This window comes from Erpetoichthys calabaricus, chromosome 5 (assembly GCF_900747795.2).
Source record: "Erpetoichthys calabaricus chromosome 5, fErpCal1.3, whole genome shotgun sequence".
Lineage (NCBI taxonomy): Eukaryota > Metazoa > Chordata > Cladistia > Polypteriformes > Polypteridae > Erpetoichthys > Erpetoichthys calabaricus.
The window spans coordinates 95,621,589-95,693,677 of NC_041398.2; the positions used below are offsets into that span (position 1 = coordinate 95,621,589).

Consider the following 72,089-nt stretch of genomic DNA (forward strand, 5'->3'; position numbering starts at 1 on the left):
GTGAGGGATGCCATCAAGCTGAAGAAGGAGTCCTACAGGACCCTTTTGTCCTGTGGGACTGTGGAGGCAGCTGATAGGTACCGGTAGGCCAAGCGGAATGCGGCTTTGGTGGTTGCTGAGGTAAAAACTCGGGCGTGGGAGGAGTTTGGGGAGGCCATGGAGAACGACTTTCGGACAGCTTCGAGGAGATTCTGGTCCACCATCCAGCGTCTCAGGAGGGGGAAGCAGTGCAGTGTCAACACTGTATATGGTGGGGATGGTGCGCTGCTGACCTCGACTTGAAAAATAAAACCTTGTTTTCTCATTGTCTTTTATGTTACTCCTTCAGTTTTTTTTGCTTTCAGCAGTCTCAGGCACTGTTTGGGAATAAGTGTTACAAGACAAGGTTATAAAATTGATCACCACAAAAGTAGAACTCAAAATAAAATACAACCTAGCTACAATTCCTAGCAGAAATTCACTAAACAAGAAAGCCCCCAAACACTTCTTAAACACATTGAGGAAGTCAGAATTTTTAAAGGAGGTGGGCAGCTTATTCCAACAGCTAGAAGCTAGACATGAAGAGTCTAGATTGAGATTTGATGGCTCTCAGAGCAGAGGTGGTGGTATCACCAGATGCCATTCATGAGAAGAAGCACACACTTCACACATGTCTCCATGTGTAGGCGTTCACCTACTGACTACTCTGTTGTCAAGCATCAAGGACTTGAACTTAGTACACGCTGCTACAGGGAGCCAATGTAGTGATATAACATCTGGCAAATTTTTAGCTGACATGTAATTAAATTAGAGATAGCAAGAAAATAATCCTCTTGTCAGGACAAGCAGGGAGTTTGTGCCTATCACAGCAACAGGAAGCAACCCTCGACTGGATGCACTGGGACACTCCTGCACTTCCAGATTCACTCTTACAATTGCTATTTATAGTTGCCAATTAACCTAGTGTGTACATGTTTTGGATTAGGGAGAAAAACTGGAATACCATAAATAAAGACCAATGAATACACAATGGGCGGTCAGAAAATCGAGAGTACACCTTATGAGAAGGATTTAGGAGTCATAGTGGACTCTAAGCTATTGACTTCCAGACAGTGTTCATAAGCCATTAAGAAGGCTAACAGAATATTAGGTTATATAGCACAATGTGTGGTGTAAAAGTCCAAGGAGGTTATGCACAAGCTTGAAAATGCACTGGTGAGGCCTCATCTGGAGTACTGTGTGCTGTTTAGGTCTCCAGGCTACAAAAAGGACATAGCAGCGCTAGAAGAGGTCCAGAGAAGAGCAACTAGGCTGATTCCAGGGCTACAGGGGATGAATTATGAAAAAAATTAAAAGTGCTGAGCCTTTTCAGTTTAAGCAAAAGAAGATTAAGAGGAGACTTGATTGAGAGATGTTTTTCAAATTTTGAAGGGAATTAGTACAGTGGATCAAGACTGTTATTTTAGAATGAGTTCATCGAGAACACGTGGACACATTTGGAAACTTGTTAAGGGTAAATTTCGCACAAACATTAGGAAGTTTTTCATTACACAAAGAACAATAGACACTTGGAATAAGCTACCAATTAGTGTGGTAGACAGTAAGACTTTAGGGACTTTCAAAACTCAACTTGATGTTTTTTTGGTAGAAATAAGTGGATAGGACTGGTGAGCTTTGTTGGGCTGAATGGCCTGTTCTCGTCTAGATTGTTCTAATATTCTAATGAAGACAATACCTGAACTGGGATTGAAAGCCAGAGCTATAAGGCAGTAACACAGCAGTGCTAACCAATGCACCACTCTTATGTCTAAGAAAACCACACACTTTTTCATCTCTTGAATCTACCAGTAAGGAGTGACACCCTTTCATTAGATTGTTTCACATGCAGTCTTATTTCATAGCCCTTTTAGTTTGTGCAAAACAAGTCCAAATAGGATTGACTGCAAAAAGAAACTAGAGTCATTGAACTCAGAACTAGTACAAGCAGCTGCTATCATGTTTAACAGGTGAATTCACATACCAGTTTGCAGAAAACACACTTCTGAGTCAGCAAATGAAGCCCTAGACATCTACTACAGTTTCCATACAATAATGCTCAGTATCTTATAACCAAGGTAATACTACAATAAAGAAATATGTTGCTTGCTATACTAATAAAGTGTATGAAAGAAATACAACAACAACATGTACTCAGAAAAAATGAATGACCAAACATTGGTTGAAAACAAAACCACGGGGTATTTCAGGAGCACAATTCAAAATATCTTGGCTAAACTAATAACAACCACTTGGAGATTCTTTGAGAAACAATCACAATTATTTATAATGATTACAGAACAGATGGAAGCAGCATTGTGGTACAGTGGTTAATCCCTGACCCTGTCACTTCTCCCACAGTATGTAATGAATCAATTAAGCTTCATTCTAAATACCACCATTCATATTTTTATATTAAAAACTGGATTGAGGAGATCTAAAAGACATGTTATTTTCTAAACAGCTTAATCCAGAGCAGGGTAGTGAGGGTGGCTGGAGGCTATCTGAGCTAGCACAGGGCACAAAGCAGGAACAAACCCCGGACAGAGTACAAATGCATCATAGGGCAAGCACAAAGAAAGATACACACACAGGGCCAGTTATCATCACCAATTCACCTGACCTGTATATCTTTGGACAATGGGAGGAAACTGGAGTACCTGGAGAAAACCTATACAGACACAGGAAGAACATGCAAACTCCATGCAGGAAGGATACAGGACATGAGTCCTGGTCTCCTTACTGTGAGGCAGCAGTGCTACCACTGTGCTACCATGCCGCCCAGGTCTAAAAGTGAATTAATTATTTTCTAAAGTTGTTATGGTTTAATTCAAAGTTAATGGCAACTTACTATTCATTTTCGTCACTGAAAAAGTAAATGAAAACATTTAATAAAGAGTACACTAGCTTCTCCAAACTCTGCTAATATTCTCCGTCATAGGCAAACTGAGAGTGGGGCTCTTGCTACAGCTGACATAAAACATTACTTCACCCACATAGCATTTGATTACTTGGGATCTTTTCCAGATGTTTAGCCCTCTCCCAAATGACTGAGTCACAGAACTGGCAAGATGGTTATTTAAACAGTTTGGACTATGAATATTTTAAGTGTTTCACGTGTTTGAAAACTAAATGAATATTTCAAAATTGTCCTAAAAATATCTTAGGTGATATCTACTGATGCCTAGCACATACACTCACAAAGGGGATGGATTCAAGTGCGTAAACAGGTCACACTTCACTGACCCTTTTCTGGTCAAACTGCAAAAACTGATACACTGATGCAAGTGACTTGCATTGGCCCAAAATGTCCTCCCACCTTTCTTAGCTTATCTCTCTAAGTTTATAGTTGTTGGAGCAAAAACATATTGTAGCAGTATTGGGTGCAAAGCACAAACCAAACCCAGACAAAGCCGCAATCCATCACAGACCACACTTATATTCATACACACAGCAGCAATTTGGACTCATCAATTCACACAACATACAGAATTTATCTTTTGAAGGAAAGTTGGAGTACCTAAAAACAAAGAGAACATGCAAATTCCACATATCCTGTATATCAACTAAACCTGTATATGAACTCTGTCATGTTTCTGTTACATTTACTTTGTGTTCACTTTCTAGTTATTCAGCCTTCTAGATTAATAATTCTTTGCAATTTTTATAGCACTTTTCTCACTACTCAAAGCGCTTAACAATTGCAGGTTAAGGGCCTTGCTCAAGGGCCCAACAGAGCAGAGTCCCTTTTGGCATTTTATGGGATTCGAACCAGCAACCTACCGATTGCCAGTGCAGATCCCTAGCCTCAGAGCCACCACTCTGCCTAGAAGGAAGATGATGTCCACTGTAATTCAATTTGTGATTTTTGTACCTCTGCAATAGGGCATTAATTTATTTTGTACCTATCGTTGAGGTGAATCTAAAGATCACAGAGAGCTACTCTAAAATAATATGCCCTGTCTTTCACAGACTTGTTTGTTTCAAAGGCCAGCCATTAGGAATACTCCTGATCTACTTCTTCTTGTTCGTTACTAATGGAAAACCTTATATTCTATGACTGCTGTATTCTTCAGCAGAGCAAACGAAACTAAAGCCAATCCAGGGAACCATGCGAAACCTTGTAAACATAATTAAGCATCTATGTACTACAAAGAAGCATAAGGAGCCCTGAGTCCTTTGGCTTAGTTCCCTTTAAGGACTACTGCATCCTGTTGCCTAACACCCCAAACCATTTAAGAAAGAAGCAAAACTTTGGACAGGCCAGGATCTCCTCCTTTTATAATGCACTCCTTCCAAGGCTTTCTCTCTTTTAAAATAATGAACTACCACAAAGCAATCACTAAAATTAATTTTCTATTTGAGTTTAATTTATCAACATGGCACATGGCAACAGTATTTTCAGAGACAGTTTCTTTCCATAGATCTTAAGATTACTGAACAGCTAATCATAATAGCTACTATTGTAATATAAAAGAAACACTGTGTATGCATGAGAATATACTGTATAGGTGTATATATATATATATATATATATATATGGAAGAGAAGGTCTGTGATACGGTTTGCATATTTGCAGTTGGAGATCCACGAAGGGAGAAAAAACGAATCACGTATCATAAAATAGTTTTATTCCTGAGCTTTCAACCGCTATCAGGGGTCTTCATCAGAGGATAATGCTTAGACTTACAAGAATCAAAGGCAATATATAGCAACACATTCAGTGGGGGGGTGGGGGGGGGGGTGGGTGGAGGTGACTAAGTCAGTATGATCAAGGTGGGGGGGGGGGTTGTATGCTGTACATAAATGAATACTTCAAAATAAATATTGCATACAAATGTCTCTCAATTATATAAAAAATTTTGGGATGAAGCGAGACTTTTTCAGAGAGACATGACAAGACATTTTCAGAGAGATAATTTCATGTCCCGAGAGACGAGACTTTGTGCCAAGAGATGAATTGAAAACCTAACAGGTCCAAGCGGGGGTGGAAATAAAAGACAAACAGTATAAGAAGAAAAGACAAAGTAGAACGTCGTAAAGAGGTTGAAAAACAGTGCAATATACAGTACATGCAGAGCATGTTAGAGATTATGAAAGCACAAAATTCGAAAGTCTCAAAAAACTGATAATAAATATTGCATTAGCACTAACAAATGAAAATTATTACTCGGTGAAATTACGGAACAGCAAAAAGAGATTGAATATATGGACATAGGTGATATGACAGAGCTACTACAAATTTAATTTCAAAGAAACCACAATTCGGTCAGGTTTATATTTATGATCATGGAGAAGCGATGCAACAGAGAATTGAAAGAGTTAAACAATTGGACATATTAGAAATTCTACAGCCAATAATGGATACAAATCCATACATTCAAAAGTATTGCACTTTACACAAAATTCATCTGAAAACACAGACAAAGAAGTTTTTTTCTGGATTTCTATATGAATCCAAAAGATCACGCTCACATATATTATAAACCAACATGAGACAAATTGTCAGCGATAATAGTTTCAAAAGACAGAGATATCAAAGACAGAGTTGATATTTGTGTTTATCCAAAAGCACAGCACGATTCGTTGCAAGCGGCAGATCCGGGAAATGACTAGTGCGTAGGGTCCACACGGGGGTTGGTGAGCAAAGCGAGCAGGGAGCAAAGCCCCCTAGTATATAAATATGTGTGAGTGTGTGTGGGTGCTGAAGTTCTATGTATACTTTGTGTTGGTACTGCATTATTGTCAGGGTTCTGAGGAGACATGCAGGTAAGAACTTTATTGGACTATGTACACATGAAAATAATATTTGAACTTGAAATACATATTCTGGGGTCTTAATGTTACTTTGACTGACACTGCTGCAATATTTTACCATTAATATCTTTTAATTGTCTCCTGCTTTGTTTGTAATCTGTTTAGGACACATGCTTAACCATCACAGTGGAACCTTTTTCATTAGCCTTGGTTGTAATATCCATCCATTTATTCTTCCATGAGATATTCAACCTGCTCAAGCTTGGGATTACTGGTGTCTCAAAATTGACCTGTATGACTGATTCTGGGGGTTATCATGGAGGCCCAAAGGTAGCACTGCTGCCTTGTAATAATAAGACTGGGTTTAATTTTGTATGTTCTCCCCATGTCTACATGGGTATCCTCCACAGTTTAGGTGAAATGTTGAGGCTAAATTAATAATAATAATAATAAATTTTATTTATATTGCACTTTATATTTTAGCAATCTCAAAGTGCTACAGAGTAAAAATAAAAATAATAAAACAAGAAAATCTATATATACTTTAACAAAATATCTTTCTAAAAAGATGAGTATGAGATATTTATATTTATGAGTATTTATGAGATAAATTGGCCCCAGTGTTTGTGTATGTGTGTGTTCAGGTGTGCATACCTTTGTTCAGAGATTGCTGGTATAGGCTCCTGTTGCTCGGCCAGTAGATGGATGGAATGATTTTGGATGTCTGCCATGACACAGTCTGATACCCAAACTAAAGCTAGTCCCTGCTTTCTGCTGCTAGACTCTAGCTCACTAGCCCATCCTGGAACTGTGATACAAAATGACCTGATGGCAGATCTGTCCCTGCCTTACACTAAAAGACAAGTTTGGAAAATGAATTAGCAGATCAAATTTGGAGTTGCATGGGCCAGGACCAAGGGCAATTACTGAGCCAAAATTAAAACTGAGGACTCAGGACTTATGAGACAGCAGTGCTAACCACTGTGCCTCCGTGCCACCCATTTGGAAATCACACTTTGTCTCCAAAAGAGAGGAGCCTTTTAATCAAAAGACGCTTTTCCACATCTCTCTTGCAGTCCTTCAGCTTCTAAACCTTCAAACAGAAGTATACTTTTGTTCACAATAGCTATTCCATATGCCATTAGATAAACTGTGCAGCCATCCTGTATACTGGTACAGAAGAACGTAAGATGCTAGTGTGGAAGATGAATGTTCTCTTCGTTCCCTTGTACTAATCCATGTCTGAGAAGTTAAGCAGAAGTAAGCTTTATGAAACCATACATTATGTAAATGCATGCTTTGATGAGCAAACAGAAAAATACTTGTCCAAGGGACTCAAGGTCTAAGCATTCCACACATGAGTCTGCCTTATCCCGTTTCCTCTAATCATGAAAAGCCTGCGCCTGCCTACTTTATTATATTTCTCTTTGCAGCTGCAAGCCACCAATATCTTTCTGCAAAGCTTAAAAACTTCAGTCAAGGACACGGTGTACTTTGAGAGGGCTAAGCAGATCATTGTTTTAGAAATGCAGCTGCTTAAAACTTCAACCTTGAGAGATGACTGGAATGATATTAAATCACGCGTTCTAGGGGTATAAAACTTTGCCCCACCCGACAGACGGGGTTCAGAAGAGCCCTGACGCTGTCAAGTAATATTGATTGCCCGCTTTCTGAAACTCTGCTCACTGTAACTCTGAAGAATAAAGCTGCTATATAACCCCACCTGCTGTCTTGTCTGAGTCTTCGTCCACACTAGTGGCTAATAAACTTGCTATAAATCATAATAACACTTTCCTCTCATTATTGTTGACCTATAATGCTTTTACTTATTTTCAACATCTGTGAAGCGGAAGCAGAAATACTTTACATATTTAAGCTAAGACTGAAGTCGTAAGTCATGTCCATTACAGAGAATTGATCTAATGGGCAGGGTCTGCTTGAGGTTTCTCTCTGAAACTGACTTTTTCTCTGGTTCATGGCTGGGTGGATGTCATAACAACTTTCAGATGAAGAACTGACTTACAAAGTAATGGGTTAAGTTTGAAATATAGCAGGTTTTTTTGTTCCTTTACAAAAGTGTTGGTGCTTCTGCATTGCCATTACAGATATCCTTGCCATTCTACTAAATTTTAGGAGGATTACATACTCTTTTTGCTTTAGTGAAGTGAATTTACATGTAGCATATGCCTTACAAGGAGTTACCAGAACATGGTTGATAGATAAGAGCAGGTGATTCTCAATTAAAGAAAAGCCCAGAGCACACTATCAAAGAGGGTCTATACATGCCAGCGTTAGTAGGCAAAAACTTATGGGGACGGAATGTTCTATGAAATGCAACCAGTGTCTCAGATAGGATGTCTCTGTGCACCATAACAGAAGTTGAAAACACCTGGGAGAAGGTCTTATAGTGGCCAGATGGAGTGAGACACATTATGGGGAGATGAATTTGAAAGAGCAAAAGGACCGGGGAGAAGAATATTCTCAGCAAACTAGGTAAAAGGGTAGTACATAAATAGGCATCAATTTGTTACCAGGATCAGAAGAGCCTGAAAAACAAAGACCAAAACATAAGACTAATAACACAGTAAAACAAAAAAAAAACTTTATATTTACATAATTAAAATTATTTTCCTAACTAAACAATAATTTATTGAGCCTACATTTTTTATTTGTTGAATCTAAAAACTTGCATATTGAGGACCATAGTCCTCTGTCTTTTAAAATATCAGGACCTGATGTTAGGGCCAGGTGACTACCAACAACCCATAAAAAGATAAACAAGTTGGCTGTGTCCAAAAATAAACAAATTGGCATCACATAACAAAACAGAAACAACAAGCATTTATATATCAGAGAGGTACAGACTAGGTTAGTACAGACTTGCCATATTTCCACAATATAATAGGTGGAACAGTGGAAGCCCAAGGGGAATTCTGCTGTCAATTAAACTGTTAATGATTCTATACCCCTTTATGGAACTATGCAACTATGGAGTCCTTAAGTTGGATGAGGGATACAGGTATATGAGTGGGAGGGAGGTAATTGTATTTTGATTGATTTGTTCTTGACATTAAGTAAATTGTTTTAACATGAATAGGGTCAGGAGCTTTGCGCACCATGACTTATCTTGCTTTTCTGTTTATTTGAGATCTTTAAAATGGACTGTTCCTTTATTTTTCATTTAATACAATGTCTGCTTCCAGCTTACATTCCAGGATGTGCTGACATGCACCACATGCCACAATTTGTGAGATGTACTGTACATGTGTGTATACAAAATGTTTAAAAAGTGGAGGAAAAGTGGCTCCTGCCATTGGTTAAGCTAAGAATGTTTCCTGGAAACATATGGTGTGGACTTCTACCATTGACTAGCCTAGGAGGTTTTCTGCTTGAGTAATGCACATGTATTTTGTTCGTGCCACAGTGGAGATTTGTATCAGAAAAGGAAAAAAATCAAAAATAGGTATTTTTGCTTTCAACCATATTCATAGCCATACTTATACCAAAATTGAATGTAAATGTTTTCCTTGTGCTTGCCACTCACAGTTTATTAGTCTGTGATGGATGCAGAAGGTAAAGATGTCCTCCTTATGGAGTAGAGAAAAAAATGAGGCATGTTTGGAACAGAAAAGTGCTGAGCGAAGTACAGCTGCCCAACTGTGAAAGGACAGAAAATTTCAGGAATGCAAATATCTAATGGTGTATAGATCAGAAAATAGAGACATAAGAGATCATTTATTCTCATGGCATGTCAAAATCCATTCTGATTTTTACATTAGCAGGATGTCATTCTAGCAGCTATGGGGAATAAATCTCATTGTGACCATATAAGATCAAACCTTACCAACTCTGTCTGTATGCATTCCCAAGAAATGCTACAATGTGCCTCTCCAGTCAGTCTTTATTACTTTATTATGTGTCCTTCATGAAGAATGCATTGTCAAAACATAAATTACTTCACAGGCACAGGATATGTTTCAGATATACAAACTCATACAGTCTGCATATGAGCAGGTTAACACAGGAGTTGACCAAAAGTACCCACTGTGCTCAATTGGTGAATGCAAATAAAAAGTTCATAGTGTAACTTTAGTGCAGCATTGTGATTCCATCAAAATTGGGCTCACTCTTACAGCTGAACTGTATAACCCATACAAAATGTGTAGGATTTATATAAGGGTCACAAAAGTAACAGAGAGGCACCAGATGACTGATTATGCAAACATGGTTTACTGCACATCTGGAGCCTTCAACTATGAACATTTATTCATCTGTACAAATGCTAAAAATTAGAAATAAAAATCTCAGTAAAAAGAAATGAGAAATTAAGGAGACTAATACCTTACCATTGCAGCTCCAGCAATAACACAGTGTTGAACATTCTGTTACTTGTCAAAGGTAATGTTAAGTGGGCGGGACAGCAAGCTTTTAAATGTCCCTAAGAAAACCAATCAGCAGTGCATAAAGAGGAACACAAGGCAGATCACGCTTGCAGTTGTTTTGTATTAGGCATGCTGGCAAGAGATGAATATTATGGGTTGAAGGGAACAGAGCTGAGACAGTTTGACTGCAACCCAAAAGTGAAGAAGCAGCAACACAGTGTGAGCACTTCGAGTAAAGATCAAAGCAACAGTAAAAAATAATCTGCAAAGGATCCAATGCATTTTCTTTTACTGCTGTGGATCTCGGGTTAAAAGCAAGAAAAAGACAAAAGATTGACAGAGCTCACTTTGGGATGCCAGGAGTCTACGATACTTTCAGTTAGTTGCTAGAAAAAGGTAAGCATTTCAGCTTTTAAATTTATTCAGACCACTTAAGATATTTGCAGTTACTGATATGTATTCCAAAAAATAAACAGTGTAGAAATAACTCTGAGCCAGTCTTCAGTGTATAGTGCTTTATAAGCATAGATAAAAAATGTGCACTTCAAAGGCCTTCATCATTGATAATAAAGTTATGATTTGGTTTAAAAAACATACCAGAAGGACTTTCTCACAATAAGCCTATCTGCAAGCAGAATTCTTGTCCTGAACCTTCCTATTCCAAAAGATTCCAACTAAAAATAGGTAGCTTACTAGCAGAATATGATATATGAGGCCTGTCTTTAAATTAATGAGACTGAAATTAAAGAGAATTTTATAGAAAAGATGATTACATAATTACATGTCTCTCCTTCCACCCTGGCAGTATTCTTGGACATTGTCTTCTGTGAGGTTTGTAAATAAAAAGTCTATTGCTCTGGATGTTTTTAGTCAATCTCATTTATTTTAATCAGTCTTGTTAATTTCATGACAGGCTGCATATGTTTTTAATTACAGCAGATTACATGTATGTGTTTTAACAATTATAGCTAAAGCTTACTTTAAAGTGTTAGCGCAGTAAGTGTGTAATGCACCAGTCTGTTTATACTGTATATGAAGTTTGAAGTCATGAGTGTGTCCATGAAAAATGGAGAAACTCGGAACAAAAATAGTTTAATAGGTATGTATTGTATGTATGTGTATACAAATATAAAATTATATAAATAAAATAAATTTTATATAAATAAAAATATAAAATATAAATTCTATAAATATAAAAGCTTCAGTTTTCCCGCAACCCTTCTTTGAAGATGGATGGATTGATAGTGTGTTTGTGTATATATAATATATAGATATATACTAGCCATGTACGCACAACTACGTTGCGCGTGTTAAAGTTGTCTGTGAAGGGCTCCCTGTTTAAACGCGGCTGCCAGTCGTGAACTGGGCCCTTCGTCACACAGCATTATGATTTTTTATAAGGGAAACAAAATTACAAAACAAAACCCTTGGACATTGATTCAATAGGAATGGCCTACTCGGTGACTGCAGACTCCAAGAAGCGGGTGAACATTCGATTTGGACGGAATGCTGCCAACGACGGTCGATAGAAACACAAAAAAACCACAGTCTCGACAACGAAGCAGGTGTTGACGCCAGATCTAAACACAAAGCACAGTGTCGACGCCAGATCTAAACACAAAGAGTGGTATCGACAGTGTTTGTAAACAAAAGTAACAACCAAGGCAGTGTCAGGGGAACATGAATTCGCGGACAAGCAAAGATCAAGATCCAAATGAAGATTATATATAAAGATATATATTGTCACAGGTGGCTGGGGGGGGCGACCCGGCTGGGACACCCCGGAGGACCGGAGGAGGGCTTACGCCTCCCCCAGACCATGTGGGAGCGACCGCCCTGGTGGCTATGGGGACCACAGGTACAGAGCTTTGAAGCTCAACCCTGTAGGGGCCTGTGGTCACCGCCAGGGTGCGCCCCGATGCCTACAGAGCCCTGGACCTCAGTATTTCCGCCACACCTGGAAGTGCTGGGGGGAAGAGGACCGGGACACCCGGAATGCTTCCGGGTGTGCAGCCGGCACTTCTGCCACACTGGGCAGTGCCGGCGGAAGATTGTCGGGAGGCACCTGGAGCACATCCGGGTGATTATAAAAGGGGCCGCCTCCCTCCATTTGTGGGCTGGAGTCGAGAGGTCGAGGAGACAAGGTCTTGATGGAGAGGCAAGGAGGCGGCCTGAAGAGTGAGGCATTGTGTTGTTGGCCAGGACTTTTGGGGACTTTGGGGTGTGTGTGCACTTATTGTAGATATGGAGGATTATAATAAACATGTGTTGGGTGACTTAAACGTATCCGCCTGTCTGTGTCTGGGCCGAGCTCCACAATACATATATATATAGATAGATTTTCCAGACCCTGGGCTTGCTGGGACTGGCTTCAGCCCCCCGCTGCCCTACTCAGGCTTAAGCGGGTGTAGAAATTGGTATGGTATGGTATATTATTTATGCATGTATTAAGAAACAAGTTATTTTGTTTTTAATATCATTTTATTCTTTTTTTAGATCTGAGTTTATGCTGAGAGTGCTTACATAAATTTATAAAGCAATAATAATATAACATCAAAATACTGTAACTTACTATAATTGCATACTACTTAAACACAAATAAAATTTGTTAATCATAACAAAATTCTAATACTAATGCTAATATCTGGTTAGGTGGCCAATTAGGAATTTAGTTTAGGGTTGTGACAAGATGGAGCCTGGCTTGGTAGCAGAAAGCACAAGGCATCAATCAACCCTAAAACAGGCAACGGATGTAAATATCAGGGAACATTCCATGAGGTGGTCCCAAACATAATACACAACAGAATGTTTATTAATCAAAATTAAACAGCCATTGAGATATAAATACCCATATTTATAAAACACAATGGACCAACTAAACAAGGGAATATCTAAATGGGCTTTGAATTCCTTTGAATTACTGAGTTTCAAGTCAGGTGTATTGTACCAAATGTTCCTCTTCCACAATTGTGATCTCTGTTCCTCTCAAGGTAGCTCATATGTGAAGTAAGAGCACCAGCCTAATGTTCTCTGTAATGGCATCTGGCGGTTCTACAACCCTGGACTACTCATAAACCATTAAGAGCCAGAGATTATGAGTGACTGAAAGTTTGCATTTGCTCTGTCAGCCAGGAAGTGTTGGCATCTTCTAAATCTATGCCCTGCATTTGAGTTAGGAGTCTAAGGGAAAGAATCTCCAATCTGTTGAGTCATCTGCCTCTGCATCAACAAAAAAAAACCCTTCTACTCAGGTGTACTATGTCTGGAAGAAATGCTGCCTCCTAGTGGTGCCAGTTTGCACCTTCATTTCCTGTCCTCACCTCACTGAGCACAGTGGCTCAGATCAATAAAGTGACATCCATGCTGTCTTCGGTTGAGGGGAGGTGGCAATATTATACTGTATGTAGCCCTGATGAAGAAAGAATAAATCAAGCACATGTCAAGTATGATAAAAATGAGTGAGATTTAGGTTAGCTTATGATGCGTATTTCTATTTACAATCACACATAGGAGCTATCTAGTAGGATTTTCTGTTCATATTTGTAATTGTCAGGAATATTGGAACACCAAGAGTTACCAAACTAAATTAGGCGTTTAGATTAAGCTTTTTGCAAAGCCCCAAAAATTACTTCAGAATGGGAGTGTAAATGGCAGATTAAGTTTTATGTTGAAGGTAATGAGAGCAGGATACCCAATTTAGAAGGCATTGGAAGTGGAGGAAAGCAGAGATGTTGGATTCGTTTATATACAGGATCCCAGCAAGTACCCATAGACTCACAAACCTGCTGCCTATTAAAATTCACGTGTATGTAACTTTGTGTTTGTCGTTTCATCACCTTTTTTTATCATTAGAAATAAATACAGCTTCATTTCTCAATGAGTGCTAATATCTCCAAATTGGGAGCTAGTTTAAGAGTTAGCGCAAGGCCTTCGCAACCTACAATATGTTATATCAGATAATAAGTTCTCGCCAAATTTGCTACTGGTCTGACCCATCTTGTAATTGAAGCTAACACCGCTATATTTGATGGCCATGTGTGAATCAGAAACACAAGAAGACTTCCTTTGTTAAATATACAATTTAAAGAATGGTCATGAAGCCAGGAAAGCTGCAGGCAACTTCAGTGATAAGCGTGCTGAGCTGCTATAATTTATGTGCATATACAAAGTGACTTGCAATGGTATTGAGAGCTTTTTAATGTGTTTAAGTATTGTTGGATTCCAGATGATGTATTTATATTGTGATCTCACCTGTCTAAAAATATAAAAACTTAAAGTTAAAATGATTTACTTGTCAGCAGATACTGTATATTACAAACATTCAAAACTGGTATCGTTTTGTTTGCTTATGTATTCAGATCCTACACATTTAAGTTTGTATTAGCCAACTGTTGCCACAATAATAGCTTGAAGCCTTTTAGTATTATGATTTGCATCTCTCTTAAATTTTATGTGTTTTTCGTGAGGTGTTTTCTAAATATACACCTGTATAATTAATTTGTTTAAGCCAAGGATTCTAAAATTAACTTTAGTTTGCATCCGGAATGAATTGTTAGAAAGTTGCATTTACTGACCATCATTTCTGTGACACTATTCTGTTTAGGGAGGCGCAGTGGGTAGCCTTGCAGTTGGGAGACCTGGGGACCTGGGTTCGTTTCCCGGGTCCTCCCTGCGTGGAGTTTGCATGTTCTCCCCGTGTCTGCGTGGGTTTTCTCCAGGCGCTCCGGTTTCCTCCCACAGTCCAAGGACATGCAGGTTAGGTGGATTGGTGATTCTAAATTGGCCCTAGTGCAGGGGTGAGCAGATTCAGTCCTGGAGGGCCGCAGTGGTTGCAGGTTTTTGTTCCAACCCAGTTGCTTAATTAAAAAACAATCCTTGTCAATTATTTAATTGCATGGCTTGCTAGTGCTTTAACTCTGCCATGTCAGGTCATTCTCATATCCTAGATTTATTTTCCTTTCTAAGAATATCATCCAAATGATTTGAAGTCTAAAACAGATGAGTAATTCTCAGTGCTTCACTTTTTTCTCTTCACTTTCCTTTCAAGTATTTAATTAAACCAAATAGTGCGTGATAAATACACACAGGTGTAAATGAAAACAAGCTAAATGGTGAAATGCTGGTCTCTTTTGTCATTTGCATGGTATTGCTAATTAGGAGCAATTAAAAACCAAGAATACAGCTGTTTAAGACTAAAATAAGCAATAAGGGTTCAAAATCTTAACGAGCGAGACAACTAAAGTGAAGCTGAAGTGTTACTTGAGCAATAAGGGTTTCTTATTAAGCAATTGGGTTGGAGCAAAAACCTGCAGCCACTGCGGCCCTCCAGGACTGAATCTGCCCACCCCTGCCCTAGTGTGTGCTTGGTGTGTGGGTGTGTTTGTGTGTGTCCTGCGGTGAGTTGGCACCCTGCCTGGGATTGGTTCCTGCCTTGTGCCCTGTGTTGGCTGGGATTGGCTCCAGCTGATCCCCGTGACCCTGTGTTCAGATTCAGCGGGTTGGAAAATGGAGGGATGGATGGATTCTGTTTATTGTGGGTGTTGCCATTTATTGGAACAGTTGTTGTCATATTGCTAGGTAATCAACTAGAAGTGTACAGCTAGTGAAATCATAGATTCCTGGGTATAAACCTTTTCTATTCATTCAAGTTAGTGGACTAGTTAGTATTCCATGTAAAATTACTTCTCTATTTTCAACAATGATTTTGAGTTTTCATTTTTTGTTTGATGATAATGCATATTTGTCTTCCCGGTTATGAAACTTGCTTGTCTTTGGGCTGGTGTCTCTTCTTTAGGTCCCTTATTAAAAAAATTGAATGTCAATCCTTCCTTGGCAGAATGGTTAGGTTAGGTGACTATCAGCTTTGTTCATTGTTAGGAATGATTTTTGTTCATTCTATTTGGCAGACTTTCTCCAGCTCAGCTTAGTTTTAGGAAAGCACTTTTTTCTATAATCTTATGCATTTTATATAATAATTCAGTATTTTGTATATACTTAATATATGTAAAAAACTGTCATCAGGCTTATAAGTTTGACCTCGTGGTCAATACCCACCAAGACCAGATCCTCTTAGCAGCATTCAGAGTAAAACAGAACTCAACCCTAAACAAGTGCAGGTCTATTTCATCAAATGCACACACCTACAGTCATACCATTCCAGTTTTGTGTTGTCAACGAACCTACCACACATGTCTTTGAGATGTGGGAAGACAAACAGAGCTCTCAGGAATTTCTACAGTCACAGGGAGAATATTTGAACTCTGTATTGCAACTAGCTTGGCCCAGGATTCAAGTTCAGTATCTGTGAGGCCAAATTGTTATTAATTTAAAGGTTAGTCTGAGAATTTTCTTATTCAAGCAATACAGATCAATTCACAGCAACACAACAAATGTTACACGCAAATTTTTGCCTGTCAGATCAAGACTAACAGAAATGTAATCAGAGCTGCAAATAATACAGTATGTGCTTTTCCATAACAAATAAGACACGGTCCTCCTGAAAGCCCCTCCCTGCCACCCTCTTCCCAAGGTTATCCGGTTTCTGTTGCTATGGTTGTCTTACACAATGTTTTGCAGGAAACACTCCAGTCAGATGTTAAATATGTAAAATAAATCACAGTCTCAAAAGCATCTAGGACAGAAGAAAATTAACACTGCATTTCCGTTGGGCTGGAAGTCCACATAGTTCTACCAGAACATATAAATCTTTTGTCAGAATTAGCAAAACATCTCCTAAAATGCCAATGGATCACAATGATCCACATGTGGAGTGAAACAGTTTGAATATGAATGCAAATTCTAAAATGACACATAAACAGGGAACATGATTTTATTCTTTTATAGCATAAATCTTATTTATACATTGATCGAAATGTCAATGTTCAAAGTCACAGTGTCAGTGTGAAGTCATGAGACCAGCTTGTGCTCTGCATCTTTGTAAAAGAAGTTATGTGTGTTAAAAGGAGGTAGTTAGGGTGTTTGCTCACAGCTTTAAAGACCTGAATTCAAATTACTGCCTGACTTTTGCTGTGTCTAGTTTGTATGTTCAAACTGTGACCATGTAGATTTCCTCTGCGTATGTATTCCACATCTCAGATATTTGCTAGTTATGTTGATTGGCAACTACCAACTGGCTCAGTATAAGTAAGTGTGCCCTGTGATGGACTGGCGTTCTGTTTAAGGATGGTTCCTGCTTCCTCGGAGCTGGAGTGTATGCTTTACTGGGCACTGAGGAGGAATTGGTCTTTGATGGAATAGCAATCTAATAAACAGCACAATCATGTACATGCCCCAACTCATACATAACTGTCAGTTTAGTGGACAGATATTGCTTTGCAGAAGTAAATAGACATTGACAATATAACCATAGGCTATGAAGTAGTGTAGGTTTGTTTGAAGTTATTGTAATAATGGTAGCTGAAAGACATGCTCACAGTATACACGATTGCAATGTTATTTACTGGAGTGAGCAACTAATACAAATTTAAAGCAGAATTATGACCCAAGCTGCATTTCATTTTTCACAAGTCTGAATACTATTACATTTACAGTTTCGTGTTATAGCTTTTAATTACCGTACTAAAAATACATATGTATGTAGTTTTTACGTAGTAGATGTGTATTAATGAATCATAATTTTACACATGCTCCAATTTAATACTGCAGTTTTAGTTTTTGCAATGATCTGAATGCTGAATTCAAGAAAATTACTACAAGAGCCTGTCAGTTTCAGGAGCAGCAGCTACTAATGTATCAGATGATTGTACTATACTGTATATTGTAAAACATTACTAGCACAAAACTAAAATATAGAAAGAAAATCAAACATTAACAGATTTCTGAAAAACAATAACTTGATGATCAAAGACTCACTGACAATCTATTATTGGTCCAGATGTCTGAAGGCAGAGATGTTACTGTCCATCATCCCTTTACAAACTAATCATACTTTTCTCCATTCTTAAAATATACAATATTTAATCAGTGGAATATGGCCCTCACACCTTTAGAACTTTATCAGAGGATTATGGGGTCATTATTGTCACATGTACAGAGTGCAGTGAAATTCTTACTTGTCTATGCTAAGCAACATGCAACACATGGCCACGCTCTGGTGCCGGGATTAGTGAAGATAACAACTTTACCTCGAAAAGTCTCCCATCGTTAACTGAATGGTAATATATTGGCATCATTTGAAGAAATATAACTTATCATAAAAACATTTCGTCTACTACATGCAAGTGAGGGATTTCACTACAAACAACTCTGCGCACTTTCTTACTCTGTTATCATCTATGCAGTCTTTACTATGTGGTATGCACTGATACTAATAATAGAAAAAATAACCTTTGTCATACCAGTGTTTCTCCAACATATATCCCTTGACAATAAGAAACAGCCCCAGTGGAAACAAGTTTTTACTATTACATTTTTCAAACAATGAATGTGAGTCAATATTACTTAGAATATGTTCTCCATCAATCTGCATGAGACCTGATCTAATACAGGTCAAAATCTGCCTACTTTGGTTTTGCTATGTCCCTTGGCTAAACCTTTCTAGACTACAATTTTCACCTACTTATTGGAAAGTCTCAGGATGATCATGAATCCCCGTCTTTTAACATCCATATACAGAGAGAGTAAAGTTGGTTGGAACACTTAGTTGTTGTAACAAGCATTTCAACACTGTGCCATTGTGCTTACCTGGATGAATCCTATCATCATTATTATTTTCATTCTTTTTTCCTGGTAATGGTCACAGTATCAACACACTGAGGTAGACTGACTAGGCCACCTTATCTTTAACAACGTACTACAGTCCTTTCTGAGGAATTTCCAGATGATCACAGGCTAGTCAAAAATAGAATCCCTCCAGACTGTCCTCAATCCACCCTACAGTCTTTTCACACTGGGCCATGGCTGGTGCCTTTCCTGTGGGAGGCTCCCAGATAGTATTCAAATTTCATTCTCAAACCACCTAACCGACAATGTCTGTAAATGTCTGTAAAACTGGTATAGCTACAGTAGATTATTGAATCTCATAATCACCTCTACCGTAACTTGTAGACAAGACCCTATAATTGTGGCAGCTGATTGTCCATTATCGGTAGGGGAGAAGCTCTGTTTCCAGGGGAGGAAAATTACTTCAGGAGGTGCTAATTCTCATCCCAACCACTTATTACTTGTTTACATCCCTCCTCGGGTGGACGTGGAGATAGCGAGTGACATCATCCATTCTGCTGTTGCTAAGTTACAAACGCAGCACTCTGAGGCGCTTGTGCTAATCGCTGGAGATTTTAACCATGTGACGCTGGACAAAACATTACCTGCCTTCTCCCAGTATGTGGACTGTAACACCCGGGAAATAGAACTATTGACCTACTGTATGCAAACGTTAAAGATGCATACAGCACCACCCCGCTGCCTGCGCTTGGGAAAGCAGATCATAACCTGGTTCAGCTTCAGCCTCACTACAAACCAAACGCTCATTCAGGAAGTGGTCCCCTGAGGCGAGCAGGCTCTGAGGGACTGCTTTGGAACTACAGACTGGGATATCCTGCAGGGATCACAGAGTGAGAACATTGAGGAGGTTGTTGACTGCACTACTGACTACATCAACTTCTGCATGGACATTGTAGTTCCAGTAAGAACTGTACGCTGCTATGCTAACAACAAGCCATGGATTACAAGTGACATCAAGGGCCTTTTGAACCAGAAGAAAAGGGCTTTTAAAGGCGGTGATCAGCACGAGCTCAAGCATGTGCAGAAGGAACACAGAGTCCAGCTCAGGGCGGTGAAGGAGCAGTACAGGAGAAAGCTGGAGCAGAAGTTGCAGAATACCAGCATGAAGGAAGTGTGGGATGGAATGAAGATCATCACTGGCTGCAGCTCGAAGCGGGGTGTCACCATCGAGAGAGACGTGAAGAGAGCAAACCAAATGAACAACTTCTTTAACAGGTTTGACCACCCTAACCCACACTCACCTCGGAGTACTACACCCTCCACCTATCCTTCTGCTGATACCAGCATAGGAGAGACATCCCCACCCACAATTACAGCAGTGCAGATGGGCAAAGAGCTGAGGAGAATTCGTGCCAGCAAAGCAGCGGGTCCAGATGGAGTATCGCCACGACTGCTGAAGGTCTGTGCGCTGGAGCTGGGGAGTCCTCTACAGCGCATCTTCCACCTGAGCCTGGAACAGGGGAGAGTCCCGAGGCTTTGGAAAACATCTTGCATCACCCCAGTCCCAAAGGTATCACGTCCTAGTGAGCTGAACGACTTCTGGCCTGTCGCTGTGACGTCACATGTGATGAACACCATGGAGCGGCTGCTGCTTCACCACCTGAGGCCACAGGTATGCCACGCCCTCGACCCTCTGCAGTTCACACACCAGGAGAAGGTGGGAGCGGAGGATGCCATCATCTATATGCTCACCAATCACTCTCCCACTTGGACAGAGGCAGTGGTGCTATAAGAATTATGTTTCTGGACTTCTCTAGCGCCTTCAATACCATCCAACCTCTGCTCCTTAGGGACAAGCTGACAGAGATAGGAGTAGATTCATACCTTGTGGCATGGATCCTGGACTATCTTACAAACAGACCTCAGTATGTGCGTCTCGGGAACTGCAGGTCTGACATTGTGGTCAGCAACACAGGAGCTCCGCAGGGGACATACTTTCTCCGGTCCTGTTCAAGCTATATACATCGGACTTCCAATGTGACTCTTCAATTCCAACATTATTAACATTATTCAAAGTTATTGTCTGTATTTACCTACATTTTTATTACTCTTTAATTTAATATTGTTTTTTTTTTTTTTGTATCAGCATGCTTCTGCTGGAGTATGTGAATTTCCCCTTGGGATTAATAAAGTATCTATCTATCTATCTATCTATCTATCTATCTATCTATCTATCTATCTATCTATCTATCTATCTATCTATCTATCTATCTATCTATCTATCTATCTATCTATCTATCTATCTATCTATCTATCTATCTATCTATCTATCTATCTATCTATCTATCTATCTATCTATCTATCTATCAGCTGTCAACCATTCCACTATGCCCAAGAGATCACCGCCTGATGAAGCCAAGAGGACAACATCATCTTAAAACAGCACAGATGCAAATCTTAGTTTCCCAAACAGGATATTTTCCAAATCTCAGAAGCAAAAATAACAAACACAAGAAGAGACAAGATGTTCCTTAGCAGAATCTAGCAGCCACATTAAATTAAAAGGACTCGATTTAATACAAAGTATACCAATACAACTTGGACCAAGTGGAATGCAGTGGCCTCAGTAATAAAAATAACATGCTTACGTCAAGTTTTAGAGTTAATTCTATGCATAGATATGAGTCCAAAAATATATAGCAAGTATTTTTAAACCTACTACTGTATACAAGCTCCAGCTCTTTTCTCAGCCACAATCTACATCCCAGATATCAGTTTTTATTTCCATGGTCTAGTGTGCCTGGGTCTGTTCCACTTTCCTATCTATCTATCTATCTATCTATCTATCTATCTATCTATCTATCTATCTATCTATCTATCTATCTATCTATCTATCTATCTATCTATCTATCTATCTATCTATCTATCTATCTATCTATCTATCCACCTTAATAAAAGGATGAGTCTGTGTGTCTGTCTGTGTATTCGTCCAGTTGCTATGTCTGTCATTCCAACAGATGGTGCATCACAAACATTTTTAGTAATAAAATACATTGCATTTGTCACCTACCTACTTACCTATTTCTGTCTATCTCTATGTATGTAAAAAAAAAATATAAAACATATTATAATCAGTCGGTCAGTCAGTCATTGTCCAACCCGCTATATCCCAACATAGGGTCACGGGAGTCTGCTGGAGCCAATCCCAGCCAGCACAGGGCGCTAGGCAGGAACAAATCCCCGGGCTGGGCACCAGCCCACCACAGGGCACACAAACCCACACACTAAGCACACACTAGGGACAATTGCAATCATTTACAGTATAGATTGCTCTTGTAGATTCCCCTTAGACCAATAGATATTACTGGTAACAATATATATTAATGAACATGTTAATTTGCTTCAAGCACATTAGAAATTTAGCATTTTTGACTGAATTTTTTTTACTCACCTTGCTTTCTCTGTAATAACTCTTGTTTTATGGGATTCAAATTTTCAGTATGATGTCTAAATTGAAAAGTTGTTGTTTAACTATATCTGCATTCTGAATTTCTTTGTAGTGGTAATTTGAAAACAATAAAAATTATAAGCCACACTCTGTGTAACATTTTAAGAGTTATTACATACCAGTAAGGGCGTACTGCACGATAACGTGCAGTGAATACACTTGACTTGGGCATTCATAGTTTTCATGCTCTTTCTCCATACGTTTAGCATTCATTTGCTCAGAGGTTGATGTGCTTACTGCTTCCTGAGCAGCTCTTCTTTTTTCCACCCTAGCGGCCCGCTTCTTCTCTTCTTTCGTCGGCATCTTTAAACGTTAAAACTGATTAAGTCAGTGTTTGTGTTGCAATTACTTGGCACTTAAGTCTTCAATCTGCCTCAAGAATGATTTAAGATATGAAGCGGTAGGGGAAGTGATGGCGAAGGTGGTAGGGATGAGAATGGTGCCCATACGCATGCACTGCACGGCCTCCCTGCTGTCCGCTGCCAAGAGTCGATTCCACAATAAAATAAAAATAGGAATAACCTTGGAGGTCAATCATCACCCCGAAAGTGGATAGTAGACGCCACATAGTATATGTGTACCAAATTTCAGGTCAATAGGTCAAACGGTTTGAGAGCTACAGGTGATTTAAAATTCTGGACAGACAAATAAACTGCCACGGTAGCGTATTATATAAGAAGATATTCCCTGTTAGTTTGCAGGGCAGTGTCACGTTGGCTGCAATGAAAGCTTTCTTGATATCTTACATCCAACAATAATGCACATCTTCTTGCAGTCATCTGTTAATCTATTGTTAATCTAGTGTTTTCTCCATTGAACTAACTTAAAAGGACCATCAAAAGACCTACAACTAGAACTTTCCATAGTCTTTACTATGTAGTATTAATATGAATAATGTATCTCAAAAAATACTGTGCTATTAATGTTGAAAAATGACCCATTAGTATACATTGGCCCTAATTTCACTTTAAAGTGGAGAGTGAAAACATGCGGCATGTTAATCTGACATGCAAGTAACAATTTCCCTTCCTCTGTATATGTAATAATACAATTACTGCCACTTCTACTTCATTAAAAGCTTAAAAAAGCTGCATGCACAGTTTTAGGTGAGCACACATTATTATTATTATTATTATTATTATTAGGTGAGCAAACCTTATTCTTGCACACCTCCACTTGTGTAATTTAAAAGCAACAATATTAAATGTGGTGCATGATGTGCAGTGGGCCACCTGTCTGGGGGGATTACAATGGGCAGAGATGGAACCAAGATGGAACTGTACAGATTTAGGCCCATTCAGAGAGAGAGAGACAAAAGGACCTACACTAGTTCTCCGAGTACTTCTCCATATACTGATGTGGGTAAATAGCAATCTCCACCACAATCTAAAAACCATGGATGGTGTAGGCGCCCAAGACACAATACTTATGAGGACACCATAGAAGAGAAGTGCTTCAGATCCTGGCTGGAGTCACATTTAACTTCACCAGGCCACTAGGTGTCAGTACATAGTCCCAAAAATCATAGGTGACTAAAGTTTTTTATTAAATGACACACCTCACCTTGCAATACACTAGCTAAAGTTCTTCAGTATAAACTAAAGGAGTGTTTCACCTGTGCTCTACATACCTGTAGAATAATGTAAGGTATAAAGAGTAAAATAAACAAGATGATGGTACGAAGTAGGAGGAACAAATTGTAGCTTTAATGTTATAAGAATAAACAGTACATATTTTTGGGCAGTTCCTTTTGAAATAAACTTGGTCTAATGATATGCAGTATTCCAACATTTTTATCTTTTCTGGAAGCAATGCTGGAAATGTTAAATTGTCAAGTTAGGGTATACTGCTTATATTTTATAATGGATGTCTGGAATATTATTAAATCTTTCAACTTTAAGACTTATTTTAATATTTGAGGACAGAACCAAACTATACAGAGCAGGGTTAGGTGATTATGAAAAGAGTGCTGTAATAGTAATGATTTTTTTTAGCCAAAAAAATGTTAATTGGAGACAGCACCTTGTGCTGTTGAATAGTTATCGGGCAGAAATCATCCAGCACATTCAAGAACAGCTGGATGTCATTTAACAGATATTTTCTCTCAGGTTTTGTTGCTGTAGATGAATCATGTACTATTTTTAATATATTTGAACAACTTTGTACATATTTAAAATCAACGAGATGCTGACAATTAAAGAACAAGATTAACATTGTTGCCCCTTTAATGTAATTTTTGGAGGTGAAATTCATGACTTCCAATAGTCTAAGTATGACTTGAATTTTATTTCCAGCAAATATCCTATGTTGCCATGCCTGCTTACGTAATACCTATACAGTGGCATCTATAATACACAAACTCATACAGGTGACAAATCATACAACTGCAAGGTAATACATTAAAAAAGAGATATAAACATTATAACTACAATACTTCAAATTTGAGAACAAGGCATACATTAATAAAATGAAAAAGAACATAATAACATAAGGAGCTAGACAAACCAGAGGAGACCTAATAGTCCATCAAACTTGTTAGATTATCTTAATCCTAATATCTCATTCAGATACAGTTTCCTCTCAGCTACCTAAGTTAGTCGCATGTTCCTAATTCTCACAACTGTTCCAGCCTTAAAAGCACTTCCACTTTATCTCCACTTGGATCCTTGAGCATGTGATTCATTATTTCATTTTAAAGAAATCTGATGTATGCAGTTTGGTAAATAATGAGGAAGTCATACAAATCTGCAACTTTCTGAAGGTCCCATTTTTAATTATTCTATAAAGTGAATTCAGTACCCACTACAAATGCTCATTTAGCTTGCCACCACCACTCTGCATCCTTTATCCCCACTCTGACAGGCTATGGGAATTAAACCACTTTAATCCTGAGCAGAAAATGCTTTGTGAGGACGTAATCCAGTTCTACAAAATGCTCAATGGCACCAGTATTGCTGATCCATCTAAACTCATTCAGTTAAACTGTGAATTGTATACAAAAAAAATAGGTGAAGTGTATTCCAGACAAAAACTATGAAGCATATGAATCTAGAAAAAAATATGGTTCATGTTGTAGTGGAGACTAGTGCTAAACTAGTGAATCACATAAAACAGATATGAAGTGTGAAACGTAAAAGTTTTGCTTTGCAAAAAAACATCCTTTGTTTTGCTACCAGCAATATTTGTGCAATTGACACAGGAAGAAAGGTATTTAGTCCCCGTCTTAAAGCATTTTCCTTCACTAGTTCCACATGCATCAGCCTTTCATTTAGGCAGGCTTCGAGAGGCATTAGTGTTTAAATAAGGTTCTCTAGTGTGAAAAAGCTATTGCTGAATTGATTTTTTGTCACATATTGACATTTAGTTTAGCCATAGGATGTATGTTAGAGTTATTCTAGCAGCATGATGCCCACCTTGCGATTCCCTCCACCTCAGTTCGGCACTGACAGTCTAGTCACTTTGTTTAATTGTACTTGTTATAACATTCTAGACTCTGTTGCTCCATTTAAGATCAAGCACTCAAAACCTAAACCTGAACTATTGTTAAACGATGCCACTCGTGCCACGAGGTGGGCAAGTAGGCAAGCAGAGTGCAAGTGGAAAAAAGGCAAGGTTCAGGTGTCCTTTGATAAGGGGCAATTTATCTAATTACTAGAAAGCTGTGAAATTTGCTAGGATAAAGTATTTTCCAGATATTATTTGAAATAAGGTGGCGCAGTGGTAGCGCTGCTACCTCGCAGTAAGGAGACCTGGGTTTGCTTCCCGGGTCCTCCCTGCGTGGAGTTTGCATGTTCTCCCCATGTCTGCGTGGGTTTCCTTCGGGTGCTCCGGTTTCCTCCCACAGTCCAAAGACATGCAGGTTAGGTGCACTGGCGATTCTAAATTGTCTATAGTGTGTGCTTGGTGTGTGGGTGTGTGTGCCCTGCTCGGGATCTGTTTCCTGCCTTGCGCCCTGTGTTGTCTGGGATTGGCTCCAGCAGACCCCCAATGACCCTGTAGTTAGGCTATTGCAGGTTGGATAATGGATGGATGGATATTTGAAATAATAACTCTATTCTTCACCCTTCTGTTCCTACATGGCCTGACATGACACCCATAGTCTGTGAGGATTTTCTCCATTTTGTTTTTCAAACAAATTGCTAACATTAGATCCCATATTGCCTCTATTGCCTCTACCCTCTATTGATGACCTGCCTGTCCCTCATACATAAACATTTGTTTTTTATCATTTTGAGCCTGTATCTCTCACTTTTTTGGCAGAAGTATTTAGTCACCTTAAACCCACAACTTGTCCACTAGATATTGTTCCAATTCTGGTATTCTATGGCAAATGCCAATCAAGCACCACGGTGCTGGGCAGTGAGCAACGGGCCCATTACGGGACGTCGGGCCCTCAGGCCACCCTCATGAAGTGTGTTTCTGATTGTTTGGTCAAAGACATTCACAGCAGTGGCCTTCTGGCAGTCATTTTGTCGGGCTCTGGCAGTGTCCATCCTGTTCCTCCTTGCCCAAAGGAGCAGATACCGGTCCTGCTGATGGGTTAAGAACCTTCTATGGCCCTCTCTAGCTCTCCTAGAGTAACTGCCTGTCTCCTGGAATCTCCTCCATGCCCTTGAGACTCTGCTGGGAGACAGAGCAAACCTTCTGGCAATGGCACATATTGATGTGCCATCCTGAAGAAGCTGGACTACCTGTGCAACCTCTGTAGGGTCCAGGTATCGCCTCATATTACCAGTAGAGACACTGACCATAGCCAAATGCAAAACTAGTGAAAAAACAGTCAGAAAAGATGAGGAGGGAAAAATGTCAGTGGCCTCCACCTGTTAAACCATTCCTGTTTTGGGGGTCGTCTCATTGTTGCCCCTCTAGTGCACCTGTTGTTAATTTCATTAACACCAAAGCAGCTGAAACTGATTAACAACCCCCTCTGCTACTTAACTGACCAGATCAATATCCCAGAAGTTTCATTGACTTGATGCTATACTCTGATTAAAAAGTGTTCCTTTAATTTATATATACTGACTTCTCTTGTTTTAAATGTGCTCTATAAATAACATTGACTTGACTTTACCTTGTCAATTATATGATGACAGACTTGATGATCACAGTCCTAAAGATGTTACAGAGACAAGAGCAATACATATTAGACTGATTTCTCCTTGGAACTTAGAACTTATCAGCAGGAATCAAGAAACATGAAAAGGTGGTTACCAGGTGACTACAAAGTTAATGTTCCCAAGTCATGTATATTTTGGTGCATCTTCAAGCAGAAATTATGCAGTATGTCACATTTATATAAAAAGCATACTTAACTCTTCAGTCATGATGTTAATAAGAGTCATAAGATGTAATGGATTTTACTGGTGTGCTGCAGATAATAACATATGTAAACACAAAACAATATTCCTTGTTTTGCATCCCAAAAGCACTTAAAAATCAAAAAAGTTTTAGCGAGTTTTGAGTTTTGTCTTTCACAGTTGCAAAATCACATGCAAAATGGTATGCCGAACGTAATTTGATGGTTTCATTCATCGCTAGTGGGGTATGTATTTGTTTTTAAAAATGATCTGGATTGAAACAACTCAACTATCAGATGTTATAAACACTTGATGAACTCACTGATCTTTTCTTAATTTATTAAAGATGGATTTCAGAAACTGTTATATTAGTTTTAGCCAGTCCTCAAAATGGATACTTTTTCAAACTAAAACTGTACAACAATCACCTGCTCTGGTTAGTCAACAGGGCTAGTGTTAATGTGTTCCAGATTTGCAGAAAATAATTTATTAAGCAACATGCATGAAACTTGTGATACCATTAAACTGTACTTAAAAACAAAAGAGCACTAAGCATAGACAGATAAAGAAAAATTTAAAAAAATTGCAAGTCTTTCCCTTCAGAGAACATTCTTTATTCTCTTTATCAGCCACATAAGACTGTTGGGGTTGAAAGACTAAAGTTGTTCAAAACCAGGATAAGCTCAAAACCAGACATTCTTGAGTTTTAGTTTAGGACCCAAATTAACAAGACTGAAAATTATCTATTTAAATGTTAAACTGGGTGGCACGGTGGCGCAGTGGGTAGCGCTGCTGCCTCACAGTTGGGAGATCTGGGGACCTGGGTTTGCTTCCCGGGTCCTCCCTGCGTGGAGTTTGCATGTTCTCCCCGTGTCTGTGTGGGTTTCCTCCAGGCGCTCCGGTTTCCTCCCACAGTCCAAAGACATGCAGGTTAGGTGGATTGGCAATTCTAAATTGGCCCTAGTGTGTGCTTGGTGTGTGGGTGTGTTTGTGTGTATCCTGCGGTGGGTTGGCACCCTGCCCGGGATTGATTCCTGCCTTGTGCCCTGTGTTGGCTGGGATTGGCTCCAGCAGAGCCCTGTGACCCTGTGTTCGGATTCAGTGGGTTGGTAAATGGATGGATGGATGTTAAACTGGCTGAAAGGCAACAAATTCCTCAGGAATCTCAGACAAAAAGATAGATTAAACGTAATGGATAAGTAGGATTCAGGATTTTACAATATTTTCAATTGTTTAATAACATTAAACTTAATTTTGCCTTCATGTAATTACTTGATTGAAATTTGGCATATTTACTTTGTATTGAAAGCCTTAAATTTGGCATATTAATCTAAAAATTAAATTGACTTGAATGATTCAGGCATATTTTCATTCTTAAGTGCATGGTTTCAGATTGATGTCTACAAATAATATTCTGTGAAATTTATACAGCTTTATGTGCACACATACCTTAGGTTTGGTTTCCTTTTACTTATCTAGATTGTCTAGAAAATTGATGCTAATGACAGCTATTGTGTAATCAAATTTTTGGTTGAATGTTTTGATTTAATTAACAATGCTTTCAAGACAATTCTAACTCAGAGAAACATCAATGGAGATCTCTAGTTTACAAAATCCATGTGCTGAGCTGGATCACTCACAAAACATTTAGCCTTTCTTGGCTCAAACAAGAAGCACAGACAAATGAAAAACACCCAGAGAGTTAAAGTTGCCAAAAATCTCTTTATTGTCAGGTATAATTTATTTTTCTCTCACATCTTTTCTCACGTGTGTGGTTCCAGTAAACAGTTTTACAGTGTTGCCGCCTTGTAATAACTCTTGAGTTAGAAGTTCGTGTTGCACCCTGAATATGTCTCATTCAGTTTTAAAACATAAACACGTAGTAATTTCAGACCCTTACTTAAAGCATTATTTGCCAATGCTGTTAGCACAAAGATGAACCCAATATTAATTTGACGTATTAATTTTTGTGAAGATAACCATCAGGCAGCACAAAATAAAATTAATATACTATACTCTAAAGGCTCAGCTGTGTGTTTCATGGAAAGCATTTGAAAATGAAAAGATTAGTGTAAGGCTGCCATGACCATAACAGCTGCTATCAGAAAATTGATCTTTGGTTATTTTCATCTCGTCATCCAAATGAGAATTATGATTTTATTTTTTTCTAATCTGCCAGAACATGTTTTGAGTAATATGATCAGCATTTGCCAGGATCAGATACAAGATCTGTGTTATTTTTGGTACTAAATTATTGTTTACTGAAATTTAAAATTACATTGGGCCATTTTCAGGACACTTAGTTATTTCGCAAAATCATAAACCAAAAACGACAAAGCACTAAAAGACAACATATCTATAACTGCCATGTACATAAATATAATTAAATGTTATTTATGCAACAAAGTATTTGCAAATAGTTACTTTATTTTTAATCATTTTTTCATGTAAATATTGTTACTTACAAAATCTTATTAAACATACAGTGCAGCTGCTGGAAGGTAAGGCAGGATCAAGCATGGGTCAAACGCATGCCGAAGGAAACTTCTCAGTCCAAAAGTTCATTTTAAAGGGCTTAGCAAAAATTCAAAGCAAACAGTCCACACAGGAATAAAGAAAACGATTGTTACACAAGTAGAATAAAAAACACAAAAAAGGGGAAAATGGTTTTTCTTGTTAAACTTCAATTGTTTCTATACATAAGGATGAATTATTTTGCTATGCTTTACTTCTCATTCAGTACGTTGTAAACGTACAGCTCTGCACATACAACTGAGCATGTTAAGGCACATTAAGGCATCTTAAGGCATGGTTTGAAACCGTGTGCCCCCATGCCTTACTTTCGGCAAAGACAGGTCACTTACTGAGCCTAATCTGCAGTCAAAGTGACAAGAAATAGGTAGAATATTCCAATTCAATTCAGCTTGTGGGGGTTATAAGAACCTCCCATAGACTATGCACTAATACAGTATAAAGGCAAACATTTAATATAACTTAGATAACTAGCAAATGGCTCTTACATACAGTATATGCATGCTAAGAGAGTTAAGGAGTGAATCTGTCATATATTATCGTCACTCACCGAACAAAGGGTTCAGTACTTTCGGGTTTCAGTTGTACAGACTAAATCAGTCATTATCAGCTGTTGAATTGTGATCATCATTGGGAGATCATAGGTTCAGGTCTAGGCAAGGAGCCTCCTGCATCACACATGGCGCTAACCAGTTACATTTTTGTCTGAGATAGGACTGCTTCTCACTTAAAATGGCAGGAGAACCACACAGTTAAGGAGTGACACTGCAGTATTATGAACGAAAGGGGAGAGATTGTAACCCATAGGAACTTTTCTTCATTTCAGCAGGTGATTGTGAATGAGCTCCAAAGATACGTTGATAAACAACAGGCTGTAAGTTTTAATTCCTCTAAATACAGCATACATTTCTTTAAGTATTGTCGTAGCATTCAACAAGATATGTCATATGGTGTTCTGCGTAGTCCTGACAGTAACAATAATAAACTCTAGCAAGGCTAAAACATGTAAGTATGATAGCAGTTTAGTTAGATTGTTAGAATACAATAAATAGGCAATAAAACCTTTTTTCCAAGCAAGTTTTATTGAAATTTAGCAAGCTAAGTTGCAGGATTCACAGAAATAACTTCAATAACAAAGCTTAAACCATCAACAAATGAAAATGCACAATGAAAATGAGAATAGGATGTCCCAATTCTCCCACCTTTATGACAATCTTGAACAGATGGAAAGGAAAATATATACAGTATAGGCCGATAATGCCTAAGTACACAGAGGAGAGGAACATGACCCAAGCAGTGAGCTCCTAATAAGAGAAAATTAAGAAAGAGAATGGGGTTACCTGTCCCTTGATTAATGGCCAGATAAACTGCCATTCTGCAATATTATGACTGGAGGAACATGTTAATCCTAGCCACTGATACTTCAAAAAGTGTGAAGCTGAATTGAAAATTAGAACAATGTTTATGAGGAAAATCCACTGAGCCTAACGATCTTGAATAGGGAAGCTAGAAGAGGCATTAGGGTTTTGTTTTCTGTTACTAATTTGTGCACTTTCGTCACTTCTTTTCTTGTGTTTATTTAAAATATAGATACCATTTCTTTTACATTACATTGGGCTCACTTGTCCTCATTGTGAACTTGGGGATGACTATCTGTCCATATCTGTTTGTTTCTGCTTGTATCTATCTATCTATCTATCTATCTATCTATCTATCTATCTATCTATCTATCTATCTATCTATCTATCTATCTATCTATCTATCTATCTATCTATCTATCTATCTATCTATCTATCCACCTTAATAAAGGATGAGTCTGTGTGTCTGTCTGTGTATCCGTCCAGTTGCTATGTCTGTCATTTCAACAGATGGTGCATCACAAACATTTTTAGTAATAAAATACATTGCATTTGTCATTCCAATAGATGGTGCATCATAAACATTAACACTGCTTTTACGAGAGACATATTCATTGGATGGTGCTCTGCAAACATTAACTCTGAGGTCTACATTGATTACGTAGATTTTAGTATATACAGTATCATTATTTTCTATCGATATTCTTTATAGGCCAAAGTGAGCGAAGCAATTTGTGAGTATTGGAGGAACATATCTCTCTTCTTCTTCTTGTGTAGCCATAAAAAAATAATGAAAATAATCACACGCTGTGAATTTTTTAAATATTTGTATAATTTTTCCTTCATTTGTTCTGCTAACAGTCTATGTAACTGTCGATACTGTCAGTTGAAATTGCATTGAGGCATTGTTGTACTATGTGCATTTTGTATGTGTATGTGTATACATACACACACACACACACACACACACACACACACACACACACATATGAGATGTGCCAATTTAATTCCCAGACCAGCTTTGTAGTGTTTGTTGCCTGTGCTACAAAGTTCTACTGAAATGTTGAAAGTGGTGTATGGTGAGGAAACAATAAAAAAGTCATGTACCTACTTACCTATTTCTGTCTATCTCTATGCATGTAAAAATATATATATAAAACATAGTATAATCAGTCGGTCAGTCAGTCATTGTCCAACCCGTTATATCCCAACACAGGGTCACGGGGGTCTGCTGGAGCCAATTCCAGCCAGCACAGGGCGCAAGGCAAGAACAAATCCCCGGGCAGGTTGCCAGCCCACCACAGGGCGCACACACACACACACACCAAGCATACACTAGGGACAATTTAGGATCGCCAATGCACCTAACCTGCATGTCTTTGGACTGTGGGAGGAAACCAGAGCACCCAGAGGAAACCCATGCAGACACGGGGTGAACATGCAAACTCCATGCAGGGAGGACCCAGCAAGCGAACCCACGTCTCCTTACTGCGAGGCAGCAGCGCTACCACTGCACCACTATGCCGCCCCACATATTATAATATTTTATATAATATATGGTGACATGTAAGTATCCTATTGTGTTGTGTATACATGAAAATATATCTGCAGTTGAACTTGATTTAAATCCTAGACTTTTCAGGACTGGGTTCAACTTCATACTACCTCAAGGAGCATATGGAAATGATTTTTTTAATGTGCGGGGCCAAAAAAAGGATGTTATGACTCATTTAAGGTATGATCCTGTCTGTATCTAGCTAGTGGATCAGTCTTATAATACAGTTATGCAAGAGAATGAATAAGTACAAGTTCTTGCACAGACATTTTAATGTAGTTTCAAATTCTGCTCTTCTTAAACAACTTTTTAAAAAATTAAGTACAAGATCAAATTTATTGTTAAAAGAATAACATTTTCTAAAATCTGTCTATTAATGGAAATATTCGCTGTGCTTCTAGCAGTTTTCATTGTGACATACATGTGTGAGACAGATCTGTTCTAATAAAAACATAGGTCTAACTTGAGAATGAAGGCATGCTATATTAAGGGGCAAGTCACTTAAGTGTGGTCAGTAGAAAATGAATTGCAACTAACTTTTTGTTTTTTGCAAAAAGACCTACTTAGTTTATACCCTGTATTGAAAGCATATCTTCATTTAGAATGATTTAGAATGATTTCACAGCCAACCAACATATTTTAAAAAATATCATTAAACTTGTGAGATCTAATGGTGTCACATCCTCTCGTTTTCCAGATAATGCCAAAACTAGCATAAAAGTAATTTAAAGGTTTATATGAAATGGTTTCAGTATGAGAGGATTTAATCATGTCCTGAATATAAACATGAGGAATTATTACATTTATATTAAGATTGTGAGAATATTTCAGACCATTTAAAATGTATAAACATCCTGCAGAAAAGGCCAAGGATAAGAAATGTGGTGAGATTTTCATTTCAAACCAATTGTATGTGTGCAATAAAATCACATAATTAAACATGTAATAAATCATAAGATTAAAGACTACATTGGCAAACGCAGCAAGGAATGAAAAATATTGTAAATTAATCATATAGTTGTAAGCCATTAACTTTTCCTGTCTAACATTTCTACATTTCATTCTACAAAGGCAAGTACTACACTAATTTAAGGAAGGGAATTTCCTTTAAACAGATTGAAGACCTCCTTTATGCCCCTAACTATGGTCTTTTTGCAGAAAGGTTACACCATCTGATGAAACCTCAACTAAAGGGAGGTGTTTAAGCTTTTGGAATGAAGCAGAGATCAAACTTGTCTTTGAAGTACTGTCAATTAATCAGATCACAATTACAGTATTCCTATTCAAAGGATAATTAGCCATGAGTGTTTTAGAACTGCCTGCTATGAAAATGTAAACTGTAAAAAATTGATAAAACAGATTTATTAAAACAAACAAAGATTTGAATGTAAATTGAATTAAGTAGTTAATGTCTTTATGAATTGATGTATTGCTACAATTTGTATTTTTAGTTCACATTCCCCTGTAGCAATTTTTCAAATACCTCAACACAAAGATTTTTATTATTGCCAGCTACAAGGATAGCAAGCCTGTGGCCCGGATGGCACCCAAACATAAGCTCTCTTTCATTTAAGCTGTGGAATCTGTCTATTAAAAATGCCAAGTCTGTTCCACAAATTATCTTAATTCAAAATCTGAGTTATGGGATTAATGCAGGCCCAAAGTTTAAGAACTGCAGCCTACTAAGGCTACAGTACATCTCTATACGCATTCACATGTATATCACTGAGGATCTTGCAAAAGTTTTCATACATTTTAATGGTTAATAATTAATTATTTGTCAGCAAATATCTTAAAAGTCAAAAACTTCAATATGCTGTTTTCATAAATATTTAAATCCATGCACTAAAATTAGAAGAAATCACCTTTTGTTGTAATAACAGCTTCAAGAGTTTTGTGGGTAAGTTTCTGCCACTTAAGTTCTCAGGTTAGGAGTCATTTTTGGTCATCCCTCTTGGCAAATGCACTTTAGCTCAATCCTGCTTTCAAATATACTGCAGCTTATGGACTGCTACATTCACACTGTGCTACGGGTTCTCAATGGAGTTTAGGTCATGGCTTTAACCAAGGCAGTCAAGGACTTTTACCCTTTTTATTCTAAGACACACCATTGTTGTCTGAAATTAGTGTTTTTCTTTTAAGTTAATTCTCTTTAGTCAAGATGGCAAGAATGTAAAGATAAATCTGGGATCTGATACGGTAGAAAAAAATGAAGCCCTTTTAATACTTTGGATCAATGATTTAAATTGAAATGGAAATTAGGCAGGTAATTGAAGCAGAGCTGAGAAAGTGGAGAAAGTATTGCAAAATAATCTATAAAAATAGGATGGCTGCCAAAATAAAGGAAAAAAAATGCAAGACGGTTTTGAGATATGTAGTGTGTAGTATGACAAATTGGAGTATCTAATATGACAGAGAATGAAGAAACATATGAAAATTCTGCAACAGATTTTGGGTCATGGGCTGCTGCAAGTGGGTCATGAGTTTATAATGGTAGGTGGATCAAAAAGCGGGTTGCGTTGGGGCACCGCTGTGACAATTGCGTTTGATCACAGTCCTGCCTAACACACACACATACACACACACCGGTATTGGTCATGAAAACACTTATATGAGAAAAAGTGGGTCACAACATGAAAATGGTTGAAAAACACTGCCTTAAAGGAAACCTAAAAGTGAAAGGGTTATGGACAAAGGGGATGGAGAGAAGATTCTAGTGGACTGGACATCTCTGGAGACGAGCTTTAAACAGGGTTCTGAGGACTAGAAATGGACACGTTAGGAGAATGAAGGGGATACCAAAAATCAGAAATGGTAGTGAAGGGTACGCAACAAAAAAAAGAGTATAATAAGGTTAACGGTCGGAAATACAACGATGGAAAAGATAGATACACCTCTACTAAGGTAACATTGAATGAATGAAAAGCCACAGGTAAGGAAGAAATTAGGTTAATTTTCTGGTGAACATCAATTTTTTTAGCAAACCAAATCAAGCAATAAATTATGGTATTCTGATCTTCCTTAAGTGTTAACAATCTTAGCCAGTCGCTGCTCATAGGAAGCATTTACAGAGCCTGATGGTGCTGCCACCATATCTCACTGTAAGGACAGTGCTTCTTAAGTCATAAGCAATTTTAGGATTTTGCTCCTCCCTTAGGCACTTTAGTGCTTTTTAATGAATATTATTGAGTACCGAGTTCTATCTTGCCACAACCCTATACAAGCCAGTGATACACAGAATTCTTTATTTTGTTGATTGCTGTAGTTTTAATCCACTCTTAGCCGCCAAACTTTACACATCTGTGTAAAGCTTCTATGCCACTTTCTTCTCTGAACGTTCTTGTTGGGAATGCCGGGTTTTGAAAGATACTCTGTTCTAGATAGTGTATTGGTGTCCTGACACAGCTTACATTTACAGTATTCATTTTTGGGCTAATGCAGCTCAGAAAGAGATCCAAACACTTTGATACATTTTGCATGTACTTTTTAAATCTATGCATTTTTATTACTTTATCTATGATTTTACATACAATGTTCTTTAGTCATAATTTTCATATTTTCCCTTAGGTGCTCCGTGTGACTAATGACTCCTAAACCAAACCAGGGATTTTAACCATAATATGTGACAGTGCTTCCGTGGTACTCAAGTAGAGGCTGATGGTATGGCAATTAATCCTTGAGAGGGCAATTTCTTTCACATTTGAAACTTAGAGCTGATGAGGTGCCCTTACAAATGCCTATTTAAGCATTAGATTTCAGTTTTTGACTTTAATATCTGCTGACAAACCTGTCATTTTATCTTTACTCTTCTTGTTCTTGTCCTTTTGTTAAAAGCACAGATTGGAACAAGATGCATAACTGTAATATGAAATTCTGCAACAACTGAGATTTTTTAAAGAGCAAAATACTTTTTCAATGCTCTGCATATATTTAGACAAAATTACAAAGTGTTTGCATGTCATCACACAAGTAACTGAAAACTAAGATTGCATTGAAAGAGAATCTTCAGTTACTACTACATGCAAAGTGTTGCATTGTAGAGCCTTGGCTAGCTTTGCTAATTCATAGATCCAGTGCTCTATGTTCAAATCCAGTGCTTGCCCATGGACTCTGCACACTTTTCCTTCCACATCTCTAAACACGTGATAGTTTGATCAATTAGTAATTCTAAACTGGCCCCAGTGAGAGAGTGGATGTGTGCGTGAGTGTGCCGTGTGATGGACTGGCACTCTATTTAGGTTGGTTTACTGTCAGAGTAGGCAAAAACCAAGTGTGACCCTGAATGAATTAAACAGGTTTGAGATTGTTAGGTGTAAGACTGCCAACGTCCCTTCTTAAACATTATAAATTTTAAATCAGGATTAAAGGGACTTTTCAAACAACTTTTTCAAACTTTTTTTTTTATTCAGTCATTTCCTAAAATGTATATTCAGCCATGTTTTCACTCTGTATTGTTTTCAATAAAGGGATTTATCCCTCATGCATTTATTCATACATGTCTGCATTGTTACATAACTAACTTCCCTCTTTAGAAATGCAATATATCCCATATGCGTACATATGTCAAACAGATTTAAAAAATGAGCTAAGCCTGGCAGGAATTAGAATCTGAAAAATAATACAAAAACCACTTAATTTTCTAAGTATTATATTCTTGGGAAAACTACAAGGACTATTGCTGAATTTACTTATTTGCTGAATTATTGCTGAATTTACTTATTTGTATAACTATAACATGGCCCTGGGTTGCTACAGTGCTTTGAATGCACACACTGAGTGATGATATGTCTGAATGTAAGGTGGAGACCAAAAACATGATACAAGACTCAATTTGTTTTTTTATAATGGAATGGAATTTTTCTCACAAGGTGGAGACTTGAACAATGCAACAGTTTTAGCTTGCAGTTTGATTGCTCTTCTTACTCCTTCAGGACTAGGTGAAGTATCGCTCATGGCCATCTCCAACATAACATTCTGAAAGAAGAGAATTTGCCAAGGCCAGGATAATCTAATGGAAAGCAAGTACAAACACAGGAAGAATAACATTTTAGCTTCTTCCTTTTGTTGACAATAAATTCTGCACCATCCATTTACTTCCTGATTAAAATGCTTTTCTAAATAGATATAATATGGCTGATAGACCTAAATACAAAATTCTAAAAGACTTTGATGTCCCAGTATCTATCTGTAATACGGAAGGGATACTAATTAAGGTTAAAATCAGCTTTAGGCTTTCAATACAGGTGGTAACACATAAACTACTTGTAATGGCTTTCTTGATTTTGGAATGGAGTGGGAATGGAATTATTTATTATTGTAATATTTATGATCACCTGGTGAATTTTTTTGAAGGGGTCCGACCATATCCATTTCAAATTTTCTACAACAGCAGTAACAACAGTGCTCAGAATTACCTTGAAGGTTGTGTAGGTCTGGGCAGGATAGACGAAATCCCTTTGCTACAACAGTTATTCCTGTTAATAAGACTTTGGGTTTGTCTGTTCCAATATGGCTTTCCATCCCATGCCCTAGGGGAATTAATAATAATAATAAAAATAATTTGTTTTATTTATAAGGCACTTTACATTAGTAGTAAATCTCAAAGTGCTATATAAAACAAGACAAAACAGGATAAAAACAGAGATTAAACAACAATAAATAGTGGCATTCTTGTTAATATGCTTTCCTAAATAAAAAAGTCTTTAGCTGTGTTTTAAAATAGCTCACAATCTGCTATGTTCTCAAGTTCTCTGGTAGGGCATTCCAGAGCCGTGGAGCAGCGACTGCAAAGGCTCAGTCACCCATTGTACGAAGTTTGGTCATAGGGGGGCGGTAGGTATCTGCAAAACTGAGGTTTCTTGTAGTAGATTGTAATATAAGGAGTTCCTTAAGATATTGTGGAGCATTTCCATGGACACACTATTGAGTAAACAAACAGAGTTTGTACTCAATACGGAGGTGAATAGGGAGCCAATGAAGTGACCGAAGGATTGGTGAAATATGTTCATATTTCTGGACCCTCATCAGGATTCTTGCAGCACTATTTTGAATTTGTTAGAGCTTTTGAAGGCTCTTGTTGGATATCCCGATGAGGAGTGCATTACAATAGTCCAGCCTGGAGGAGACAAAGGCATGAACCTACTTTTCAGCATCACAAAGGGAGAGGCAAGGACAGAGTTTGGTTATGTTTTGGAGATGAAAGAATGCAATTTTACAGAGGTGACGGACATGTGTATCAAATGACAGATGGGAGTCTAATTTGACACCCAAATTTGTAACAGAGTGGGAGAGGGTAATAGTATGACCAGAAAAGTACATACAATTTACAGAGGAACAAAGTTGATGGGGGTTACCAATTAAAAGAGCTTCAGTTTTGGTGCTGTTCAGCTTAAGGAAGTTCTTGGACATCCAGGCCCCAGTCTCATCCAAGCAGGAGGAAAGTGTTGATGGAGGTGTAAGAGAAATCAAATCCAGTCTCACATAAAGCGGCATATCATCAGCATAGCAATGGAATGAAACTCCATGCCTGCCGATGATGTGACCCAGGGGTAGCATATAGATTTTAAAAAGGGTCGGCCCAAGGACTGATCCTTGTGGGACCCTACAGGTGACAGTGTGGGTACGAGATTTAGCATCCCCCAGGGCCACATACTCAGCCCTATCTGTGAGATAGGACTCGATCCACTCCAGAGCAGTGCCAGAAAGTCCAATTATATTGTGGAGAGACATTGGAGAAGAATAATATGGTCTACTGTATCAAATGCAACTGTGAGATCCAGGAGGAAAAGGAGTGATGAAGAGCCCTGGTCAGCAGCCATCAGGAGGTCATTGGTGACTCTGACCAGGGCTGTCTCAGTACTGTGAGAAGATCAGAAACCAGATTGAAATTTTTCAAATAAATTAAATTTTTTAAGGTGATCCTGAAGAAGAATGAATATTTTTACTGTAAGAACAATGCATTTTTAATTGTCTGTTTTTTTAATCTATGCATTCAGTTACCAAAAAAAACCCAATTTATTTTCTTGAAGTATGAGTGTGTGAGGGTCCTTACAAGCAGTTTTACAATTAATCCCAATTACAGCTCAAATGTTATTTTTTACTTTCTCTCATTGAAATACAGTATACTGTATGTAGGCTATAATGTAAGAAACCTAAATATCTGAGATTTTCATGCAAGATTGTGCTCTCAGTGTGTGATGTTGTGTTAGTAGAATCACTGTGTGATGTAAGGGTACACTGGGTTCCCATTTCTTTTGATGTGGAACTCCCTGTCATACATGTGTACTGAGCCAGGGTCAGTTTTTTTAACTTGTACTAAACTTGAAAAATATAATTTACAACAATTACAGTTTACATTCTCTGCTACTTTTCAGGCCATTTTTGCCCTAATATTACTGCTCGAGGAAGTGAAGGAATAATAGTTACATAGACTCAGGGCATCTTTTTTTTTTTGTCTCACTTCTATTTTGACCATATTTTAAACCCCTCTGTCTTCATCATAAGTGATGATAATTGAATTCACAGTGAAACTGTGTTTTGCTTTGCAAAAAAAAAAAAAACTGGCAAAAATATCACCCTTTTTTTCTTTCAGTCTAATTCGTCCTAATGACAAGAAGAAATCCATTTATTTTCTGTCTGGAATCATTTTCAAGCACTAATTCAATGAGTCTGCCTGTCATTTAGTGTTTGAGTAAAGATCTTTAAAGAAAAAAAATCACCAGACCCTTCTCCTGTCATGTGTAGACATTTTGTTGTGTTTGTACTGGTAAGAGAATGTCCACTTTGCCAACTATGATGACAAGCTTGGCAATTGTAATCTGAAATTAAACTGAGAGCTCCTTCAGTGCAAGAAGAATGTGAGCCATCATCTGTAGGAATCAAGAAACAGGACAATTTGGGTTTCACAATTGTGAAATCACCAAACAAATAAATTTTAGTGTCTGCTTTACGAAACTGTATGTGAAATAAACTATTTCTATCTTCACTATCCACAATAACAGTATGTTAGTATTTGTAGCATACCACTGCTATGGACTGGTGCTCTGCTCAGGGCTTATTCATAATTTGCACTCACTGCTGTCAGAACCAGCACTGGCACCTAGCAACACTGAATCAGATTAAGCACTTTTGAACATTATGAATTTCCCCATGGGATTAATAGTTGACCTAATCTAATCTAATTTAATCTAATCTTCTTCTTCTTCTTTTGGCTGCTCCCATTAGGGGTTGCCACAGCAGATCATCTTGTTCTTTTACATCCATCACCTGCATGTCTTCTCTCACCACATCCATAAACCTTCGCTTAGGCCTTCTTCTTTTTCTCTTCCCTGGCAGCTCTATCCTTAGCATCCTTCTAATCTAATCTAATCTAATCTAATCTAATCTAATCTAATCTAATCTAATCTAATCTAATCTAATCTAATCTAATCTAATCTAATCTAGTCTAATCTAATCTAATCTAATCTAATCTAATCTAATCTAATCTAATCTAATCTAATCTAATCATCATGTCATGCTATGTAGCAATGCAAATAATAAGATGGGACAATATTAGCAGTACACAAGAAGAGAATAGATTTTCCAGAGGTTTTGCTCAGTATGATTGTTTTGTTGAGACCTCAGTAAACCACAATATGTATTGTTCTGTGTATTCAGTACAGTTCCTGTGATGGGTTTAGGCTCTTGGTCTTAAATTAGCAGTTAAATGTTTGTTCTCAGGTGGTACCCAAGGCCATCTTTCAAATTTTGATAATTCACATAGTATTCTCAAAGAGTGCTCACAACCTTCTCTGGGACAGAGCTCTGTTCTAAAGCATTTCATGTAACAAACTGGAGACAGAGATCCCCTTTATTCATTCTGTCCTCCTAGGAAGTGGCCATGTTCATACATTTACTAAACCTTCATGAGTGGGCCCATTAGATATTTGCATTTTCTGTCATAAGGAGAAGAAGAAATGGAAAAATATGATGCTCATGTTATTGACTGGAGTACTGGAGTTTATGGATGAGGAATTCTGCCATTATGCATATCAATCTCTTCCTCCTTGTTTATTTTGACTGACTGAAGACAGGTAAACCATTCTGGTGAAAAAAATGAAAAAAAGTAGACACAACATGTTCAAAATAGTAAAATTCACACATCAAGAGGAAAAAGGTTATATCAGGCTAATGTAGATATTCATTCTCCTCCAGAAATTAAAATTTTAAGGATTGTTATGTTTGATCTATAGATTTATCCTTAGCTCTTCACGGAAAATAAAACTTTCTGGTTGTTTCCATTTTCACAACTAAGATTTCTTCAGGTATCACAGAGCTAATAATACCACCAATTTTGGAAAAGCCATTCACTAACATTACAGTAAGGCACATACTCAACTATCATTAACTTTAATTAGAAAAACAAGTTAATTTAGCCTAATTAATATTTTATCATTATTTCTCTCTAGCTGGGCTATCCGTCTAAGACAAATTGAAATCTAAGTAATCAATCTAGACCTCTGTGTTAACGTTTGCAGTGCACAATGCAATGCATACAGCATGTCTCTGTTATATACTGTAACATTTGGTACAGGATTCGTAAAAGCAGTGTTAATGTTTGTGATGCTTCATCTATTAGAATGACACATGTAGTGCATTTTACTACCAAAAATGTTTATGATGTGCCATCTGTTGGAATGACTGAGAAACCGCAACTGGACAGACACACAAACTCTTATTCTTTTATTAAGGTGGATAGGGCTCTAGGGTATCAAATCATGATGGATAAGTGTGTGATAAATCAGAATTAAAATACATAAGAGTAATCAAAGTGATATGGAAGATTTTGCTTTAGTGTCCTTGAGCAGGCAAGCAAAATTGTAGCCAACATCTACTTTTAGTTGTGCTTTCACTGGACAAATGAAGTGTTTACTTTTCAGGATTTATGTTCACACTGTAATGTCCTCTTTCATTTCAGCTTCTGATCACTACTGCCAGCCGACCTATATGCAATACCACAATGACAAAAAGCAAAATTACACCAGTCCCAGGAAATTCACATACTTTACTAAATGCAGTCAAAGCAGCTGAGATGATACCTCCTGTGTTAGGATTCCAAAGTAGGAGCAAAATGGATGGGCAGGTTTTTTATCCTGGGCATGGGACTGTTCGTTGTTGAGTTTTCACCTTCTCCTCATGTCAGTACGGAATGTCCTTCAAGTTCTCCAGTTTTCATTCAGTATCCTAGAGAATCCTTGTTGGATTAATTGATGACGCTAGTCATTAAGGGTGTTTCCTGTATTGCACTAGTGTCTGGTCTAGGGTTGATTCCTGCCATGCACCCAGTACTACTAGATTTGCTCTAACTGCTGCAACTATGAACTGGATAAGTGTGTGAGCAAATGATTAATGGATTCCAACGTCAGTTTTAATTGGATGTTTGTGATGAAGCTCAGAGTTAGAAATGTACAATAAGTGCAGTGAACACATGACCAGAATTTATTAGATTATCTCACTTCTTTTTCTGTACCCCACTCAAGAGGTATATTTGTCAGATTTGTTGGGGGGACATGTCCGGCTGTTGTAAGTTTTCTAAAAAGGGTAATTTCTAAAATCTGAATTTCTCTTTTTCTTTTCAGAAAGAACCATGTTTGTACTTTTTTGTATTTTAAGTCTTATTTACTGCTTACATGGGCAAGTTTTAGACTCCAAGCTGAAAGGGAGTTCTCCCCGCTACATCTGCAGTATTCCTGGTTTGCCAGGCCCACATGGGAAGCCCGGGCCAAATGGAGCACCTGGGCCTCAAGGACGTATTGGTCTGCCAGGACGGGATGGCCGGGATGGACGAAAAGGAGAGAAGGGAGAGAAAGGGGAACCAGGTGTGCCTATTTAATTAAGTTTTTAAAGGACATCTACTGTGTAAACTTTAACCTTAAATTCTTATTATATCTACATTTGTATTTTCAAATTATTTGGACATCCATTTGTTTTCAGACCTGCATAATTCAGTCTAGAGCTGTGGCTGGATTGAGCTTATCCAAAAATCATTGTGTGCAAGGTAGGAATCATCCCAGGCCACTGTCTGGCAGGGTACCTTATACAGCCTCGCCAACCCACAGCAGACCAGTTGGAAATCCTCCATGTAGATTTTTCAAATTATTTCTAATTATAAGGCACAAAATACACCATGGACAGGGTGACAGTCCTTTGCAGATCATGTTCACCCACACTCATTTACTCACTCATATGGGGACTACTTTCTGTACTACAACCTAATAAATGCATATTTTAAGGTACAGTGTGAAAGAAGAAACAGAATACTTGGAGAAAATCCCACACAGACACTAGGAAAATATGACGTGTCTGGACAAGGATTTGCATCCATCACTCTGAAGCTATGAGGCAGCCATCCTAAGCACCGAGTCAACATGCCTTCCATTTTCTGACCTTCAAACTAAATTGATATTTTTTAACTGTAGAAATGAGCACGATAGAAAGTCTGCATAGCACTAAACTCTGTATACCCATGTGGTACCAGTATTTTAACTAGATAACTGACCACAAAACATACGATTAATTGGTGGAAAAAATAACATTGAGACCCCCTTAACTGCTATTCAGAGAAGCTCTTAGAATCTAAGATGGTCAGGTTTTGGGCTTGTAATTAAATTTTGTCAGCATTTCAGCATGCAAGCAACATTTACCTATAAACAATTCGTCTTCATGGTGGTGGATCTGAGTCTCATATAGGGAAAGATAAAAACTGGTGGACTACATTTCAAATAGTGCCACAATGGGATAAGAGAACATGTCAAGTAGTCTGCATTCAAAGATATCATTATTAGCGTTTCAGTATTAGAGTTAACGAGAAAGGGTAGAAGCGGGTGTAAACTATGCATATTTCTCACATTACAGCATCCGGTGTTCTATTGCTCTCTCACACTTAACAACTCATTTGTACTGATAACTTCTTGAAAGAAGGTACACACCATATAATTTATGGATCATGGAAGGTTCAGGGATTCGGAACATTTTTGCGTGAAATTGAGCGATGAGGCCATTGGCAAAGATTTATGGTACCCACCAGTTTAACACCGTGTAGAGTGATGTGATAGTTCATTGTACAGTATCTTTGTTTTTACATTAGGCTAAATGTGGTTATGCATGCTAACAGTTTTCATTTGATTTTATGACTAATCTGTAAAAGTAGAAGCATACAATGCTACCAGAAATTTATAGCTGCTGGGCAATATTCCTCAGTTTATCTAATAATATTCCTCGATTATCTAGTCATGATATTTCTCAGAGGAAATTAGAACATTGTAGGATTAGAAAAATTATGACAAGAACAGGTCATTTAGCACAACAAGCTTGTCCATCTTATTCACCTAGATTTTCCAAAATAACATCAAGTTGAGATTTGAACGTCCTCCAATTTATTGTGTCTATGATTCTTTGCATTAAGAAAAATATTCTAACATTTGTGCCAATCTGGCCTTAAAAGTTTACAACCATACCCCCATGTTCTTTTTGCAGAATTTATTTTAAACTAACAACTTGGATCTACTGTACTAATTCCTTTCTTCTTCTTCTTTCGGCTGCCCCCATTTGGGGTTGCCACAGCGGATCTTCTTTTTCCATATTTTTCCGTCCTCTGCAACTCGCTCTGTTACACTAATAATTTTATACTTTTCAAACATGCCCCCCTTAGCCTTTGTTTGCTTAAACTGAGGATGTTCAACTCCTTCAATGACTCCTCATAACTCATACCATTTAGTCCTAGAACCACCCTAGTCACTTTCCTGTGAACATTCTTTGGTGCTGATATGTCTTTTTGAAATATGAAGAGCAAAACTGACACAGTAGTGTGTTATATAACTTAAGCATAATCTCCCTTGACTTGTACTCCATATATCACAATATATAACCTATGTGTACATGGCCTGGATGTAGATAGTGATGAGTTCATTGTGACTCCTAGGTCCTTCTCATACGGTGTAATGTCAAGGTTCAGACTTCCAATTGTGTATTCAAATCTTACAGTTTTACTAATACTTTGCATTTACTTACATTAAATTTCATATGCCACATATCTGCCCAGGTCTGTATGCTATCTATTGTATGCCTCCATGTAGGGATTTAGTTGATTCAGCATCATCTGGCCTTCCACCTGTTTTGGTGTGATCGGCAAACTTAACCAGCATATTGATTATACGCTTAACCTGAATGGCAGTGGCCCCAGTACTGATTCTTGAGGGACACAACTTTCGACATCCCCTAATTCTGAAAAAGTTCCACATTCATTACACTTGGTGTCCTTTGAATATAATACAGTGGATATTTCTCTTGCCACAACTCAACCAATTTTTCTACTTTTTATGCATCTACAAATGTTTCAAAGCCATGCTTACAAAAGTATAAACACAGAGCTGCTTTCTGATTAGTTAAAGAGAGCTGAAACGCAGAGTTAGCTCACATGATATCTCACACCTGAAAAAATCAAGCCAACAGTGCCCAATTTTTTGACATTTTAAAAAAGGTATTGGGATCCTATAAACTACTTACATATCTTGTACCTCGCACGTAGCAACGCTACGAGCTTCAATGACATTCTTGCGATTTTGTGCGGAATTAAAAACCCACTCAGGCACTCATAACCTGGCTAAAACTGCATACTATCACCTTGCCCTAAAGCACCTACTAAAATTATTATATGTGGGGTTGTGGGGGAGTTAATGCTTTCACTGTGCTGTAATAGACACACACATAATACACCATTGCCTATTTAATATGTCCAATTATCACTGTACTAGCTGTGCTACCCATCTAAGACTTGTTGAAATCTAAATAATCAGCATAGACCCCAGCATTAACATTTGCAGTGCACCATGTAATGATTATGTCTCTCTTATATACGCCATTTGGTATGAGACTCGTAAAAGCAGTGTTAATGTTTGTGATATGCCACCTATTGCAATGACAAATGCAATGCATTTTATTACTAAAATGTTTTTTGGTGTGCCATCTTTTGGAATGACAGAGACACAACATCCAGACAGTCACGCAGACACTTAACCTTTTATAAAGGTGGATATAACTGCAGTCCAACATATTTAAATATTGCATGCAGAATTCTTATATAAAAAGCCAAAATCAACATAAACTGCTTACACATTTGTCAGAAAGTGCATACAGGCATCTCTGCACTGATGTTCGTATAACAGATGTCTGGCTATCACATAAGTCTCATAAATCACGTCAGTTACAGACACAGCACAAAGAATAGCACTGTGAGTTTTTTGCTTTGAAGTCCTAATTTTCTTGGCAGAATGCTAAAAAAGTAACATTCCCTGCTCTGGTAAATTTTAAGGAACTGATGTTAATGAGTATATTACAGAATTACTTGGAGAAGTGCAGACTGATTCTTGTAACTTAAGTCTTTTGAGCCTTATAAGTCTTTCTTTCATTTACAGATTCTTATATTATTATTTATTAGAATGTATATGTTGTGATGGAAATGGGGTGCCAGTGAGCCCCAACATGGGGTTCAAGTAAATGATGGTTTATTACAAAATTACCTCAGTATGAACACAAAGCACAAGTGTTTCTCTCTCCTTTCACTACCGCACTTCCCTCCTCCAGTTGAGAATTGCCTTCCTTCCTCCCAGCTCTGACTCGCCTGTACAAGGGAGTGTGATCCCTGTTATTGAGGACCGGGAGTTCTTCTGGTGCCAGGGCTGCTGTCCGTTAGAAGTACTTCTGGGTCGTACAGAAGTCCAATATATTGTGGAGTGTGTGTCCCTGCAGTGCCTGGAGGGATGCTGCCATCTAGCGCCTGGGGGGATTAACATCCCTTGAAGATAGTCCCTCCCTGTCTTCTCTTCTTTTCACCCATCCAGGGAAGATACTGGAACCATGTCCATTTTCCGTCCGGGTAAGGAATCTTCTTCTATGTCTGGGCTGTCCATCCATCCCATTGGAAAGTCCTGTCTGGGTGTGGCCCCTGTCCCTTCTTTGGCCAGGATGCCTGACTGACCTCTTGAAGCCTCCCGTCCGGGCAAGGAACCATCCTCCTTTCTGGACAGGATGCCCATTCAACCTGTGTGGCACTTACAATGTTTACACTCATTCTTAATGTTTTTTTGTTTTTTGACTGGTATAACTTACTAAAAATATCTATAAAACAGATGCTATGCAGCTTTTGAAAGGGACGGACATGAAGCAGACAGCATATAGGTTTTAAAATGAAGGGATGACACCCAGCCTTTAACATGAGAATGCAGTATTTGGTATGTGAAGTAAAAGGACGGAGGCAATTCTGAAGATGCACCTAAAACACCATACTGTCAGAGGATGAAGTATAGCATTGCTTAAAATGCATCACAGTGAAGAAGAGGAGGATAAAGGCCGTGCAATTGCGTATACTTTTAAAGAATGCCTCAGTTGGATTAGGAATAGTGAACTCTTTACATTTATGGACATCTCTCTCTCTCAGTTATACTGAAGCAAAGCCAGCTTCATGGACACTGATCTGAATCATTCAGGTTTTCTTCTGCTTTTGGCACCTAGTATTTGACACATGGATGTTCAACAAATAAACATAAGTACAGTGGAACCTCGGTTTGTGAGGATAATTTGTTCCAGAAACGTGCTCGTAGTCCAAAGCACTCGTATATCAAAGTGAATTTCCCCATAAGAAATAATGGAAACTCAGATGATTTGTTCCACAACCCAAAACTATTCATATAAAAATGATTAATACAAAATATAAAGTAAAAATACATAAAACAAATTAACCTGCACTTTACCTTTGAAAGGAATCATGGCTGTTGTGAGTGAGTTTCTAAACTCTTGTGGGATTGCACCCAACGGGACGACACGCGGAAGAGCGTCCCAAAGCAATCGCAGTCTCCCAGCGCTGTAGCAGTTCGCCGTAAAACCGAATCCGAAAAGACTGCGGACATGCTATAAGCGCCTGCCGTCGATGGGTGATACAAGGAATGAGGAACATTATAAATGCGCAGGGCCCTGCCTGACTGCTGTGTCTGTGTATAGGAGAGTGGCAGATCCCGCTACAATAAATAACCGCACTGTTGCTCTTTCAAGCTGAATAAAGCTGGTGTTGCTAAAGTACTGAGACTCAGCTTTGTGTTTTAGGGTGCAAGACGAGGACTCGCACATCACAGCACACACACGCGCGAGCACACACACATACACACGCGCGCACGAGCACACACACATAAACACGTGCACGCGAGCACACACACACACATACACACACACGCGAGCGAGCGAGCACACACACACACTCACGCACGTGCAGGCACTCACAGTCACAATGCTAATGCTGCAGTAAACAGTATACGCTCGTACGGATGTTGACTATATGAGTGAGGCACACCGACTCAGACGGAGAATAGGAGACGATTGCCCACAATCCCGCAGTGAGAGAGAGAGAAGAACCATCAGCTCAGTTGTGATCACATGACGCTCAGCAGACATAGCGTATACATACTACTCGTACTGAAAGACCTTGCTCGTTTATCAAGTCAAAATTTATTAAAAATTTTTGCTCGTCTTGCAAAACACTCGTAAACCAAGTTACTCGCAAACCAGGGTTCCACTGTAATGATACATTAAAGTCTGAATATTATCTCACTGAAACTTGCATAGTTTTTTTTTTTTATATGTTCCAATATCCTAAAAAATATTATCCAGAACAGCAATAAATGTAGTAGTAAGCTGAGCTTAACAAAGTGATTTGTTTAACTCTATTTGTTTAACTCTCACAAAAGAGGCATTTCAGGAAGCAGAAGGATATACAGTAGATAACCTGACAGAAGGTTCTCCTGGCCTTGTTAGAGTATGTCTGGCATACTTGTTGAGGTACTTTCTGGGGTAGTGAAGCACAGGCTCGTGAGCAGAGTGACTTCTGGGCATCGCTAAGTTATTGAAGCTTGGGTAGCCATCTCTTCTCCATCACTGAGCTATTGAAGTTGAGGTAGCCAGCCTCGACCCTTGCAGTCCATGATGAGGATGAGACAATATCACATAGGCAGTGTTAGATGGCATACATCAAAATCAAGGATATTAATTTAGGCATTTCCAGTATTAGCTTGTCCACCATTATTAAAAAAAAACCTTAGAGGTTAAAGTAACTTTTTGGTACACTTAATAAAACAGCTGCCTAATAATCTTAAACCAAAATGACAAGTTCAAGAAGTGGATAGATGAATATTCAATTGTCATTGAGCTTACGTCTAAGCATTTTATGACAAGAACTCTGCACGGCCTTTTTAAAACTTCCTAGTCCCATTTTCATATTAAAAATGAAAATAAATTATTTTATCATCAATCTGTCCTTTTAAATAGAGTACATCACAGGGCACAGGAAAGTAGATTTTTGGCAGCAATATGGTTTGAAGCTTAACTCTACTAGGTAACATATAGTAAAAACCGTGTAAAACAATTTGGCTGGGTGTGCTCTTTTTTCAAACCATGTCAGCTTCCACCATCCTGTGGAATATGTGGAAAAAGAAGTTTAAAATTAATGTCATGACACTTGATGTGTAAAAAAAGTCATTAACAGAGCTAACAGAATGCAGTTTCACTGTTTGGGTGTGAGCATATCTTCAGCACAGCATTTTGTTACAAATCTTGATCAGTCATACAACTATTAACTGTGAGTTTATCATTAGATAGATGTAATACATGCAATGGTGGCATAGAGGTTAGAGATGCTGTCTACTCATTTTATACAGTATGTGTACATATTCTAGCTGGGTCAATGTTCAAGGAGAGCTGCATGTTCTGATAGTGTTTACATGGCCTCTCCAAGTACTCTGATTTCCATCTAATTTCCAAAGAAAAGGCTGTTAGTTTGATTGTCCAAGAGTGAACTAATGTATGACTGAGACTGTAATTCTGCTTTGTATAGGATAGGTTCCAGCTTTCCGTGACCTCACATTTAAACAAACATCATGCAAAAGAAAAATAAAATCATGAATGAACAATACGGAACTTGCATTAAAAGAATAAAATCAACCCACATCATCAGGAATAGTTGAATTACCTAACTGTAAGAGGGCTTCAGAAAGTCCCTCTTAATCCGAGGCTCTGTCTACTCTGTTCAGATGACTGGAGCTGAAGTGCCTCTCTCTCTAGACATTCCACACTGGACGGCCATGCAAAACATAACAAGTCTCATTTCACACACTCAGTGGCCTCACCATGAGTCACTCCCAATCATTTGAGGCCTGCTAAATTTCTTTGTTCTCTGCACTGCTCTCTCACACTACCTCTTTGACAAATCTGGGGTCACTATGCCGGCATAATGAGCATCATTTTATGCATAGATACTACTCCCTATGGAGCATTTTATTTAGTTCTTCCAAAGATGAACATCTTTTACTGAAGTGACTGTTTCAGCTTTTGGACTGTGAGTACTCATCTTGTTGCAGGCTCTCTTCACTTTGCCCTGTTACAAGCACATGGCTTCACTTATTAATGATTAAGTATCCTGGATACTCTGAAAAGAACTGACCAAACATGGTTTGGAGTAATAACAATTATACCAATTAACAGTTCACAGGAAGGTTTAACTTGACAGGTTTTTATAATTGGCAGAGAAAGTTGACTGGGTCTGTTCTGCATTTATTCTCCATCTTTAACTCTTTCTCTGCACCAGCAGTCACCTCAATTGGTTGAAACTGCTAGTCTGACCATACAGACAGTCAGTCAAATATTCCTTTAACCAATCCTTATGTACCTGAAATCAGGTTTAAAAGGACAGAGGTGTGGTACCCATACTTAAAGTACAAATTCAACAGAGTAGACAAAGTTAAACCTTTTGTATCTTATGCCATGTAAATGAGAATTCTCAACATCTTGGACAAGATTTATTAATAATTTAGTGAATCAGTGAACCAAAAATAAATAGTTCTGCTGATTTATTATGCATTTTTTTCAGGTCTAAAAGGAAAACCTGGCTCCACTGGAAAAATAGGAGATAAGGGAGACAGAGGACCATCTGGTAAGAAGGGGCCTACAGGAGTGGGAGGCAGCAAAGGAATCCCTGGCCCTGAAGGTCCTCAAGGACAGAAAGGTGACAGAGGTCAGCGAGGAATGCCTGGGCTACCAGGAATCTGTAAATGTGGTGGCCTAGTGCCAAAGTCAGCCTTTACTGTTGGCATTACAACCAGCTATCCAGTGGAGAAATTACCAATAATATTTAATAAAGTTATTTTTAATGAAGGAGGGCACTATAACCCAAACACAGGAAAGTTCATCTGTGCCTTTCCAGGGATATACTATTTTACTTATGACATTACTCTAGCCAATAAACACCTAGCCATTGGCTTGGTGCACAATGGACAGTATCGGATTAAGACATTTGATGCTAATACAGGAAACCATGATGTGGCTTCTGGATCTACAGTTATCTATGTGAAGTCAGAAGATGAAGTCTGGCTGGAAATCTTTTACAATGATCAGAATGGCCTGTTTTCTGACCCCAACTGGTCTGACAGTCTGTTTTCAGGGTTCTTGTTGTATGCGGACACTGATTATCTGGATGCCATTTCCGCAGATGAATTTTAATGTAGCCGTGGTGCTTAGACCTTCAGAGACTCTACAATGCATTGTCTTAGCTGGCTGACATGGTAAACACATGTGAAAATAAGAAACATATGTTGAATCAAAAGGAATTCCCTGCCACCTTGGTTGAAGCAATGACATGTCAATGCTCCAAATCTGCTTTAAGACACATGGAGGGTTTTTAAGTAATCAGCAAAAGTTGGGACACCTGTGCAAATTGTTTGATTCAATTAGCAAGGCTTAATTTACTTTAATCGCGGCAGAACATCTGTACTATAGATTATAACCTATTAGTTGTTCCCTGAAGAAGGCCATTTATAATATTCTGTGATTTCCTTTTTTCGATTTTTGCTAACCTAAACCTGGTAGAATCGTGGTGTGCCTTGGTATTTTTTGGTTTACAAAAAGTGTGTCACCACAGAAAAACAGATGGAAAACACTGCTCTACCTACACCGCTAAAAAACTTCTCTGTAGCTGCTATCTCTCTTAAAAACTGACACCATGCATTAGTTGGGTGGCCATGTTGCATTCTTTGCATAAATTAGTAAAAATACTACAAACTGGAAAAGTCAGTAGTGATAATCATTACACTTCTATTTCATAGAATTTGGTCATTATATTAGGGCAGGAAGCACTATAAGCTACCTGGAGACTGGCAAGTTAAATACAGAGGTACTAGAGACTTATGTTGGCTTTAGTGCCACTCAAAGAAAACATATATTGCACATATGTGATATGACATTGATTCGATCTTCTTACAGAAACCTGACACAAAAATGAGAGAGTGTGATTTTAACCTTTGCTACTTTTCCTTAGTATTTCTCCAGGACTACCATAAACCCATAAACAAATATCTTACAAACTAACCTCATGAGGCACGTAAGAAAACTTTGAAAAAGAAAACTAAATGGCCAAGTTGCTGCAAACTTCTCTGCATTATAATGTAGGTGTTTCATGACTTGTGACAACATTCTGTTGGAAAAAACCCCAAAAGAATTACAAATGGGGCTTAGACAACTGGAAAGAGGCTAAAAATCACGTTTACAAAAGAGGCTAGGGCTGTAAATGTTGTCTGATGTGATCTGCAGCAGATACGGCAAATGAAAACCAGATGAGTAAAACAATTGGGGGGGGGAAAGCAGGATTCAGACTGCTTTAATGACTTAAGCAAAAGAAAAATTGACTTGTTTGTCTGAGATCCCTATATGGGTATAAAAAGTAAAAATGAGTCAGAATAACCAAACACATGAGAGGCTGAGCATAGTTTTAAAAAGGAAAGAGAAACAGAAGTAGATAGCATGTGCTAAGTGTCAAGATATCATAAAAGATTCTCAGGGCTAGAAACTCAAAAATAATTACTTTTAACATGTTCTGTATCAGTTGTTCTTCAAAATTATACAAAATATGCTTGTAATGGGAACAGGACACGAAGTCACACAGAGAGTCACTGATGGCAAACCTATGACTTTATTATATTAATTAAAATACTTTCTAAGGTTTTATACTGGGGAGACTTGTTCATGATTTGAAGCTGTACTGAAACTATTTGATAACTACTAGACACCCAGAGCTGGAACATTTTATACAACCACATTTAAACTTGCAAGATGAGCAGAGAAATGTTTGGGAAACAGATGTTGGTACATCTTAGGCTGGAAGGAAATGCTCTGCTCATAAAAAAGAGGCCCCTTACTCAAATAGCCATGATAACCGTTATTTATTTGTATTTCAGCAGGATACGAATAAAGGCACAGGGCTTTTCATATATAGATAGATAGATAGATAGATAGATAGATAGATAGATAGATAGATAGATAGATAGATAGATAGATAGATAGATAGATAGATAGATAGATAGATAGATAGATAGATAGATAGATAGATAGATAGAATATAAAAATATTCATCCTATGTAAGTTTTCACATTTTATTATTACAACAGTTTTATTGACACTAATCAACTGAGAAAGACTCTTTAATGTTAAAGTATAAACAGATCTCTGCAAAGTAGTCTAATTTAATTACACATTTAAAACACTAAATAATTGATGGCATAAGTATTTAGCCCCTCAGGTCAGTGTTTAGCAGATGCATCTTTGCAGCAATTCCAGCCTTGAGTCTGTGTGCACAGGTCTCTATCAACTTTTGCACATCAGGACACTGCCATTTTTACCCATTCTTCGTTGGAAAAATGCTTGAGCTGTCAGGTGGCATGAAGATCATGAGAGAACATTCTTTTTCATGTCCAGCCACAAAGTCATAACTAAATCAAGATCTAGACTCGAACTCAACCACTCCAGGACATTAACATTGTTGTTTTAAGCCATTGGATTTATGGTTGAGGTCGCTGTCTTGCTGGAAAACAAATCTTCTCCCAAAGTGCAGGTTTCTTGCACACTACATCAAGTTTTCATCCAGGGTATTCCTGTATTTTTCTGGATTCATTTACCCTCTACACTTATAAGCCTTCCAGGGCCTGCTGGAGAGAAGCATCCTGAAAACATTACACTGCCACTGCTATGCTTCACAGTGGGAGTGGTGCGTATTTGATAATGTTCAATATTCAAACAGAGTTTAGTTTTATAGACAAAAAGCTCCTTCTTCAGTGCTGGTAATTAGTTGAAACAATCAACAAGATACCCCCCAAAGGGATGCCAGATTGCAGATTGAGTGAGGAATCTATTTTTTGCTTTCCAGGGTTTATAAATTAGCTAAAATCTATTTGAACATTTTCACTCTCCTCTGTTGTAGTTTGACATGGTGATAGACTTACTTTGATATATAACCCAAACACATTTGTTGAAATAAACAACATTACAATTTATTTATAGTTTAAGGATAATTTACATATGTTACAGATACACCCCAAAAATTGGATAAACCTAACATTACCCAGGTAAAGCTCACATTATCCAACAGACCTGGGTAAAGCTGGAATTGGAAATAATGTTTTATTAAAATCGGGCTTTATCCAGCTGGATAAACCTAAGATTACCCAGATAAAGTTAGAAACTCACATTTTATTGTAGCTTTATCCAGGTCTTTTGGAAAATGCAAGCCTTACCTAGGTAGTGCTAGGTTTATCCAATTTTTGGGCTTTACCCATAACATATATATAATGTAAGGATATATTTGTATATTCTGTATATATTTATTTGTATTTATATATATATATATATATATATATATATAGAGAGAGAGAGAGAGAGAGAGAGAGAGAGAGAGAGAGAGAGCGAGAAAGAGAGAGACAAAAGACAACAAAACAACACAAAACATAAAATTACGAAAGCTTACATAAACTTATTCTCTTCTATAGAAAAAGGCAAATAACTTATGAATTATGATCTATCATTTCATGTAAGTAAGATGGATATGTTATGTAGCTGGTTTTAAAGCTTCTATTGCCTGCAAGTAGCTTTAATTAGTTTCTGTGTGTTCGTGGGCAGAGGTGATTTGAGGGACTCTAGAGGCCCCAAAAACTCCATGAGGCACTCCAAACCACCTTCCCTAGAAGCTAAAACATTGAAAAATGTATTATTTTAGTGCAAAGTGTAAATCAATAAAATCAACATGGAGGAATTAATAAACAGAAATCCTTTATTTTAATTTTGTTAAAAACAGATTAAGTGAAACACAGCAATAAATACAATTTTACGGAAAATAGAAAATCAATAATAAAGTAAAATTTTAAGAAATTTAAAAAACAAAAAAATGTGTAAAGGCATTGAGGTAACTATCAAAATCACTGTTTGCAGGCTTTGGCTACAGTTGAAGCTGCTATGTCCTTGAGGTCTAAAGACCTTTGAACACACCACACTATTGTAGTTAGAGCTCAGGATGAAAGTTTCTCCTGGCACATGGTAAATGTCAAGTAAAATTTAAACAGATTGAAAGAAGGAGCCTTCTCCCACCATAGGCAACAGTGATAGGAACAGTCACGACTGCTATCTTAGCAAGGTTTGGACTAATGGCACTCCTCATCAACGTTTTGTTAAGGACTGTCTTACATTTGTTCAGCTGAGCCCTGGTTACCCTTTTAAAATAGAAGGGATTGCTTCAGCTTTGTTATGGCCACACTCTGTAAGCACTGGGGTCTCTCCTATACAGAAGACGTTACGGCAAGGTTAAAGAGTGGGCTTGATGAATTAGGGTATGCTATGGTGTTTTAATGGCAGGAGAGAGAGGACATCTTGACATTGGTTTCTTGGGTGCACAAAAGGCCATCTTTTCAGATTGAACATTGGTGTAAATTTCTGTCCATCATTATGGGTGCCCAGCTGTCTCCGAGTGTTACTTGAACTGTTATTGATCATCTTATCAAATAAGGTGCAGTCTCCATACCAAAGAGGGTCCCACTGAAAAAGAAGCTGATATTAAGAAAGTCTAGCAGCAGTTTGCTAAGATAAGATTTGTGTTCCAGCCTGATAAAATGGATAATGCCAGTCTGTATTACACTAGAATCCAACAGATCTTCAGTGACCTGGATATTTTCTTGTATCCATCCTGGCTTATGCTTTTCAATTACCTTTCCACTGAGTTACAGGGAGTGTTCTTTTTGTCTTCATTGTGCAGTTTGGGCCAAAACACTCTCTTATCTTAAGTTGGACCTTTCAGATTCAAGCACATTTATACTACAATCAAATGAAACTATAGACAGGTGACCACCATTGTACTAATTATGCGATTTCTCAAACCAATTAGCTGCACCAGTGAAGATATAGGCATGTCAAATTAAAGTGGGTGAATACTTATGAGATTAATTATTTTGTGTTTTATATTTGTAAATAATGTAGATCGAACTGTAGATATCTATTTACACTTTGACATTAAAGATTCTTTTTAGTTGGTAAGTGTCAAAAAAGCCAAATTAAATCTATTGATATTCAATGTTGTATAACAATAAAATGTGAAAACTTACAATGGGTGAATACTTTTGATAATCACGATAGATAGATAGATAGATAGATAGATAGATAGATAGATAGATAGATAGATAGATAGATAGATAGATAGATAGATAGATAGATAGATAGATAGATAATATCTAACTGCAATCAAGTATACAATAAAATACAGCAATTATACAGAATATAATTTTAACCTTACTGTTAAACTGTAGGCACTACAATTAAACAATTGGTTAATTAAGTAACAATTTAGATCCTTAATATATTTAAAGTTAATATGTTAAAATGTCAGGAAAATACAGGTCATGTTGTAAAGTCATGACAGCTGGCATTAGCATTCCCATGGTAGAATCAGCTATGTGCTCAAGGCTCTTCAGAGACCTTAGAAATTGGAGATGAAACTGTTCAAGATAGTCAGAGGTTTAGCCAAGATCATTCTCTATACTATATCCATAATTTTTTTTTTTCATTTTTTTCTGGCAACTTTGAATTTCACAGTTCCTTAAATTTTATCTTTTTGATTAAGCAGTAACTTTAATTGTGGGTGTGTTGGTGTTTCCTGTGAGTAACTGGAATCTTGTCCTAGTGTACTGCTACCTATGCTGCCAGCAAACCTTTAATGGGAAAAATGGGTATGAAAAATGAATAGAAACATTTTTTTGGAAATGTGTGAAGTAATATAAGCCTGGTAAAGGACCATGAACTATAAAAAATTAATCAGATTCAGCTGAATTGGTTATTTATTATTTGATATATAGTATGTCATTAAGGTTTGCAATCTCCAATTTGGGCCAAGTCAGTTAGTCTAGATTTTAAAACCAGAAGATTTAATGCACAGAATAGTTTGGTACTGTATGTAAATAACTGTGTTTTGACATTCAGTTACTTGTTTCATTAACAAGACACAAATATGGAGTTTCCTACATATGTGAAGATAAGAGCACTGCACACGGAGAGCAGCCAGATCAGTCATTGAACAACATTAAAGCCCTCTCATCTGTACATTTTCATGACTTTTTAATAATAGATTTTGAAGTCATTATTTTCAGAAATATAAACAAGGTTTCAAATAATACAATCTCCGGGATGAACCAATAGCAAGCTGTCAAACACAAATTGTGATGAGGAAGGAAGCACACATATCCTTTCATTACATTTCCTTCAGCCTTCAAGTTAAAATATTATGAAATTTAATGAGGCAAATCTCACACATATATAAAATGACATGGTATAATGAATCCTCCAGTTAGTTTAATGATCAAGAGCTATTTAAGTTATCAAATGACAGCTTAGGCCACACTTTTTTCCCACTACTTCTCTTTGGCAGCATAAGCACAAAACTAAGAAAGGAAATGTCTCCTTCTCTATGTTTGAGGGTTGAGGAACAGTATTAAAATTTTAAGGCCTCATACAAGCAATACTATGGCAAAAGCCTATGTGTCATTCTCAGGGATAAGCATGCAAACTGTTTAAAGGTACAAGAAATTTATGCTAAGGAGTGCATATAATTCATTAATAATCTCTAATTGATATAGTTGCACCTTCACATTCAATTTAATATAGTGTCTTTACTTTTTTTTACAACTTTTGCGGTTTGCTATATTTACAGCTTCATCAATAGTTCAAGACTCGTCATATGTTCCCCAGCTCTTCAGTTTGTGACTCTTCATTTCTTCCTTTTCTCATACTTTATTTGTTTTTCACTTTTATCATCTGCACTGTGACCACAGACATACCAAACTTGCTTTGGATCCCAAAGATCTGCTTCAGTTATCCAGACCATTCAGGCCTACTTATAAAATGTCTTCCTTCAGTAGTAAAACTTCCCATGTTTCTGTTAATCTGTTTGCTCTGGTCTCCTTCCTGCACACTCCAAAACATGAAGGTGATATCCTTTTAAAAATGCCTTTCTCATCTAAAGTTCTGCCTAATGCACAGTTCATTTCTACCCATTCATCTGTTGAGAGCAACAACTTACAAAATCCACTATGGTTTGGTTACCAATGAAATCACTCTGCTAAGACTGATAAAATGGCAACACTTAATTGACCTTTAGGTGAATGAATAAACCTCATGATGGACTGGTACCTTATTCAGGGGTATTTTCTGCTTTGCACCTGATGCTACTGAGAATGACGACCAAAAGTGTCTTTGACCCTAAATGAGAATGAAGGAGTTGAATAATAAATGGGATGATTGGGTGTGCAGAAAATATATGGTTGTCTCAAGAACGACAGCCACCTCCGATTCACTGAGAAGTCACTTTTCAGTGCTCTAATGGCATGTGTACTGTAATCATTTTTTTTGTGTTTCTACCTTATCTAAATTCCTGTACTGTTATTAATGACCCCTTTTATATCATAGCATAACACAGCATTCTACAGCCTGCTTAATCCAATTCAGTGTCATGAAAAGCCAAAGCATATTAAGCTAGCACTGGAAACAACAGGAAATTACCCTAAATGGGTGACCAGTTCATCATTGGGGTCCCTCATGCACACACCCAATCTCAGCTGGACAAGTTACCAATAAATTCTAGTGACCACTCGTGCACATGCCCTCTGACATTGTGACTGTCAGTTATATTAGCTGCCACATAATTGGAGATACGATTTGCTTTATTTTCTTCATAATTCCCAAACAAACAAGAGCACATCAGTTCACCATAGGGCACAGTCACCAGTCCATCAAAGGGCACAGTCACATGCACCTATCTGACTAATACTTACCCAGTTTAAAGTCGTCAAGCTACCCTAAAATCTGGAAAGACATCAGACATGTAAACATGAGCAGGCCACCAATCAAACACATGTCCCTGAAGATTTTAGGTAGGAGGCTAACCACGGCATTCAGGTCAAGTCAGGTTGGGGAGCATGCACTGCTACAGAGTGTTGCTGCACCCACCACAAGATGAAACAGCTTGGGATCCTGGTTGGCAACCCCCCAGGCAGTCCCACCATCTGGAAATGAACATATTTCTGCTGCAGCCAGGTGTTATGTGGGTGTCCCCTTGGCCTGGCTCAGTTACTTGGGTCCTCAACAGTGAGGATCCTGTGAGCCGGATCACCCTTGGGGAATCGTGCCATATGGCCATAGTGCCATTACTGACGCTCCCTCAAAATGCAGGTAATGTACCTCATTCAGGACTCTGTGACCAACTGCTCATTCAACACAAAGTCAAGCCAGCAGTACCCAAGTATTCTCTGAAGAAACACATTACCAAAGGAGTCCAGTCTTCGTCTCAGGTCAATGGATATTGTCCATGACTCGCAACCATATAGCAAGACATGACGCACCAGTACTCTAAAGACTTGGACCTTCGTCCTTTTGCATAGATATTGAGAGCACCACACACCCCTTTCCAGCGACCTCATGACCCCCCATGCTCTCCCAATCCATCTGTAGACTTCATATGAAGAGTCACCAGAGACATGAATGTCACTGCCAAGGTAAGTAAATGTCTCGACAAGGTCGACAAACACAGTGCTGATCGCTGTGCCTAAAAGGTCATTAAAGGCCTGGATCTTGGTTTTTATCCAAGAAAATGGCAAGCCCAGACACTCAGACTCATCGCTCAGTCTCTCAAGAGCCCCGATCACAGACTCCATCGACTCCGCGAAGATCACACCATTTTTGACAAAGTCAAGATCAGTGAATCTTTCTTCATCAACAGATGCCAATCAGCTGCTGGACCTCCAAGACCCTTGCCCAACACCCAGTCCATGCAAGCATTGCACAGAGTAGGAGCAAGAACACACTCCGGACAAACCCCAGAATCAACTGGGAAAAACACAGAGGTTCTGCCTCCACTCCACACAGCACTCACAGTGTCAGTGTACAGGCCAGCCATGATATCCAGCAACCTTGAGGGGATCCCATGAACCCTCAGGATGTCCCAAAGGGCAACTTGATCAACTGAGACGAACGCTTTACGAAAATTGACAAAGGCTGAAAACAAACTCTGCCAAGATTCTCGTTTGTGCTCCATGTGATGGTAGACTTCTTAGGTGTAAAACCAGACTGCTCCGGTCACAAGCAGGTGAGCAAGTGATGACAGATCCTATTGAGGATGACTCTAGCTTTAAATAGGTACTCAAAGTAGCCAGCCTAGCGAGGCACAACTGCAGTGTCATCCGTAAGGACCATTCCATCAGCTGCCATGACTGCAACTCTCCAGGCATTACCCTGCCTTATTCCTACTTTGTGATGTTTACAAATTATTATAAGCATATTTTAATGAAAGAAATAAAGTAGTTTTAAAATCTTTCTCAACTTTATGCCTGCTATTTGTAAAATGTATGAAAGTAAATTTTGAAGATGCCACCAACTGTAAAAAATGCTTAATATTTTCTTAAATTCGATTTCACAAATATTTTACTAATAATTAAAGACATAAAAAAGACAAAATATAAAAACTTAATTTCTTTGCTTAATATCTGAGTATCTTTAAATCTCTCTGAACATGAATGCTCGGGTAACCAGTAGCACCATAACAGAGACATATAGCATTCTTGAATAACATTTCTGTATACCTGAAAACGTTGGAAGGTAGTGTTACCTAATTAATGAAGCAACTACTTTTTAAAAAATCTCTGTAAAAAATAAACAGAAAAGATTAGAATATTAACTAATTCAAACACTTTAATAATATCCACTTTTGAAAAAAAAACATTCATTCCAGCTGTGCTCAGAGGAGAGCTTATATGCTGTGTATTGACTCAAGCATAAGTATAACAAGCTTTTTATTTAAGTTGGTTTTGTTTCAGAGAAAACACTTAAACATTGAATATAAAGCAATTCTTTTTTTTTTTTTACAGTGTAACAGTTCATTCTGTTTGGCAGACATGAGATAAAGACAAGTGCCAATGTTATAGTGCCACCTTCTGGTTAAATGGTGTATAAGAAAACAGTCCTACCCCATTTCTTATAGGTGCTACCAAATTTGTAAACCAAACACATAAACTGAAAATCTTACCCAATATATTGCACAAATATCTTGCCTTATAACTCAATAAACTTTTCGTAAATTTCAATTTTTAAAACCCACTGCAGCCTGGCACAAGACTGCAGAGTATGAACATACAAACTGACCCAGCAGGGCATGTTTTGCATTGCCAGTTATTTAAAGCGGACAGCCATATGAAACTTCAAAAAATGACAGAATCTACAGACAAAAATTTGAGTAGAAAGAATCATGGTGCCACCCCTAAAATTATATTCCTCACATTAAGATATGCCACTTTTTTGGAAGCCATTAGGATGGGGACAGTTGCTATATTCTGCATTACATGCTAAGATCACAAAAACTTTATCAAGTGTCATATGAAGAAAAAAACCAAAGAGGTAAATATGAGAGGCAAATACTGAACACACAAAGGCTCGCTTAATGGTCCTGGTGAACTCGCCCTCATCCCAATACTTCAAGTTAGCAGGTGCTAGTCTGGAGATGTCATAATCTGAAAAGGATTATAGATTTTAACAGATCTGTCACATTAGCCTGTTAAGGTAATACATTTTTACTTGCTTGGTTTTAAGATATTCATTTATTTGTCATAGGTGTCTGGTCACACTTATAGGTAATCTAACTTAGACACCATTAAAATATCCGACTACGCCACCCAGTTTTATTAAGAGACTGGGAACTCCTGAAATTTACCAATAATAGCACACAGGTTTCTTTAAATTGGGCGGTGAGTAAACACACAATGAAAGACACAACAGTAATTTCAGAAAAAGGCAACAGTAAGTTCTATTGTACAAGACAATATAAGGTACATTAAAAAGATAAATGAACATAACAGAACATAAACATATCAGGAATTAATTTCCTTTTTTTTAAAAGGAAAATACACAGTCCACACTCTAAAAGTCCGTAAAAACAAGAATTGGAGGATACAACCTTTAGTGGTGCAGAGTCCAGTTTGGGCACTGTGTTACCCCAACACTTAATTGTTCATGGATGCACTCTGTTCCCCGGCAGAAGTTGTGTCAAATTGTTGACTCCCTGTCAGCGTCTCTTCGTTGTCCGTTTTTCTTCCACTCTGGGCTCCTTGTGTTGCTGGGACCTAGGCACGCCTCATTTCTCGTCTGTCAGCTTTACTGGGTCCTTTCATGCAGATTTCCTCTCTCGCTGAACCCACATCCGGCGTCTCTTTGTGGAGCTGTCTCTTCCTCCCTGGAAGTGTTGCCGTCCTTGTGCCTCACGTTGTGCCAGCCAGGTACCCTTGTCTGCCTGCGAGCCCCTGTGCCCTGTCCGAGTGTCTTGGCAGCGTTTCCTGTGGACTCTCTCTCCTGCCTTCTGCTGGCCAGCAGTTTATATTTACTTCACCCCTCTGTTGTCAGTCCTGGACAAACAGTTTAATCAATAGCACATCTAAATTGCTTGGGTTTAACAATTAATAAAAACACAAATTAACAAAATGTATGGTTACCAAACATTAATAAGTACAGATATGCTGATTAGGAACCAATATTTCCAAGCCAGGTAAATACAGACATTCTTCTAAGGCCAAACTTCAAAGCAGTGATTTCCTTGCAGGACAGCAAATACCATTAATAAGTACAGATAGCCTTTTAACTTCTCACCCCCCAGTCCCAACAGTGGGTGCCTAATGGAGCTACCCAGTGCACAAAAAAAAATGTAAAAGTGTCCCCCTCTGACATCTTGCTTATTTTAAAATTATTTCTGATCAGTTCCATAGTCTGATTTAGCGTATGCTCCCCTAATTTGGGTGTTCTAAATAAATTTAATAAGAAACTCATAATGCAGAAATTCATAGCAAACAAGGATAGCTGTGTCATATATTTTAAAAAAGTTTAAAGTCAAAATATTTCCAATGGTATTAGAAATTTGTCATTTTCTTACTCTCTGATAGAGGTATTTAGAGGACCAGATCCTCAGTAAAGAATCAAAAATCAAAAATAACATCATATTTGTAATCAGTGAACACAAAATAGTCTAGAACAATACCCCACATGTGTATGTTTGCAATTTGTCATTTTTACATTTGTAGAGGACTAGGATCACCAGTAAAAAAAAAATATAAAAAAAATATTATCATATTTATGATCAGGGCGGCACGGTGGCGCAGTGGGTAGCGCTGCTGCCTCGCAGTTGGGAGACCTGGGGACCCGGGTTCGCTTCCTGGGTCCTCCCTGCGTGGAGTTTGCATGTTCTCCCCGTGTCTGCGTGGGTTTCCTCCGGGCGCTCTGGTTTCCTCCCACAGTCCAAAGACATGCAGGTTAGGTGGATTGGCGATTCTAAATTGGCCCTAGTGCGTGCTTGGTGTGTGGGTGTGTTTGTGTGTGTCCTGCGGTGGGTTGGCACCCTGCCCAGGATTGTTTCCTGCCTTGTGCACTGTGTTGGCTGGGATTGGCTCCAGCAGACCCCCGTGACCCTGTGTTCGGATTCAGCGGGTTGGAAAATGGATGGATGGATGGATATTTATGATCAGCAATTTCAAAGTAGCTTAAAACAACACTCCACATGCCTATAATACTAATTCCTATTTTTTCAAAGTTTTGTGAAACTCTTACAGAGTGAACCCCTGGGGTCAATCAGTGTAGCATGGACAACTTCAAATCCTTCTGATCATTTTTGCTGAAGACACGTATTGTTTTACTTTTTATCACAAGGATGCAATTTCTTGCAGAAAATATGGTCCAAAAATGGCATAAAAACGAGATTTTTCAGGTCCAGAGGGACATAAATAAGGGAGAACCCCAAAACACTTGAGGTCCTGCATAACTAGTCATAAAGATGAGTCAAGCAGTAGTATATCATATGTTTCTTGTACTGGCAAGTCAGGAGGGGCTGGACAAAAAAAAGTGATATCAAAGCCTTCACAAGTAATTCTTATGAACACAATAATATCATTCACTTCTTAGCTACTTAGAAATTCAGAAAGGTCCTGAGGTTTTGCAATGAAAAGACACAAAGTGGGTCAAAGATCAAATCATGTTGACTATTGTATGAATGGACTATGGTGACAGCAAACAGAGAGTGTCAACAACATGGCTGACAGATATATGAACAGATATGGTAATGTCATATCACAGAAATCACTGTTTTTTGTGAGATTTGGGGGGGAGGTCCACCCAAAATATTGCTCAACAACTTCATTTTTATTAATGTTACAGAGAGATGGTTCTACAAATTATGGCTGCAGGAAGGCTTTGATGTACATTTGGAAGTATCTGATTGACCCAGAGGAATAACACAATGGAAAGAGCAGCAGATCACGCAACAGCCCTCCTTTACAGTATCTATGTAAAAACTTTCCACCGCAATTTGGCAGCCTCTATGGATTATGAGTAAAAAGTGTGGAAGTGTGCCTGCTGGTGTATGAGATGCCTCTTTGGTCTCAGCTTTTAAATAAAAATTGAAGACATGGCCCCACTGTTACACTGCTAAGCTGTTGCTCCATGGCAAGTGATAGTGCATGCCTTGGAATTCTAAAATAAAAAGATTCACTCTTTTTATTATAATTCCCAGCACATACTTACAGTAAAATGTAGAATGTCCAGGAAGAATTAAGCATGGTACATATAGGTAACCAGAACTTGGTTTGTCATTGACCTTGTATGTTTAAAACAACTGTGGTCCACACCTAAAAGTGGTTTATTTTATAATCTGTAGTTTCTTGACTGAGTTCCTTGACTGGCAAATTCAGTACTGACCTTAACCCCATTTGTTTCAGAGCCTAAAAATTGCTGTCCACTCCTGCTACCCAAATAACCTGGCACAGCTTGAGTAATTTTGCAAAACAGAATGGACAAACATTGTGCAATCTTAAGAGACTCCTCTAAAAAGAGTACTAACCATAATAACTGTAAAAGATGGTTCAACAAAATACAGTATTAAATGGGAGGAGGGTTGAATACTTACAAACTGCTGACACTTTTAGTTTTTGGAATTAAAATTTTTGATGGTTTATAATTTATTTTTTGGGCAGCACTGTAAAAAACAGTGTTTAGTTTACAAATAAAAATTCACAGTCAATTTAATCAAAATTACTAATTGTGACAATCATTTAAGTGTCACTTTTGCTACTATTAAGTTACTATTAAGCTTTTTGAGTGGCAGAGGTCAAACAAGTTCAAAATAAAATATGTCCCACAGGTCAAAGCCTATCCTGTGAGGAGAACAAATCAAAGGAGAGCAAAAAAATCACACCTACCATGAAACAAGGTCAAGTCAAAATTGAATTCTGAAATATTCTTTCGGTTATTCCCTAAAATGTATTTATGATATTTCTTGCTAATTCTATTTTTCTTTCTAAACCCTGATTTTTTTCTTTATATTTCTTCTCTAAATACTACAGGAAAGCCTCTGAAGCGTTTGCCGAACGGGAGGAGTATAAATAGACTGTGAGTATGGCTGAGGCAGCATGTGCTAGATGTTGTATCCCGCTAATCCTCTTTCCGATCACCTGCTGTAGAGCTGTGATTCCACAATCAGATGCAGTGGGTTAAATACTCTGAGTGGTGCACTGAGAGTGACAACGGTAAACCAGAGATGGTATTTGGAATAGTTTGGCCATTCCGTGCAGCATTATATGGTTAAAGGTTGATTACAATCAGATGCCTTAGACTAATAAACAAAAATTGATAAAGCTATGTCAGGGATATGGATCTAAAAAAGAAAGGGAAACCACACAGGAGCAGAAGCACTGCTTTGACACTGGGTGCCAGCAGTTTGCAAAACCAAGAGGAGAACTTGCATATGCAAGAGATTGAGCTGGTGGGAAAATGTGCGTAGCTTTACGCCAATGTGAGTGTGGAAATTGGCATACGCAACAGGCCCCTGGTGCTTTATGGATGGGTTTTTGGGGGTCACCCTATCCTAAAACACAGTTTATTTAATTCCCGTGAAAAGATTCTTTGTCATGTAGACCCATGGCTATATTCTCCACCCCAACTCTTGTTCTAGTATCCTTGCACTGACATGGTCTGAAAGGAGACAACACATACAACCACAATACACTTGCGCCTGGGACTATGGACTGACTTCACCCTGAACTAACTGCTACTATGCTTCACCTTTCCTATTGTTGGATAACTCCTTCTATTATTTATATCCCAGAAGGCAGGTCAGAGCAACAAGGAAAACAAGGGGCAGATTTAGATACTTTATTTAGTCATTATAGATTTAACATTCCTAATGTGCTTAAATGTACCAGAAGCAGAAGAAAAAACTAAATTGATGTGACAAATAACCATACAATCTGAATGTCTGTTACTGATAACACTGGCAATTTGTGTCAGCACTCAGTCTCGGAGCATGGATCGCCTGGGGTCTCATGTATAAACGGTGTGTATGCACAAAAATGTGGCGTACTCCCATTTCCATGCTTACATCACGATGTATAAAAACTAAACTTGGCATAAAGCCATTCTCACGGCAGCACAATCCATTGTGTACACATGTTTTCTGCTCGGTTTTGCAAACTTGTGGCACCCAGCGTCAAAGCAGTGCTACTGTTCCTATGTGGTTTCCCTTTCTTTTTTAGATTCACATCCTTGACACGGCTTTATCAAATACATTGAAATGAACCGCATATTGTTTATAAATTTAAGGCATCTGATTGTAATCACCCTGTAACAATATAATGGTGCACGGAATGGCCAAACTATTCCAAATACCATAGCTGCTTTGGCATTATTACTCTCAGTGCGCCTCTCAGATAATGTTAACCCACTGTATCTGAGTGTGGAATCACAGCTGTACAGCAGCTGATCGGAAAGCTCTACGGTGGACTGTGTAGAGATAGCAGAGAATTACCAGGCTACAACATCTACCCTGGAGAACATTTATAGCACACACTGCATCAGCCATATGCACAGTCTATTTGAACTTCTCCCATTCAGCAAATGCTTCAGAGCATTTCCTGTAGGGACCTCACGGTTCAGAAACAGTTTCATTCCAAGAGCTATAAATGCACTCAATCAGTCCATCAAGTGCTCCAGGTAGAACTGTTTGTACTTATAAGTAAAATTACCTCACTGTAAACTTGCACTACTGTTGTAATATTGCATAACCTGAGCCAGTTTATGAACCATTTACTCAATCTGCACTCTATGTACATGTATTTTGCATTTATGCTTTCTTACAGTATATTTTTCATTGTTTTTTGTATTATTATTATTATTATTGTTATTTTTTCATTTTATAGGAAAATAAGTTTATGGAGGATTTGCACACTGATTCTCATTGTACCATACAATAACAATAAAGGAATTCAATTCAGTTCAACAGTAGAGAGCACATATTTACATATGATGACAACTGGCTTCTAAGTCAATTTAGATCTCCAAGAGCTATCTTCTTGGAGCTCTTCATATCATTTTTAAGATGAAATGCATTAAAGTATGTATATTACACTATACTGATAAATTTTTAACTTCATTTAAATAATGTACACTGTTTATATTCAAATGTGTGGGCACAGTGGAACAGCAGTAGTGACGAGCTGGTGCCCTGTCCAGGGATTGATCCTGCCTCCATGCTGCGTGGAGTTTGCATGTTCTCCCCGTGTCTGTGTGGGTTTCCTCCGGGTGCTCCGGTTTCCTCCCACAGTCCAAAGACATGCAGTTTAGGTGCATTGGCAATCCTAAATTGTCCCTAGTTGAGTGAGTGTGTGTGTGTGTGTCCTGTGGTTGGCTGGCACCCTGCCCAGGATTTCTTCCTGCCTTGCGCCCTGTACTGGCTGGGACTGGCTCCAGCGTGACCCTGTGTTAGGATATAATGGGTTGGATGATGACTGACTGATTATTTGTAAAGCACCTTGAATTATATAAATAAATGTTGTTGTTGTTACCCATTTTTCTTTTAACAGGTCTAAAGTAGAACTTTAAGATCACCCTTTGTAGGTACTTCAGTGGCAGTAAGATTGCAACATGGAAATTGCAAAAATAAATATCAAGGTACTTTTCATTAAAACATCATGGGGAATTTTTTTTACTATATTTGTTTATATATAACTATTCCTATATATTTTTGTTTATATGTTACTTTTACTATATTTAATACTATTTATTTAATACTATTAAGAAAATATGGTTTGCTACTGTTAAGAGGCACTGTACTGAAACTCCTTTTGGGACAATTTACTCAGCGATATGGTGCTGTAATGTGCCTGCCTTGATACACGTGATTTAATTAGAGGAACGCATCATGTATTAAGATTCAGTGTAACCATTTACACAGATAGATCAGTGATTTCTTGCTGTATTCACTTCCCTTTTGAAATATTACATTCATATATTTCCTTAACAATCATTGAATATCAATATATTTACACATAGTAGCAGTAGTACTAGCAATTTTGTCATTTGTAGTACACAGTACTGTTAAATACTGCACTGCAAATCCAACTAACAAATAAACCATTTTTGACTGTGAGAAATACATCAACTTGTAACAGCTAGTGTAAATTCTAAAAATGACCACCAGATGGTAGTAAAATAATATCTGTAACAAAATCATTTAATAATGATATCAGCCTTCCATTGTGCTATATTTTTTAAGGATGTATACTTCTCCAATGCAAAAAGATTTATAATGTATATAACGATCTTTGTTATTTAGTCAAAAAATAATCAATCATTAGTACTATCTTGGAGAAATTCACAGTTCAGTGCAAAAAGGAACAATGAAATACAAACCATAAGAATAAAATGGTAGGATGTTGTACCGTGTTAGCCATTATGGATGTAATGAGAAGCCAAGCAAAATGACACCTTTTATTGGCTAACTAAAAAGATTACAATCTGCAAGCTTTCAAGGCAATTCTGCCTGAAGGCGACTGTTGCCTTCAGGCAGAGTTGCCTTGAAAGCTTGCAGATTGTAATCTTTTTACTTAGCCAATAAAAGGTGTCATTTTGCTTGATTTCTCATATGAAAAAAAGTAAATAAAAAATTACAGTAAAGTGTAGATTAAAATTAGGATTTTACACAAGTCTAAAACAGCAAGTTTCCAATGACAAAGGAGAAAATATGTATCTTCAAAACTAGACATTTTTGTCATCAAATGTAACAGGATGGGACCAAATCAAAGCTTGCAATATTTAACATGGGATAGCTAATAACATAGGTTACGAAAATATAAAATTCTCACTCAAAGTAGTTGCTTCAGAGAAAACTGAATTCTGATATTAATTTACTTAAACATTTTTTTATTAGGATGCTGAGAACTATTATTAAACAGCTATGAGAAGCAGAAGAGATTTTCTAAAGTCACCCGCCCTGCCCTGTTCTTTTCATTTGTGATATTTTGAGCATTGTAATGTAACTTGCTATATAACATTTCCAAAGCCAAGTGATCCATTTTAGACTTCACAGGAAACTGACACATTAGGCATAAACAATCCTGCAGGGGGCACTAATCCAATGCGGTGTCATCTCACAAACATCCAAACTCCAGACCGATAGCTGGTGTGTCTTTTAAAGCTAAGCTCCATGTGCTAACACTGCTAACCACTGTGCCACCACTTGAATTCAGTTCTAATAAAGTACATTTTCCTGTTACTACTTTATACAAATGCAAATAATCTATAGTATGATTAAAATATATTAATTTATATATACCTGAACAAACATTTAACATAATTTATTAAAATCACAAAAATATCCTGTATACATACAGGTATTGTATATACTCTATTAGGATTTTTACTACTAATAATAATACAAAGGCTATTTCATCACATATTGTTAAATAACATAAAATGGTTACATTGGTTGAAACATTTGATGCTGAATAAAAAACATATCCATAAACTACTGCAATGGACTGGCATTCCATTCAGAGTTGGTTCATGTCTTGTGTTCGATGGTGTTAAGCCTTCCTATTAACCTGAAGCGGACTAAGCAGATTTGAAAATGGATATCCACAGCAAACAGTGGTTTACCATTTATTAGTTCATTGATGTTTTATAAAAATTATACTCTGCAATAAAATACCTCTACGGTGAATAGTTATCTCCCTTTTGAACTAGGCATCCAATCTGTAATAATCCAAGTATGTGCTTATTATTGGCCTTTCAAATATTAATAAAGCCTGTTACTTAGACCAGTATCAGTTACTAGTACAATTACAGTTGAGATTAAAATTGACAAATAATCATATAACTTTTAACCACTGTATACTGAGCTTTTTAAATTCACAGCATGTATTGATATTACAAGAAGACACTTGAGAACATCTAGTATGCTGCATTAATAAAAACAAGTCTGTTATAAACTTTAGGCCTTACAGGCTGAAAACAGCCTGAATACTTCAAAATAGGCCCAAGGCCTTCAAACTCAAAAAAAATCTGAAGCCTAATGTCTCAAAAAGCAAGAGTGGAACTACTTTGTCCGTGACCAAGTAATTCAGAGAAATTTCCAACTTGTATTAATTAAAATAACTAAACAAAAGTGATAAACGCAGGGATTATGCAAAGTACAAAAGAGACACAACAAAACAACAAATCATAAAGCTTCTTTTGGACTTCCTCAACAGGTTCAATTGCCTGTCTACT

At 37.9% G+C, this 72,089-nt stretch overlaps 1 protein-coding gene across 1 annotated transcript; it reads left to right on the plus strand.

Annotated features, from left to right (window-relative positions):
• The first annotated feature begins 10,272 nt into the window (after window positions 1–10,272).
• Window positions 10,273–52,925, plus strand: LOC114651815 (complement C1q tumor necrosis factor-related protein 7). The gene is made up of 3 exons (XM_028801798.2): window positions 10,273–10,550; window positions 43,703–43,942; window positions 52,033–52,925. Exons 2-3 carry the CDS (start codon window positions 43,711–43,713, stop codon window positions 52,659–52,661), a joined length of 861 nt encoding a protein of 286 aa, XP_028657631.1. The 5' UTR covers window positions 10,273–10,550; window positions 43,703–43,710; the 3' UTR covers window positions 52,662–52,925.
• The last annotated feature ends 19,164 nt before the right edge of the window (window positions 52,926–72,089 follow it).

Excerpts from the sequence above, each read along its gene's own strand:
- LOC114651815 (XM_028801798.2), top strand. The coding sequence starts at position 43,711 with ATGTTTGTACTTTTTTGTATTTTAAGTCTTATTTACTGCTTACATGGG. Across the intron at positions 43,943-52,032 it reads GGGAGAGAAAGGGGAACCAG|GTCTAAAAGGAAAACCTGGC; the intron begins GTGTGCCTATTT and ends CATTTTTTTCAG.